Source organism: Anas acuta, chromosome 3 (genome assembly GCF_963932015.1).
Source record: "Anas acuta chromosome 3, bAnaAcu1.1, whole genome shotgun sequence".
Classification (NCBI taxonomy): Eukaryota; Metazoa; Chordata; class Aves; order Anseriformes; family Anatidae; genus Anas; species Anas acuta.
This window is the reverse complement of record NC_088981.1, coordinates 80,726,874-80,798,802: the sequence shown is the minus strand read 5'-3', so window position 1 is coordinate 80,798,802 and position 71,929 is coordinate 80,726,874. Positions and strand designations below refer to the sequence as shown.

The window sequence follows — 71,929 nt, the reverse complement described above, 5'->3', positions numbered from 1 at the left end:
GCATCTGTATTGGAGCAGCACCAGAGAGCTATGTGACTTAACATCGGTGTGATAAACTCTTGACAGACAGCTCATACTAATCAACAAATGCCATCCCATAACAACAGACTCTATCATTAGATACGAACTCGATTCACAAGACAGGCACCTTGGATGTACAGGAAGCATTGTACGACCACTGCTTGGCCTTGTTACATTTCTCGTGAACTACAGCTCTGAGATTCTTGGCTTACATCTCTCTGTAAGTCAATGCATGTAATGTATTTTTATTTTAATTTCAGTGTGGGTCAGTCTACATATACACAGCAACAAAAATGATGCCAACAGAATCACATGGCAGGAAATATAATGTTAACTTGATCCTGGCTGTGCTTTTTATGCTTAACAAGAGAAAATCAGGAAATAAGGAGAGTGTTGGATTTAATTTTGAATTTCCTGGTCCCTTGCTGTTTGTTGTCTTGAAGATAACACCAACTAAACATACAGGGTCTTAAAAATTTAATTTCCTTTTGCTATTTCCTAGTTCCTATTGCTCAGGCTTTCAGGCTTCTATTGCGGCTCCTCTCGAAGCGGAGACTTCTTGTAATTCTGTGCGTGCCTTCTGATTCACGCTGCATTCACATTCCTCTTGTTCCTTTCCACCTTCCTCATGAGTGAAAGCTCTCTGTTCCCCCACACAGAGTCAGCTAGAGGGAAGGCACAGAAAGGAGAATTTGTTGATACTGCCAGGCCTTTTGTATTTTCCTTTTCGTTCTCCTCTCCGTGCCACTGAAGATGGCTGCTGCCCAACAGGGCATGTCTGCAGAGCTTACATACAGCATATTTGATCTCACTGTCCAAGATGCTCTGCAAGAGTGAGAAATACTCTTTCTGGAGGCCAGAAATAAGCATCATTATGCCTTGAGACAACCGGCAGAAACACAGATGCTTTCCTGCAGTGTGATGTGACTGAGCTCACCGGTGTCATTTCCAGCAGCTACCACATCAGCGGAGGAGGAAGCACAGCCAGAATTTTGTCCTCTGTTGTTGTCCTTGCTGCCCTGTGTTGGTCTGGTGGTCACCCATGGGCTAGGGAGCTCCCTTCCCATCTCACCATGAATCCTCCACACATGAGGCCCAGTAAACTAAGGATTCCAGCAAGGGATGTGGATGCCGCATGTGGGGCTCTTTGAAGACTGAGAGTTTGCCCTTGACTGATGAAAACAGAGGGCCTGCAGACAGAGAAGTGCCTGCTGCCTCACATGGTGTGAACTAGCCCATACTTGGTTTTTGTGTCGACACGTTCAGTGATTTAAACCTGCTCAATGTTTCCCATCACTGGTATTTTCACATGAGCTATTCTTTTTAGCCATGATAATGCCACGTCTCCTATGGCCTAGCAAGTTGCAAGGCCTAGCAAGTTGTATGGCCAAGCGTGGCCTAGCAAGTTGCTCTCCACACAGAAAGCAATAAGGCCACATTTCATAACAGAGGGTCTTTTGTTAATTCTAGCCAAGCACACTACTTCCTACTAAAACCTAAAACAAATCACAGCAAATGGTTTGGGAGATGTGGAAATTATTTTCCAATAATGAGTAGATATTCTTGTTTATTATTTATGTGCATATAATTCCGGTAGCAATTAACATTTTAATGAAACCTTTATATAGAATAATTTCTTTAATGAAAACACAATTGTGAATATGATTTGCTGCTCATAGCAAACCCAATATAATTATATTCAGTTTAACAACGTGCAAAACTATTAATGTATGAAGAATATACTCTGAAAACATTCCCATGTTAGCACAGGATCAGCAGAAGAAGCTGAACTTGCATTTCCCAAGCTCCTGCACCACAGATGAGGGTGAGATGCTGTAGCTGTAAGATCACGGTGGTCCCATTGGTGAGATCCTCAGCCATTTATTTGCAGAAAGCCTGTGCATTGTGAACCTTTATTTGCTCTTCCTCGCTAGAGGATTTTACCCCTTGAGCAAGGGATGAAACCTCATTCAAGTTTAGATTTCAGGAAACCCAAAACTCAATGAGAAATTAAGGTCTTGTTTGGTTTGGGGATTTGGCCATATTATATCCACTGGTGACAGCGCCGACGGGGCTTTGTCTGCATTGTCCCCAAGCGCATAGAGGCAAAGCTGCTATTTGTGCTGGTGGAGATTACCAGGCCCCCAGGAATCAGTAAATTTCACAAATGCAAATCGCAGCTTGCTGCACCTTGCTGTCCTGCAGGAAGGGTTTCCCCCGTGTCACTATGATGGGCCTGCAAGTGAAGCATCTCTCCAGGGCTGCTAGCCAGGTGTTTGGATGTCAAAAAAAAACAGGGTACATCATCCAAACATCATCCAAAACAAGGGACAGCTTGACACAAATGTGAGGCAGGCAGCTTGCATCCCACCAGCCTCCTCCCAGAGTGCCCAGGAGCTTCTGCAATGCCTCTGATAAGCCCCTGCCCAAGAATTGGGCTTGTAGCAGACCTTTTGTGACTTCTGGCCAGGTTTCTGTTTGATTTCATTTTTACAATGAAAGGCTCACGCTGTTCTGCTCAAACCCACACTGGGCAGACCGTGATGGGAACTTCTCTGGGTGACTTAAGAGCCTGGAGGCCATTAGAAGCACTTGAGCAGGCTTTGGCCAGGGCTATACCCAGATGGGATGAATCCTCTTGCTGATGATATCCATTTTGCCTCAGCTCCATAATTACTAATACATCAGGACTCACATTTTCGAGTGTGGCCTTGTACAGCCGCTTTTACACACCTAATTAAACCCAGAAATGTGTGTTTGGTGTTCTAGCGACAACAGAGCCGCCCAGTAATCTTTAGCACTTATGTACATATGAAATGGTGCGTACAGCATCAAAGCTGTGCACACACATTAAATAATTCATCCTGATAATAAGCCCTGGAGGCAGTGGGGAGAGGCGTTAGCTGAATAACTCATCCCTGCTCCTGCAGTGTGTCACCGGCGGATTTAGGGTTAAGCGCTGTGAGTGCTGGGCACCGAGCTTTGTGCTTCATTTATTCTCTCTCCCTGCTCTGCGGTGGATGTACATAGCAGCTCGTATGTTTTTTGGAACGCTTCCTACTCCAAGGCGTGCTCCTGTGGGAAGCAGCTACAAGTCCACATCAACAACATATCCCACAAAAATAGACTCGCCATCCCCGGGTTGGTGGGGCTGGGGCTGTCGAGGAGAGGCGACGCCAGGCGGATCGGTGATGCTGCTTGTGGTGCTGGTGCCCACGCAGCCACGCACCCCCGTGCTCCAGCGGTGGGCAGGGTAGGGTGCTGGGTGGCGGAGAAAAACCCAAAACAAGGTGAGCACAGCAGCCCTGTCATGGCTTTCTGCTCTTCCAGGCTCATGACCGAAGAGTACAGCCCTTCCGTGGTCACCCTCCTACTCCCTGTCGTGATTAAATTCAATCAGCTGTCATCAAAAATGACATAAAAAATGACCCGAAGAAAAATCCCTTTTAAAACATGAGGGTTTTGAGACTAGGAGGGGGTTCACTTCCCCCTGCCTCAGCCTTCAGCCGAAGTGAGCAAACAGTGTGCTACCGGGAAGCTGAATTTTTCTGCAGGCCTCCTGTGGCGTTATGATCAGGATGTGTCCTCTTGCATGATATTATCTGCATGGTTCAGTGCTGTGTCACATGCGTTGGCTTTTGTTTGTCTCTCCCCCTGAGCGGTGAGGTGTACGACACCTCTGAAAAAGCCCATCTGCGGAAGGCAGCTTTCTGAAGCTGGTAGAGACGGCATCCAATGCTCTGGGAAAGAGCCAGCTCAGATGCAATAATCATTTGATGTTTCACTGGCCGAGGATGGTAACTCTTGCTGTTCTGCTGGCAATTTGCAGGGATATGGTTCTCTGCATCCTGCCATTCTGACAGGCACTGTTATTTTTCCAAGACATCTTTGAACTCGAGACATTATAAATGCCATGCTGTTTTATTTTAATCTTGATGCCCGTTTGTTGCAGGTATCTCTCTGCTCAACACAAGTTTACTTGTGAAGTTTCTGTAGCCCCTTTGGGATGCTGGCACCGGGCCTATGCATTATTTAAAAAGACGTTTTATCTTCAAACACCCTAAAATTCCTGTACATGCTCCAGAGCGTCACACAATGTACAAGATGTTCTGGAGAGACCTGGATAACAGGGACCATTTTCTATCTAGATGTGTTTGGACATTCCTTTATAGAGCATGTGGAAATGTATTCCGTTTCCAAATAGATACACCCTCCTCCTGTAACATGAGTCAAGAGGAGAAAGCCCACACAGTTGTTTTGGTTACTTAGGAACTTCCATGCCTGATTAATCAGTTTCTCTCCTCTGCTTCGAGGAACCTAATTGAACTTGTCATTTTATTCCTCTGAAATGTAGTCATAGATTCAAAAAATCCTGGCATTTCTAGTATTTATTTTCCACATAGCAGTTGCCAAACGTATCTCCCTTGGGGATGCTATAGGTTGGCTTCCATATCAGCTAAGATCATCCTGTACATTTTCTGCTCCTTGCCTATGAGGAATGGAGCCTCTTCTGCTTTTTTTTAGGTGCAGTTTGGCAGGAACTGAGCCCATTTCTATAAGATGGGGTCTTCCATATCAGCAGTGCTCTTGCTCCCACCATATCTTTCCCCTCCAGCATCTTCCAATTACAGTATGCCTTCCATTACCATTAAATTTAATATAATCCATCAAGTAGTCCCAGAGGGGATATCTTTCACTTTGGATTTATCTGCTAATAGACACACGGCAGCAGATGATCTCTCTCTCTCTCTTTTCTGGGAGATTATTAATTACTAACGCAATTTTATCGCAGAAACCTGACAGTCTCCAAACATAGCCTCATATCTTCCTATTTCATTTGAATTTCTCCAGTGTAAATTACTGCCTCGCAGTCCTGGATTCTATAGGTGCTCATTACATTCCAACATAATTCATAAAAAATAGGAATAGGTGATTTTATGGGCGTGTTTCTTCTTCCTTAGCTCCCCATCCATCGTTTGATTCTATTCTCTTTGGTGCATTTATACACCCATTTTTCACAGGTTTATAAATGTTGCAGTGGGGTCCTGGGATCAAATTCTCAGCTATAGGTTCAGGGCTCCCATCTAGATGAATAGCTTCTTAGGTTTAAGGCCAGAAAGAACCATTAGATCATCTGTTCTTACTTCCTGTGCATCACAGGCCATTACATTTCACACAATTACCCATCTATTGAACCTAATAGATTCTTTGGCTAAAGTACATCTCCTAGAAAGGCATCCAGCCATGATTCAAAACTCTCTAGAGATAAGAATCCACAGCCTCCCTTGAGGATTTGTTCCAGTGGTTAATTACCGTCACTCTTAAAAACATATGCCTTATTTCCCATTTTAATTTGTCTGGCTTCAGCTTCCAGTCACTGGCTCTTGTTATGCATTTTTCTGCTGGTTAAGGAGCCTTTCAGTAGCCAGTATTTTCTCCCATGGAAATGCTTCACGTGCTACCAAAGAGTCGTCTTTCAGTCTTCTCTTTTATTAAAAACAAATAAATAAATAAATAAATTATGAACAAGGTCTCTCACAGAAAAAATGTTTCTCAAGCTATTAAATAATTTCTATAGCTTTTTTGGCACCCTCTTCAATTTTCCAACACAAGAAATGACATCCATGTATCTGAAGTCACCTCTTTGTGCAGGAGGATGTGCAGGAGGAAGCCTGGCTGCTTTCTTCTCCATCCAGTTAAGATACAACCCAAACACTATTAAGACATGGTCACGCATAAATGCAAAACTCAGGGTCCAGTCCCGGTAGCTGATGAGCTTTCTCAAGCAGCTCAACACAGCCTGAAAACTGTCATTATCCAGATGTGCCTCCTTCCTCCGACTTTCCCAACTTGTCGTGAGATTGACAAGAAAGCCCATGGGGCTGTGAGGTCCCTTGGCCAAGCTGGCTGGAAAACCTTCAGCAGATGGTGGTGTGCCTCTCCAGGGCTGGTCTCCTGGCCTCCACTGCTCTCCTTCTGAAGCAAACCTCCCATAGCAAGATGTGTGTTGAGGTGCAAAGTGTGTAATGAGGGGTGGTGCATAACTGCATGGTGGTGTGGTAGATAGGCTTTTTGGACATGGTCTGCTGGGGATCTGCCATGGAGAATCTGTTTTGTTGTATTGTCCTCTGCTCCCGCAGATATTGGCAAGTTCTCTGCAAATTCTGGTACTTCCAGAGAAGAAGCTGTTGTGTGGCCATTCCCGTCCAGTACATGGGTGAGGAAATGGCAGTTATTGAACAAGTGCACTGACGTTCCTAACATGTCCAGGGCTAATGCTTATTTTCATTAACAATAAATAGCTGTGAGTGTCTCTTATTCTAGATTATGAAACCTCCACTTCAAAACAAACAAAACAAAAACAACAACAACAACAAAAACAAAATAAAAATAAAACAACAACAAAAAGACAAATAGCTTTAAGGAAGTTTTATGGCTGAACTGGGACACACTGTTGTTTTTGCGGTTTGAGGACCCCAAGGGAAGCAGGGACTGGAAGCACTTTGCATCAGGCTCGGGCTGCCTCAGCTCCATCTGTGTTCAATTAAATCCCGGCCAGCTACTGATACCCATCATTGTGCCTGCTGCCAAAACTGGCTCTACTGCTGGAGGAAAGAGGTTAGATGTGGCTGGAGTCGCAGGCAACGGGTAGGTGCCTGAGAAAGACGGTGCTGTCTTCTAGCATGCATGTAAGGATGGCAACTGGTGCCAGGCAGCTTCCTTCTGTGCATGCCAGCCCACCCTGTGGAAGCCCTTTGAGCTTCATTAGCAGGCTCTAAGCACACATTCCCAGCCAGGAAATCAAGGGCAGAGGATAAATTCAGCCTTGCAAAGCAGATTTGGGTACTGTGGGGGGCACTGGGAGAGACTGCAGGCTGCTGAAGGCAGCAAGGAAGGAGGAGGAGAGGCTGGGTGCTCTGCCAGGCCTGCCATGACCAGACTTCAGCTTTGGGTTTTGTGTTTATCTTGGAGCCCTGCAAGAGGGGTTAAGGTGGGATTATCTGTCTCACCCAAGTCCTCCCTGGATCACTGAGCTCATAGACACACTGGAAAGAAAATATCTGTGCTAATGGGTGTACTCTCTGGATCTTGGTCTTCTGCAAACCTCAAGGCCATGGTGCAAGGCCTTCCCCTTGGGCACCTGCAGAAGGGAAAGATGAGCCAGGGAAGAAGCTTTCCTTGCTGTCGAAACATTTTATTTTCCAGGGAGGGGGGATAGCTATTTATTTACTTTTGATGGACCCCGTGAAAACCATTTGTTTGATGGATTAGGCAGTTGGTTTTAATTTGTCAGGTTGCCTAGGGTACAGGACAGGCAGGTTAGCTGGAGCAATTGTCTCTATACAAATGGAAAGAATAATGTCCTGAAAAGACAGCATTAAGGGGACTGCTCTCTCCTCTGCAGACCATTCCACAATACTTACCCTTTAAATCCTAGTCAAGTCTCTTGAGGAGACCTGAGTTAGCAGTATAAAAGTAAAGGCTTGTGTGGCCTTTTAGCTACAGACTAAATACCACTCTAATAATGCAGCCTTTGACATATGCAGTGCTGTTTTTTTCTTCTCACAGGAATGGCTTGATAAAGGCTGTTTATGTTTTTGTGCTGTTGCTATTACCCCAAGCCCCTATTATCGTGAATTGCCAGGTATAACAGCAATATATGTAAAAGCAGGCCATTAACTCAGTGACTTGCAAAGGAGAATATTATGAGTCTAGTCCTCTTTGGCCAGAGAACCTACATGTTACTGTTAATGTCTGGCTCTCTGGGTCCCCAGTTTAGGCTGAAGCCAGGGATGAAGCAAACATATACAGCTCCCCATGTGCATCTTTGCACCCCAGGGCACAAGTGGGGTGCTTTGCCCTCCTGTGAAAGGATGTGGTTGCAATGACTTCTGTGCAGCAAACACATCCACAGCTCAGCAGCGTGACTGACCGATGTACGGCTGGCCTCTTGCACTCCTTGGGAATGTGGAAAAGCTCCTCTAATTCACAGCAGCTTCTCCTCCTGATTTATTTCCCTACCTGGCCTCTAGAGAAGATTGATTTTTTAATTTTATTTATTTATTTATTTTTTTGATACAGAACTAAATAGTTTCTTTTTTTTAACAATCCAGGTCTGCAAACATTTCCTGTTAAATCAACGTTTGACCTGTGTTTTTTTTTTTGTTGTTGTTGTTTTGTTTTGTTTTGTGTTTTTTTCTAAGAGTGAGCATTTCCCATGCACTCATGTTGTACTTGGTAGGGATTCAAATAAAATTAGAGGAGCAAGAAGACACCAAGGGCTCATGGTACCAGAGAGGACGTAGTGGTTGTAGTTGTTGTGGAGGCACCTGAGAAGTTTGTGCCCACCAAGAGGCCAGCAGTTCCTGCTGCAAAGCATCTCTGTGCCTTTCTGCAGCAATGACCAACTGACTGCTTTGATTCCCAGTAGCTTACCACCTTGATTCCCAGTAGCAACAGCACAGAAGCAGGCACAGCAGAAGAGATAGGGATTTCATGATGCAGGCAATGCTGTGGGTTTGTGCAGGTGGCGATAGGCATCTGTGTCCAGGGGTGCTCCCATTGCTGTATGAGGGCTGCTGCAGCACTGAGCTCACCCTGCCTGCTCTGGGATTTGGTGTAGCAATGAGAAAGAGGCATTGATCATGGCATGCCCAGCGCAAGGCTGGCCACCTGGATGGGTCGTGTGTTCTGCCCATCCCCTTGAGCACAGGAACTTCCAAGGACTCACCAGAAGCAGAGGTATCTTTCGAGAAGAAGAAAAGACAACAGTCACTGTTGTTAAAAAAATATGTTTTCACACCTGTGAAGTCACTGGCACTGAGAATGGGAAGAGTTTTCTTAGCTCTGGTGAGGACTTTGCCTTTGAAGGTCATAGATTGCAGCCCTAAAATAGCCCTGCAGTTCTGGTTCTTAAATGCGCTATGAAACTCAGGTTTCCCTCAGAGCTGCCTGCGTGGAAGAGAAGAACACTTTTAGATTGCTCTGGTAATGAACACCAAGACCCCAAAGTCCCATTACATGCTTGGCACAGCAGGAACCTGGTTTGGTGGAGCTGTTGAGTTACCCATGTGACAAATCCAGCACTATTCCCCAGCTCTGAAACCTGGGCTATGGTCACAAGCCTGGAAAAAAATCTGGCAGACGTAGCGTGTCCAAAAAAGAAAAAAAAAGTTAGTTTTTAGCTGGATCAGTACAACTCACTGGACAGCCCTGCAAGCACTTGTGTTGGCATGAGGGAGGAGATGAAGCAAAGTGCTGGAGGGCAAGGGGCCACGGAAAATATACATCAGCCCATATTCTCATGTTTCACCGTAGTTCACTTTCCTACAAGAAACACTTTCCATTCATCCCCACCTCCACACGCTGCTCTCTTGAAGGCGAGTGCCCTGCTCCATTTTGAGACTTCAGTCTACTCTTTCACAGTCGGCAGAAGGATTTAAGCCTCAGCAGGGGCCAGCTGACACACCAGCTAAGATTAGATCACAAACAACTATTTAAAAACCCCGTGTAATCAGCAAGAAAGGGCAAAGAGCAAAAACGTAAGAATAGAGCAGCGCTGAGCTTCAAAGCTCTGTCTGTCCTTTCGTATGCTAGCCGGTAGCTTCATCGTGTCTGCGGTAATGAAGTACAGCATCTGCAGGGCCCAGCGGTATTTCGGATGGGGTTAAAAGGAAATGAAATGATGGGCACTTTCACGTCAAATCAGGGCTGAGTTTCTTGAATGAGGGAACCCAAAAGGTCTCAGCTTGTACATCTGTTTAGGAGGTCAGCTGCCAGTCACTAGAGAAGTCCTGCTGCCTGCATTGCCATCAGGAGACAACTCAGCCCTTTAACGAAGCTCAGCCAGGCCTTCAGGGCTAACGAGGTTAAACAATTTACCTGCAGGTATCAGGTGCAAAGAAAACTGGGTTAAATGCCAAATTCCTAGGTGGATAGTGCAGTCCTTTTTGAGTTCTTTGTGACATTTTGCTGTTACTCTGCTCCTCCTGTGCTGTGGTTTAACCCAGCAGGCAGCTCAGCACCACACAGCCATTTGCTCCCTCCTTTCCAAGTGGGATGGGGGAGAGAATTGGAAAAAGGTGAAACTCATGGGTTGAGATAAAGACACTCTAATAGGACAAAAAATGAAGGGGAAATAGTAATAATATATGTATATACAAAAGTGGAAGCTTTCCTTAACCATATGGGAAAAAAAAAGAAGCAAACTATGCATGACCCACACCCATTGGTGGTGCAGTAGAGGTTGTGGAGAGCTCTGCTCGTGTCTCATCTCCCTTCTCCTCTCCCACCATCCCTCCCCATCCCTGGCCCTGCAGACCACACATGCTGGGAGGCAGTCCCCCTGCCAGCACCGCCAGCCAGCCAGGTTTTGCCAGCACTATAATAGGAATAAATAAAAGCCCTGAAATAAATAGGAGAAGATAAGGAGGCAGAAAACTGTAATTCTCATGACTGATGGTATTACTCCATTTAGACATTCACATTTGAGCTAAAGCTCTAAACCACGGATTTACTGAGCATGCCTGTTATTAATTTTGCCTACTCAGGCTGCATTGGTAGCAGGTAGGTGTATAATTTAAAAATGACTTTGAATTAGGTTACAAGTTAAGCGTTGTAGAGACAATGGTTATATTTTTTTCCCAGGCTGCTGATGAAAGGCCTTACTGGATTTATTTTTACTCTTGTGAAGGTTTGGGAGGAGTGTTTGTTGGATGGATCCATAGTCTGTATAATTCCTCATGTTCTTCTATTAAAATAATACCCCTAATCCTTATTTCTTAACTAAGAAATGGTGCTTAGTGGAGTTCCCACCTCTGCATTCTGCTAATTTACTCCTTAAATCCTTCCTTTTTGGAGTCTCACCCAGCAAATATTGCTCTTCACCCCTCCTGATGAGGTTTCTGCTCTGGGCCAGGTTGCAGCAACCACCGAGCCCTGCCCTGGGGGACAGGGCACCATGGGGGTGTCCCAGAGACACTCACAGCATTACACACACAGCGGGTCTGAGAACAGGCCACCACCAATAAGTGGGATGTTTCTCCTTCTCTTCAGCTTGAAGGAGAGTTGGGCATCCCAGTGGAGCTGATCCTTGCAGGGAATTTCAGTAAGATCTAGGGGGAAGAAGAAAAAACGGTTCACGGAGCAATGGCAGGGATCCATGTACCCCATTATGGCTGTACATGGCAGAAGAGGTTTTCCTTCTGTGCAATCAGTGGCCATGAACTTGCATTACTTTATTGTTATTATTATTACAATACATGTGGAGAGACCTTGATTCAGGGGGAAACTTTGAATGCTTGTGTATCCTGTTTTCATCATGCTTACACATATAAGCATATATATGGGGAGAGGGAGAGAAAACAGTGCCAAAACAGCATCGCTGCGCATGGTCACGAGTGATTCTGTCAGCAGCAGCACAGTCAGAGATGTTTTGTTCATGATGTACTCTACCCATCTGCACACACATGGGTAAATAAATTGCTACACTCCCATGGCAAGTCCACTGAACTCCCACAAGGCTTTATGATTCTGCGCTGACCCACCAGAATTCAACATGGATTATCCTGGAAGTAAAGAAGAAAAAAAATAAAAGGAATTTAGAGGCTGTTGCTTATTCTGTCTCAGCTTTATTTTAATGTCAGCGAAGATGCAAGTACAATGGAATATAGCATTGCACTTTCCAAATGCAGACATAGTTTGAAAACCTGGGGTAAGCTATCGATTCTGCTGAAGTCAATGTACAATTCTTAGTGACTTCACTGAGGCAGGATCCCATCCCTTAATATGCTTTAATGTGAAACTGAGTGCTGTTCTGAATAGCAAGGATGATTTATTGAAAAGCAATACCAGGACATGTCATATCTAGTCATTAAGATTACCTTGGACTTATTATCACTCCTTCTGCTAACTGAATTTTAAAGATTAATAATAGATGGCCATTCACATTAAGGAGACCTGTTAAAGGCAATCATGTTCTTCATATGTTCTGCTGCTATTTAAGGAAAACTATGGTGATATTCTTTATATTCATTACCTAAAAAGACAAATGAATAAAGGCAGTAGGGGGGAGGATGTCTACTCAGAACTATCAAATAATACTCCCCACCCTGATGTCCTCTTAAACATGGGCAGAAATTATTGTAATGCTTTTTCTCTCTTCTTTTCTAATCTGTTCCCAGATATTAAGATTTCTAAATCAAGCCAGAGCCAGTCTTTCACTGAGGGAAAATCATATTCAAAAGACAAACAAACAAACAGATATTTTATTGACGAAAACTATTGTTTTGTGTGTGCACGACGATCCTGTGACTTCTTACAACTACCAGAAGAGCAGAAATAGTAATGGATGTCATCGTGAAAGGCTGAAATGATGACAGTGTATTTGCCTGCACACTTCCAGAGTTGGTTTAGGCTGGGAAAACAGTTACTTGCAAAGTTGTCATCATTTCCTCTTGTGTTGTGCAGAATAGACTTACAGATGCGGTGAGGTGTCACTGTCAAGAGGAACTGTCAGTTTGCAGCAGTACAGCCTTTATTTTCTAGTGAACATGTGAATACAGAAGGAATTGTCCTGGCTGTCTTGGCAGAGAGCTTTCAGCAGAAATACATGTATTCTCACTTCTTCATTAAAATGTACTACACAGTTAAAGATTAAGATCTGATCTTTCACTTCTAGTTGCTTTTGTTTTCTCAAGGCTATCTCCATTTATCAGTTATCTGATTTTTAAAAATACAAATACTGTGGCAAAACCACAATCCAAGGCCACGGGACATGCTCGTGTCACCCCCCTCCCCTAAGGACACCCACTAGTTCGAAACTGTGCATGTTGAGAAGGAAAAATGCCCAAGTAACGTGAATCCAAGATTAAGTCATATGGAGAACTGACCCTCTGGATGAGCAGCAATCTTCCTGTGGCATTTAGTGGGCTTTGGATTGGGTGTGTGAGACTGCAAAGCACGTAGAAGTGGTTTTTCAACCCTTCTTTTCAGCTGTGGATGGGCAGCGGTGGGAGTCCGATTGTGTGCCCAGTAGGCAGTGCAATGGCTGAGCTTGTTCTTCTTGCACAGCTTTTGTGCATCGCTGACCACTCCATCGTCCCCAGCACATGCCCTGTGGCAAAACCACGATCCAAGGCCACGGGACATGCTCATTTCACCCCCACAGCTCTGTCCCCACTGTCACTGGCCAAAGCCAGACCAACTTTCTTTTGTCTCTTGTCTTTTATTACTTTTGCAAACAGCGATAAGTAATTTAGGTTGCCGTTGGTATTGGCAGCACTGTTTTATTTGTATTCCTTCCTTCTGCTCTTTTGTGTTTTGTTTTTCTGAAGTGTATGGGTTTTTCCTAACGTGACGTCTCTGTGCAAACATATGCATCTGAGGAAGGCAAAAGAGATTTATTGCATTTTGGCTAATACAGAGGAAAGGGGAAATTGCCTACATAATGGAGCAGGAGATTCAGCTTTAACTATGTCATTTCTCTCTTGTCTCCACAGTACCGAATACACAAATATGAAATACACAATCTACCTCCTCCTTCAAAGATATCAGCGTACAATTAAACCCCACAAGGCTTGACAACCTGTTGTCAAGTTGTTTAAGCAGTTGTTTCAGAATCTGACAGACAAACTTATAAACAAAACGTAGAGCACCAGATTGTGGGATGAGGCAGCATCATCACGTGGCTTCCTCAGTTATCTCAAAATTTGGAAAACAAAACAAAAAAAAAGTAGAGGAATGCTTTTTCTTTTTTCCTTGAATAAATAACAGTTTAATTACATTATAGAAATAAAATATGATATGGTAGTAATACACTGGAAATCTTACAGAAATACTATTCTGCTACTGGTAGGTAAATGGTCAAAGCTACTTTTCATGACAATCTGAACAGTACTTGTGTACAAACTATTATACAGGTCGCTAATGAAAAATATTGCAGCAGTTGCAAGGATGTTACCAGCTCAAACAAACATCTAATGATACAATATTCTTCTAAGAGGAAGTAATAATGTTAGATTTACAGACAATAAAGAGTTATGTTCTCCACTTTGAAACACTGGAAATAAAAAGCTCAGGTAACCCAATTTCTTTACCTTATAGTATCACGAGGATTTTTTTTTTCTCCTTTCACTATCAAACAGCATCCCAAGAGACCCTGTAAACAGTTTATTCAAAGGTAGTATTTGAGATGTCACAGCAACTTCAACAATTGTCCTAGTCTACAATTACAGACTTTTTAGGCCACTGCTTGTACAGATGACTTTTTCTTTTTTTTCCCCCCACTTATTTACATACATTCAGCCCAGTAACAGCAGGTAAAATGCGCTGTCTACCTCACAATAGACACACAAAAATTTTCACCCAAAGGCCAGTGCAAGAAAAACGTGGATAGTGATTGCACAGCATCGAGGAAATTATATTATACAAATATACAATCAAGACTGTTTGAGAAATCTAACTCTGCACGCAACGTGACACGGATGGGCTTCGTCTAGCTACACGAGACGTGGAGTGGGCAGGGACACGGAACGGCGACTATCGCTGGTCGGAGGGTGACGGTGTGGGTGGCCGGGGAACACAGGGTGGCTGTGCTACCACCAGGTGAAGGTAGGCAGCTGCAAACGGGGAATACCTAGAGCTGAAGGTGGAGCACAGCTGATCTGGGGACGGCAGCGGATTTTCCTAATGAAGCAGTCGTCCTACTCCATTCGCAACTTGTAGGGGAATGGCTGCCACCCCTTGAATAAATGGTTCGAAGTGAACCGACACAGTTCCCAGAGCTTTAGAAAAACTCATTATGCAAATGAAGGTACTGATGATAGACGGTAACGTTTCACAGGATGCTATTTCTTATTATATCAATAAGCACCAAGTTAAGTGCCAAGACAGCCCCATTGTCCCATGATTTATCACGTAAAATTTAGAACTTGAATGCACGATGAAAAGTCCACGAAGTTTGCATTTAATTCACAAGAAGACGGTTTAAAAAATGGCTCTTAAAATACCTTTACATTTGAAACGGGCTTCCCCCCTCCCCTCCAAGAGGATTGCTTTAGGATGGACTACGTCTAGATAGGAGAAGGATTAGCCTTGGCCCCTTGGGGAGTGGAGTGCCCCATCCCATCACCCAGGTTAGCTGCAGGGAGGGAGGCAGAGGAGAATACCCTTGCATCTTCTGCTGCCCAGCACCTTGCCCAGGGAGATCTTTAGAAGGTGCCACCCCACGCAAGGTCTTCACGCCCTGAACTCACAGCCTCTTAAGCCACTGAAGAGCCACTCAGCTTGAATGTTTGTGCTACCAGCTGCTCTGACCTGTGCTACCATAACCAAAACGCCATGGGGACATCCTGGTGGCCAGCAACCCCAGGACCACCACCCTGCTCTCCTTCCCTATGTAATCCCACTGCAGGATGGCATGGATTTGGCTCTGCTGACCCGCTGTCCCTGAGGAAGCCAACCTCAGGCACGTGTCAGGCAGCTAGCTGGCTAAGCCTCCTTCGTAGCTATTCTGGCAGAAATCAGCTGAAGAAGGGTGAGGAAAAGGCCCAGAAAAGCAAGGCAGCAGAGAACAGGACCCGGTACCCTTGATGTTACACAACATCTGTGCCCCAAAGACTATCTAGCAATGCACACCTTGTGCAAGTCCCAGGTTGCAGGAACAATCCCACCACAGGAGCACAGTCACCACTTTCATCAGCAACTTCTTCCTCGAAGATCACGGTGTCAAAACTTGCCATCTGTATCCTGGTTTCACAGTGAGGCTCACCTTGCGTCAAGCAATCGGATTTGAGTACTGAAGGATGTGAACGGTCCCTTATTCCTGGTGTTCTCTGTTTTCAGGAACACCCTCAACAGCCACTGCGGTGGCCAGGGCTGGCTCACGCCATGCTCTGCCTCCTGCTTCACCTTATTCTCAAACACAACTGGAAGGCTGCTTTCTCTAGCACACGGATACCCCCCTCAGCGTGGATCTGTATGTTCGCGACACGGTACTTTCATCGGTAATCAGTTGGAAGAACTCAATTTTAGAAACAGAATTTGTGTGCAAAGCGTGCAACAAGAAATACAGCTTACATTTGGTCATAGTGTCCTACCTTAGTTATGCTACCATGACTCACACTTAGTATACTTACACACACGCATACATACACACACATACACACACATAGATATTTATTTATATACACGCTCACACGGTAAGAAAATGCCTAAACCTGACAACGTTTCCTCCTCTTTTAGTGAAGGCTGGAGTTTGGCATCTCAGGCTCTGGATCTGCTTAAACCTGGGATACAGGAATGCAACACACTTCAAGTATACATCGACGGCACAGTGATAACATCACACATGGAGTCAGACACATGCTGTCTTCAGTGGTCCAGCACCAGCATGCGACTCTAGGAGCCAAAATCCGGGACCTTTGCTTTCAGTGTTCGTATTCACACAACGCCCACGGGAAGGGCGATAGTCTGTACAACAGTGAACGTCCTTCTGTATAAACGCAGTGGTATTTAAAAGTCTGAACCAGTGCATTCCTCTCTTATATTCCTCCTCTATTCCTTTGTTGCTGTTATTCTCATATGCATGTGAAAGTAAAAGGTAGTGGGGAAATAATTTTAGTAGAAGAACACAAAGCCTCTCCTCTAAGTCCACAGAAGACCACTAAAAGTGTAAAATTTCCAAAATAGCTCATAGGAATTCTTCAAATACAGTAAGTGTTTTCAATGGGGTTTACATATCACGTTTCACATTATTTCCACGTAAATCTACCTTATCACTTTGTTTAATCGGACAAATATCAATAACACATAATAAAACAGCATACAATTCACGGGACAACACATTTTTACAAAACCTCTAAAACTCAGCACTGCCGCTTTTGGAAAAAATCAAAAACTCCTATTACTTACAGACATGAAATACATTTCACATTGAAATGAACAGCATGATTACAAGGCTTTTTCTTATTTGATGATATTGTTTTAGGATGCATTAGTTTTCAATTAGGTTTCACAATTTTTCTTCACACACCCTTAAGGAACTTTTGCTAGCTTGATATTTTTCTCTGTGCTCTTTCAGGAAACTCACTATTATTCAGTAAACCCTTTTTGAGAAAAACAAAAACAACTTTTGAAAATTTAGCTCGAATCCCTAATTGTAAAACTCGAAGAACTGGCTGATGGTAATGCTCTTAACACAACCATTGCTTAGCTTACAATGACAAACCAAAATAAAAAAATATTACAGGAGGGTACAAACACATTAAGCCATGGGTTTGGTTTTCTCTGTTGTTGAATTTTTTTTTTTTTTAAACTAACTCCTTTTCTCACAATGCTGAGAAGTCTCTGGCTTACAACGCTTCAGCAGTCGTGTCTGTGGAGACAGACATGGTCACTTTGGCAATCTTAACTGTGCTCTTAATGCAGCTCTCGGCGGCCCTGTGCACGTTCCCCGTGTTGTTGGCGTGTTTGTGCTGGCAGTCAGACTCCATGCTGTTATCCAGAGGCTGTGCAGTCCCTTCGCAGGTGGGGAACATGCTGCGGAAGGCATGTCGTAAGTCCTTGCTCCTCAGAGCGTAGATGATGGGATTCACTGTCGAATTCAGCAGACAGAGCATGCTACAGAAGGCAAAGACAGTCTTGATGAGCTTGTTCATTTTCCCAAAGACATCGTACACCATTATGGCGAGGAGAGGGCCCCAGCATATGATTAAAACGACTAGAATAAGGACCAAGGTTTTGGCTAACCTGATGTCCATACGAGTTTGATCAGGCCTAGTGATCTGTACTTTACCATCCTCCGTAGTCTGAATGATTATGCTTTTCTGCGTGCCACGCTGAATCATGCGAACAGCGTGGCTGTGCGCCTTCCACAGTATGTACATGTAGGCATAGACAATGAACAGCAAGAGGACGCTGGTGACCCCGATCCAGAACATCAGGTAGGTCTCGTCGATGAGGGGGAATATGTCTGAACACACGGAGTTGAGCTTTTTGCAGTTCCAGCCGAGCAGGGGAAGAACGGCTATTACGATGGCGATGGTCCACATCACACAAAACGCTACGACAGCCTTTGGTCGGGTAACAATCCTTTTGTAAGCGAGCGGCCTGTGAATAGAGATGTACCGGTCTATTGCCGTGAGGAAAAGGCTACCTACGGAGGCGGTGAAGGAGGCTGTAACTCCACCCAGCTTGAACAAGAAGACGTTCGGGCTGTCCTTCCGGTGGAAAACATGGAAATCAACAAAACTGTAGACAAAAATCACGCTGCCCAGGAGGTCAGCCACAGCCAGGCTGCCGATGAAGTGGTAGGAGGGCCTACACCGGAGGCTTCGGGAGTGGAGGATGACACACAGGACCAGGAGGTTCTCGAGGACCGTGAAGGTGCCCAGGGTGAGCGACAGAACGGCGATGGCCAGCTGCTGGCTGGGGTTCAGGATCATAAAGCACTCCATATCCATGAAGTTCTCCCCACACTGTATGTTCTCCTCATTATCCTTAAACGTGGACAAGGACTTGTTGTAAAACTCTGTGATATTGATCTGGTCTGAGGGAATAATGCTCAGCAGGGGATCATCTCCCGCAGTCATTTTTTCTTGGAAAGGATCACCCCTGAAGGAGGAGAGGGGGAACTTCTGGGGGTAGTATCCCAGCTTGGATGCCATGTCGCCTTTCATGTCTTCGTACTGGATATCGTTGGAGCCCACGTAAAGGAGATCTGTCGTAATTGTTCGGAAAGTTGTATCTGCGAGGCCATCTAGGATTGACTTCATAACCCCAGTCTTGCTGGTTTCAAAGAGACTTGGAGGAGGGAAAAACACATCTGAGGAAGCCCTAGAAGGGGAAAAGATCAAAATTCATTAGGATAAACAGGGAGACAAACTCCACAAACAACTTAGTTGAACTGTGTCAAACAAAATCAACCTTTCTCTTGTATTCACCGCAGGTCTAGCCTTTGCCACCCGCTGAAGTCACGATGAGTCGCGCACTCAGAAAGAAATCACCTGGATTTCACTAAAACTGAATTACCTTACCAGTGGAGCAAAAAAAAAAATGGAGGTGCAGAGAACTGAGTATTCCACAGAAAAGCAATTTTCATTTCTCATCAAAACGTTCCAAGCCGCTCCACCATGAAGATATTTTTCTCTAGATCTGAACTTAGCTTCTGATTGCAAAGTACCTTGCAGACTAATATTCCTTGGGCTTGCTTCATTTAGATAATACCAAGTGCCACTGCAGGAACAGCATTAAACTGAATCATCACCTTCATTGCTTTTCTTTCAAAAGGCACCAAGGGCTTTGAAAACCTGACAACACAGAGAGAACAGGGAAGGAACCATGCACTCTAAGTTTCCTGCTTCACCCTGCATATTCATATTAACCTGTTCCAGTAATCTGGGGTCTTCTAAGATCCTGAATTTGTTAGTGCAAGTATATTAGCAAGGTGTTTCATCTGTAAATATGGGGACCTGGATATATTTTCAGTGCTCAGTTCCTTCTTTCTGTTAAGCAAACAAAGGTAATTGGAATGCCCGGACTACAGGAGGGAGGGGGTTGTTTACCCAGTTCTCTCCAAATTTCAGGAAAAATGAAGAGGGCTGCTAAATCAGTGAGTGTAGCAGTGACCCATTCAGTTTGGGTCAGAAGCCTCAATCAGGAGAGTTGATACTTGTGTAGAAAAACACAGTGCAGAGTTTGGGTCAGGGTGCCACTCTTGCCAATACTCCAGGCAAAAGGGACTGGGAGCCACTGCTCCCATGAGAAACATTGAAAGGTAGCTCTTCGAGAAACACTGAAAGGTAGCTCTTCCCACTGGAGACTTTCCACTTAATTCAGTTTCTGTGGGGACATTTGGTCCCCCCAGAAACTGGGAACCCAGCAGAAGGTGCCCAGGTAGCCATTGGTCTCTGAGTCCTGTCATGCCCAGCCTGTGCTCATGGGTGGTGATTTGGCAGGATGTAATTCCCGGTCAGGGTACCCCTGGGAGAGCACGCTCATCAGTGTCTGAGCCTCACATAGTCATCAACATGTAAGACAGGTCTTACAGCTCTTTTTATGCTGTGCTCCTTTATTTAACTTTGCCCATGTAACACTCCTTGAATATGCATTAAACATCTGCTTTAGGGTCCCCTTCTATTGCCAGAGTGGCAGTGAGTGGCCTGAATGCAAAGAAGAGTTGGAATCACTGGTTCGGTCGGTGTGTTACAGCTATTCTGCATCTGCTAGGGGACATCTAGACAATTGCGTCAGCGTCAGTAACAAAAGCTATCTTTATCATGCTTTTAGGATGGAGGAAATTGCCCAAGACACCCAAGAAATCCCCGATGCCATATACAGGCTTGTGCTGGCCTAATCTCTTCACTTTACACACCTGACAATAAATGGCCTGAAAGGCCACCAGAGGTTAGCTGCCAAAATCCAGAGAACTGCAACTCTGAAAGAGGAGACTCGCACCCGAAGTACCACAGCTTTTCCATAAAAACTGAAAGGAAGAGGAAAAGGTTCCCTCTTTACAGCAATACCAATATTAAAAAGTGAAGAAGCCATGATCATCTCCAAAAGAAGCTGAGCTTCTGGCAAGATTTATATTTATACTGTGCCTTCACTGGGTATCTAGGCACCTGAGACTTCATCCATAGCTCATTAATATAATGATTTCCATTTAATTCAGCAGGCCTGGACAGTAAAGGAAGCATAAGACCCTCACCCTCCAAAAGACACTGCCACATTCGTGCTGAAGATGAGGAGGACTACAGAAAACCCAAGGTACACAGGACAGTCAAATACGTAACATGGATACTCGCTGTGTCAGCTTTTGCAGACACCGCTGCTCAGCAAGTAAAAAGAAGAATTATTAGACAACCGTAAAATACGTTAAGGAATTAAATTTTGAGGGTTTGATTAGTGAGGGAGGGAAATGTCACTGAAGGGCACATTAAAAAAGAACTGCAATAATCTAATTGCAGGCAAGGTACCTTTCTTCCAGAAGGTGCCTTACAGCTGTTCTTGGTAGTTTTTGCAGATTTTACGTGTTGCAAAAATGACCCTGCCGACAAGTCTGCTTTTGGTGAAACCTGGCAACTTTAAACTCGGAGTTACAACACCAGTTTAAAACCAGAAGTGAAGAAATTGTTATTGAAAAACTAGTTTTATAAACACGTGAAGATGGCTGGGGCACTCAGTTACTCCACTTTATTTCTGTCAGAAGACAGACGACCATTTTAATGATTAAAGCCACAGCCCCATGTTGAGAAGATTATGTTTGAGTAAAGCTTCAAAAATTGTATGCGACCGAGCACTTCTGCCAGACAGACAAACAAATTGTTATGAGGTAGCTAGTCCCCGCTGGAGTCACGTTAAGTGTATACATCCTCATAACAAGGTGCCAGCCGTGCTACAACCCCTACCTTTGTCTGAAATACAAATGAAAGAACACGAATTCCTGTGTGCTCTTTTAAAGGTGTCAGTGAGTTATGTGACAATATCGCTATGCATGCATATGCTATGCTAACAACGCGGTTAATGGGATCAGGAGAGGCAAGCCTTACTCTGAATTTCAATGACTTTTTTTTCCTCTGTATTTTTACTTTGAGATTATTACAGTAATTTCCACCTTATTGTCTCTGTAAAGAGTTTTCTTTGAGAGTACTTGGGAGTTCATTAGTGGTGTAGTTTAGGCTTTGGGGGATGCAGCTGACATTAATTTTGTTTTTGTTTGCTGCTGGGAAAATCATAATTGGAAATTTCTAGCAGTATGTGTGCGTGCACCTATTCAAGTAGCAGTTGATTTTTATTAAAGTTGCAGTAAAACAGCCATTCCCCTGATCTGGAATTGTACTTTACTGGAATTTAGTTTATTTTAATTCAGATATAGCTTGTCCCACTGTAAACTACAATACTGAAATGCAGTCAAGCAGTCCGGGAGGTTTTTCATTGCCACGTAGCGAAAACAAGACTGGGATTTTGGCACTGGGTGTCCAGGTCACAGTCTGAGGCGCTGCACGGTTTAGCATTGACTGAAAAGACGAACTTTTTGTTTGGGGAGGTGGAAGCATCAGCGTCACACCAGTTTTGGCTCTGAGCTCTTCTGTCGCCATGTGCAGCCGGACACCTGCGGCCGGCATTGCTCTTCCCAGGTGGCTTCCATCCAGCACAATCCAACACTGCCCGAGACCCACTAACATCCCTCCTGGGAGCCTCTGCGGCTTCTTCCAGCCTCCCTGGCAGACAAGGGTCCTCTGCATTGATCCCTCCTCCTCTCTGGATGGAGGCTGCAGGTGAGGGCTCAACTCCACGTCCAAGGTCCCTCCAGACCAGCAGCTGGAGGGGACAAGCCCTCCTGCCTAGCCAGGAGCCACTCTTCAACACAGGGTTTGAGACTCCCGAGCTCTCAGCTTGGTCCCTTCCTTAAATGAGCTCTACAACTTTGCTCATTTTAAAAACGGCTTTAAAAAGAGCAGAAACATTGATTAGAGATGAGTAAGAGCCCGCGCCGATGCCGGCACTCAACATTTTCAGTGTGTTTATGTGAGTGCATGCAGCAGCTCACAGTAAGCAATGAATTTTGATGATGGATAAGGATTAAAAAAAATAAAAAATAAAAAATTCGAGTGTCTTTTTTTTTCCTGAAGGATAAAAACAGCAAGCCCATAGCTGCACACCATCTTAGACTGTGCCACTTCTCCCATTAGCCCGCTGCTGCCTGCTGGCACTGCCGGACTAGCTGTGCAAAGGGACTGCCACTAGATGGAGTGGCTCTTACAAGCACGTTGGTTAGCGTCTTCAGAGACCTGGATTTAACTTCATCTAGCCTATTCCAGCCTGCCTTACCGGGGTCCAAAGATGCGAGGTGTTAAACATCAGCTGAGTGTTGAAGACAGCCCCAATTGGCAAGTCCTCACCCTCAAAGTGAACGAATTGGTGAAGGCAGGGGCACATCTTCCTGCTGCCCTCTGCTGCGTGGTTATACACAGCCTAAGAAGAAGCTGGGGTGCTATCAGAGTATCAAGACCCCTTAGATAAAATCTAAGTGAGGTAATATGCAAAAGGCTGGGAACCCACCTCAGGCAACAGGGAGAATTACACTTGCCCTGGACTTCTAGCTGGTCCACAGCACCAGTTCACATGAGGAACAAGAAGGTGACTCCTTAAAATGCTTCTCCTGCTGTTCTGGGGGAGAGGGAGAGCTGGGAAGTTCTTATAGTTACTTATAAAAAAAAAAAGGCAGGATTTATTATAATTTTCCAAACAGGATGAATGATAGAGCAATTTTAATAGCCTGGATAGAAACACTGAACATTTGACGCTCTTCCTCAGAAAGTAATTATCAGCAATACAATGATGCTACTGATATCTGCAAAAAATGTTGATGTGGAAAGAAATCAAAACAAGGGAAATCCACAATCAAACCTTCCCAGTTTCTATTTTAAAATATTTTGATCTTCATGTTCATACATTCCTTCTATGATATCTACAGCTAATTAAGAACAGGCTAAAGGACAAGTAGGTATAATTGAAACATAGTTTTGATTGCACAAAGATACATAAATTCATTCTTCTTGCTCACGTATTATAAAGCTTGTGAGTCCTTCAGAGAAGGTCTTTTATCTGCTAATATGTCTGCATAGCACCCAGTACACTCAGACTCCAGCCAAATGAGGTCCACAAACGCTGCCACATGAGAAATAGAATAATTTATACTCATATGGAGTCGGCTGAAAACATGGTGAGAGAAATGGGAGCCACTATAGTAACTGCTGGCCTCCAGGAATCAGAACTGTCCTATAAAATGAAAATTTATATGGTTAATAATTACCTTATCCCATATAAGGATGAACAATACTGCTTCGAGGACAGAACAAGGTTTCTACGCCTCAGAGAAAGAAATACACAGCCTGAGAAATGGCACTCTAAGACTCGGTTACATCAAGAAAGAAAAAAAAATGTTGCGGGGAACATGAAAGCCATGTTATCCCTTTCCTATTTACTGTTTTACCACGCCAACACTGCATAACTCCTAGGCTATGAATGGCAAATACTCTGTCACTCCTGATTCAGGAAAACTTGCATTCACTTCAGCAGGGATTTTATCTGCGAGGACAGAGCACTGAAGCTAGGACAGGAGCAAATTAGGGATGATATCTTCTTACAGCAAGGCACTGCCAGCTATGGGGTAAGCTACTGCGTGCAAGCACTGAACCAAATTTGGTTCTTATGCAACATGCTGATTGGTATCTGTCTCAAGTTGAATATGAATTAGCCAGAAGCCACAGCTACCTGGTTATTTATGCTAATACACCATTTGCACACTAACGGGACGGGAGCTGGCTTGCTCTAATTTTGGGGCAAACTGTCCCTAAATGACAGCCCCCAGCAGCTGACAGTCAGAATGACAAAAGCCAAACAACTGGGGGATGTAGGGGATGCTATCTGGTGACTGACAACGTTTCTCAAAGAAATGCCATTATTTCCTCCCTCCCAAGTTTTGTCGGTGAGGTGTGCGTGCACCCGTTGTAGCACAGGCAGGGCCTGCAGGCACAGGGAAGGAGAGGCCGTGCCTCCCTCCCACACGGCCAGGTACCTCAGATCGGAGAGGCTGGGGTCCTGCAGAGGTGATGTTGATGTCCTGCTCTGTCTGGTGCAGGAGAAGGACCTGAACTTTGCTCTCCTGGATCCCAGGTGAGTGTGATGGCAACCTCTGATCCACTGTTGGAGTTGTTCTGTGTCGTATCACGAGTTAAACAGCCAGAAATAAAGGTGCTGATGGATATTGCAGCACGCTGTGCAGGAGAAGCTTGGTTTGAAGCTCTTTCTCTCATCAAGCCAACCAAGAATTACAACTGGTGTCTCCCATATCCAGAGAAACACCTGGATCACACAGCTGCAGGGGAAAGAGCAGGGACAACTGCCCCACCTGGCCATGAAAACTCTCCAAAGCTCCTGATGTTGCTCAAAACCCCCTTGTGTTGCTTGTGAAACCCCCACATTTCCTACCCGGTTCTGGGCAAGACAAAGTCCTGACAGGGAAAGCACAGCCTGCCTGTCCTCTGGGAGAAAGGAGGGGACACAGAGGTGGCTTTCTTATAACAAAAACATGGTGCAAACATGGGATTTGGCACGCTTTCACAGTTCGTTTTGCATCCTAATATCATTGAAAGACAGTTTTGGGAGGCAATGAAGAGGCTTGCTGAAGTATGACAAGTTCAGATGAAATGGAAACACTGGAGTGACCTGGTATTGGCTGAAAAACAGCTCCCATTTCGGGACTGACTTCCCAATACAACAGAAAGGATACAATAAGAGTAGTTTGATACATTTTCCTTAATTTACAGTAAGGAAAACAGATGAGGACTCATTAAATTGGTCAGTGTGGAACTCGAACTTTTTTTAGAAGAGGACTTATCTTGGATTTTGATTTTCAAAGAATAAATATTTTTTCCCTGCACCTTTTCTGACCATTCTCTAATGCCAAGAGGTGCAGATGCTTACCACTGCTGGGCAGAATCGACATAAATGTGAAATGGAGAAAGAGAAGCCCAGCAAGGTGCAAAAGAGATGGGGAGTGAACACTCGATTTCCTAGAAGAGACAGCAGCTTGGCACACAAGATGTGTCTGAAGAGAGAGAAGTAACTGCAAAGAGCAGCACAGGAGATGAAGGGCTCAGACTCCACTGGATGCTGGATGCTAGAGGTCCCCAGAAGAATCTGACATCTAGTGCATGAAGCTGTGGGAGAAACACACTTATGAGCAAAGAGTTAACCACTCCAAGAAAACAGCTTCCACATAGCAGCCAAAGCAGAAGAAAAAAGGTCAAGAATTTGTAGCAGCAGAAAATATTAGTGAACTTTATTAAAAGAGTACAGATTAGAACCAGAAAGGCAGGAAAAACATTAGGCTCCAGGGAGAAATCTTAATAAACCACACAGTGCATGACTGCTCTCCTCCTTCCCCCCGCAAGAAACCATGTCTGAAACAAGTTTTAATTGAAGTCCCTGCTAGATTGCAAAGAGATGATGAAAGGCAAAGTAATGGGGGTTAAGCGGTGTGAATGGGAGTGCAAAGAGAAGGGGAAGATAACTGATGACTGAGACGGGGAATAGGATGTCTCCAAGTGAGATGGGTGCAAACCAGGGGAAGGTAAGAGAGGAAGACGAGTGGAAGGAGCCCCTGGTAGGCAGGGGATGCAGATTTTAGGGAAGGAATTGCCTTTGCGATTGGCTTGGAGAAAGCAGATTGGGTGAAGGAGAAAACTCACGAGAGAAAACCTCCCTGCTCTTCTGAGCCAGGAGGACTTCAGAGACACCTCCACAGGCTGAAGGATGTAGCTAGTGGGACTTTCAGATCTCACCTGAAAGAAAGAACAGACCCACAGCTCTGCAGGCAACAGCTTGCTCTTTTCAAAGCCCATTTTTGATCTGTATTCAAAGGGTGAGAGATGCAAAGGGCCCCGAGAAGCTGTCCTGTGTAAGGTCACCGAGAAGGACAGCGCTGTACGGACCGACACACGGCACTGAGCAGGGGACAGTCAGCGGTGACCAGCCGAGCCCGCCAGACTCCGTAGGAAAATGAAGCACGGGGTACATACCTCAGAGCAAAAAGGGAGACATGGTGCTCAAACGTGGCCACTGGATGACCCACATGGTGGGTAGACGCAGCGAGAAGGAAAAAGGAACGCGGGGCTCGCAGATAATGGCCGAGAAGGTCAGCAGCACATTGCAAAGCAATGTTCCTTCTGCTCAGCCCTCGGGAGCCTCCTTCTCCCGAAAATTGTTATTAGGTCACCACACATGGGCAGTGCTCAGATGCTGGGACATGAAGGCTTCTGGTGAACGTGATGTCCCCCACACCGTCAGCAGAGGACAGAAATATGCACTCCAATTAAGAAATGTAAAACATTTTTTTCATTTCTGGAGCTGTCTGGCCTTTCATAAAATTTAAATAAGCTCAGATAACTCTCTTCATATCTACATTCAGAATATAATGATATTCAAATATACTGCCATCACACACACAAACAACTTGTGAAATTATTTGCCAGCATATTAAGCTACTACACCAGATTGCTTGGCAATGGTGCATGTCTTTGAAATATGCAGATGCTTTTCTTTTTTAAAAAAAGGAGAGAGGGAGAGAAAAGGAGAAGTGAGAAAGAATTACAGTAGAATCTGGTACCAAAGTAACCAGAACAACAAAATGCAGAGAGACTCCAACTGATATTTCATGGTATCTGGAGAAGTGGTTAAAAGATACGGAGGGATGAGCTATGAATTTGTGTGTATATATATATATACACACGTATAAACTTACAGATAGACATACACAAACACATACACATGCCTGGAGGAACAACTGTGCAAAGTCTCACAAATGCTGCAGCAGTGTTTGTCATGCGTAAACCCAAATTCCTGGTGCCAGAGGACAGACAGACAAGCTAGCAGTGTAGGTACAAAACATACAGGCGAGATAACTGCTGAGTAGCATTTTGAATTCCCCCATACCCAGCCTTCCTGGGGAAAAACAAGCATCTAAAATTAGCACATCTATCACCGAGATCCTGTGAAAATTATTTTGCTAGATTATATACGTATGGGTATCTACAGACACACACTCCAAACCTATTCCACACAGTTTTCCAGGCACAGTCTGGAATCCAGCACTGCCTTGTGCTCCACAGAGGCAGAACCGGGTAGAAATAATGACTTCTCAGAGCAACAAGCACATTTCACGTGTTCGCCAGAAAGGGAAGGTGGGAGCCCCCAAACCCCCAAGTACAAACTTTAAAAGCTTTCCTAAAATGCAGATATGAAAATTATCCCAGCGAGGGCTGAAATGGAATTGACAGTACTCCCTAATGAACTGCTGCTGCTCAGTACTTTGTAGTATGTGAGCACGCCTTCGCTAAGGAGAATATACAACTGCCATAAAAAGAGGTTAACACAGGTTGAGGCAAAATTCGATGCCATCCAGCCTTGATCTACACAAACAAGACAACATCTGAAAGGCACAGAGCAGCCAGTTTCACCAACAGCCCAGCTGAGGTATAATGAATGAAATCTTATTAACTAATGCAGTAGTGAAATATCTATTTTATCTGTAATCTGGATGTGGGCAGCTAGATGAAACGAGAAGGATGTTCCCACTCGAGAGAGGCAGAAGTGAGCTCGCTGTGTGCATAACCACAATGCCCCTGCATGAGGCACCAACGACGTAACAAAACGTGGGCCACCCTTATGGTGCAAGCCAAATCATTTTTCACGGGTAACAATGGCACCTTCAGCAAAAAAAGAAAGTTCTTTCTAACGAGCAATTGATTTATAAGTCATTACGGCCATTTCAAAAGGACAGGCCATGGCTGGTTGCGGTGATCATTAACAAAGCCACGCACTTGCACCGAGGCTGAGTTCTGGGGGGCATCCTTATCCCACCAGCAGCAATTAGGCGTGCGCTTTTTTGCAGCAGCGCAGCATCAGGCTAGAAATGGAGACATAAAGAGCAATACTGAGAAGACAGGTTGTCACATTTTTAACTTTGCATTAATAACAAATGCTGTTGCTGTCTATTCTGGCACATTTGCAAGCTTGCTTTTAAGTACAAGGGGCTGGCATGCATCTCCACTATAGATAGGAAAACAAGAGCAGCCTTGTTATGATTAAAAGGGTCTATTTCCCTCTGCCTTCTGTCTTCTATGTCCATCTGCACAGCTGCTTTGAACTTGGCCAAATCCCAGTGTTAGGGTCGCCTGCAGTACATATTTTAAATCAGCAGCAGACTGTGCGAATTTGCTGCTACCAAGGAGAAAAATCTCCAAATTCTCGCTTAAATGCTTGATGAGTGGTTCTGTGGAACATTCATCATCGTAGATAGCCCAACCTATCTGGGAAATTGCAGCAAAAATGTATCTAAAACCATTTACTGTTTCATGAGGAGAATGAGATAAAGCCAATATAGACATCTGCAAAGAAATGAAGAGAAATCACTGTTGACAAAATGAATGCTGCTGATGCCTCGAGAGCTGACGGAACAGCTAGGGAGAGGTCGCAAAGTTTGCACGTGAGAAGTGAAGGTAATTCCCCTTAAAAAGGGCACGAGGAGAGAAACCGGGGGAGTGGAAGACAGTGCATTGGACAGACCTGAGGAACCAGGCACAGCGATGTATTTGCTAAACGCTCAGGCAACACTAAGCAAGGTTCTCCCCTGCCATTTAATCTCCTCACCTACTTTTATCCAACAGAGAGGAGAGCCACCTGAGCTCTCCCTCCCCAGTGCGTAACACTGCCAGCACCAAAATCTGAGCGGAATCACAGTTTGCAAGCATTTGGGGATGGCCACGTTAAAGGATGGAAGTCAGAAATGACTGGGGGGGGAAAGAAGTTATTCCGTTTCTAAACTTTTGTTGCCCAATCAGAAACCTGTGAACACAGAAAGAGACAGACGGACATGCCTTGGCTGAGATGTGCCATTCCTTCAGCAGAGCATGAAGGCTCGAAACGGTGCTCTTCATGCAACTGAGCTAACATAATTCACCAAAGCACAACAGCCAGGATCAAAGCACCCACCCGCCCATCCTCGCAATGCTAAAGCCTGCTTCCACTTTCCCCTAGAGTTTTGTAGGTATTTTTATTTAATTACTGTGGTTTCAGGTGTTACCGAACAGTTGATGAGATAAATTCAAAGCAAATAATCAATTTCTTTACCTTGCCAACTTTTCTTTCTTCCCCCCTCAGCAATAGATGCCTGATGGCTCAGTCAAACAATTATTGCTTTTATCAGTTTTGTTTTAAAATGCTTTTATTCAAATGGCTTTGCCTCTCATTCCAAAGACCAATGGATAATAAAGCAAAGATGTATCCCGGCTGCTACAAAACTAATTTTAACCTCAAGCAAAGCAGGAATTACACATTCATCTTCTAAACTGTTTAAAGACATTATATTCATTTCTTTTACAGTTGATTTAATAAACTCTAGTACGGATATTTATTATGCAGGCAGAGTCACACCTTTTTTTTTTTTTCTTTTTTAGAGGAGAAAACCTGCGCTAGCAGCTGATACTAGGTGTAATCTGAGAAGAATTAAGTACTCCCAAGATATTTTTTTTTGCTATGTTGCACATTTTGGTATTATACGCTGTACTAAAGAGCACTCTGATCCTCCCCACGATCTCGATCCATGTGAGCAGCAATGCCACCCCCAGCAGAGAAAGCCATATTCCTTTAAGGAAAGGTGAACAATGAAAACACGAGGATACGTGCAAGGAGAAAAAGAAACACCACACACCTTTAACAGGTCAAAAAAGCCACACGATGCTTCTTTTTTTAAAAAAAGCAAAACTTGCGGGTACTCCAGAAGGAGTATTTTGCTCTCTGGAGCACCTCTCCCTTTTCCTTCTTGAAGGGAGAAGCCATACGCCAAAACTGTACTGGCGTACAGAAAGCACCGCTCAGGATAATTTTAGCCAAAAAAAACCACCCAAACAACTCCGGACTTCATCATCTGACACCATTTTCCCCAACCGAAGCGAAGGCACGGGAAGGAGCCGCCTGCTGCCGGGTACGTACCTCCTCCAGGGGTGCTCCCGGCGGAGCTCCGCAGCCGGCTCGGGAACAAAAAGCTGCCCGGCTAGGAGAAACCCCCCCCGGCCCCTCGGATCGGCGCCGGACCGCCCGAAAGCTTCACCCGACAGCCACCGCCTGAAGTTTCCGGAGCTCCCCCCACCCCACACACACCCCTCCCAATTTCAGGCAGACCCCGGCCGGCCCCAAAACCCCCGCGGGGACACCCTGCGGCGGGGCTGCCCCCTCTGCCAGCCCAGCAGCCCTGCGGAGTTTGGCGACCGGGATGCGCACGGGGACGAGGGCAGCAACCCTCGGGTGTCCCGAGGGACCCGTCCCCGACCCCAAAGCCGCTCGGGCTGACGGAGAAGGGGGCAGCGCGCTGCAGCCGCCCCGCCGTCGGGGCAAGCGGCGTCGCCCCCCACCTCCCCTAGGCGACAAACTTCGAGGGGCTCAGCCCCGCCGGGACCCTTTTTCCTGCCTTCCCTCCCTCCTTCCCCGCAGCCCCTCGCCCTCCTTACCCTCGGCACGGCCCCGGCCTCGTGTCCCCCTCCTGCTCCGGCCGCGCCGACCCCCGGCAGGGAGCGGGGAGCGGGAGCGCCGCCCCGCCCGGGCACCCCGGCACTGGGGAGCGCCGAGGAGGAGGCGGTGCCGGCGAGGGGAAGGAGGAGGTGGGAGACTTCTTCTTCTCCCCCCCTGGCGCCTCCTCTCCGACCACCGCCGCCCTCGCTCCACGGGCGGCTGCTGCTGCCGCTGCCGCTGCTGCTTCTCCTCCTTCTCCTCCACCTCCAGCACCAGCAGCACCGCCGCCCCCGGCCCTCCTCCGCCGCCTCCGCCCGCAGGCAGCGAGCGGGGCGGGCAGGCAGCGGGCTGGGGATGGGGCTGGGGCTCCGGCACCCACCGCCGCCTCGTCCCCCGTCACCCCCCGCAGCCTGCCGCCCCTCTCCGGTCCCATTTATGAAGCCCGGCTGCCATCACGTGTTAATGTGCCTTTTGTCCTGGCCCTGGCAGCGCCGGGGGAAGCCAGGCGGCGGCGGCCAAACTTCGCCCCGGGGGTGGGCAGCGGGCGGGCGGGCGGCGGACCCCAGCCCTGCCCCTGCCCCGGCCGTGCCCCGTGCCCCGTACCCCGCCGGGCGGCCGCCTCCCGCTCCCTTCTCTTCCCCTACCCCTCCCCGAGGGGCTCTAAATTATTAATTATAATTAGCCTCGTCGTGCCGCGGGGCCTTGCCGGCAGCCGACGGGCGAGGCAGCGCCGCCTGCGGCCCGCGGGGGCGGCCGGCGCCTCCCCGCCCGAGGGGAGGGAGAGAAGGACGGAGGGAGGGAGGCAGAGACCCGGCAGGGACCCGCCCGCCGCCCTCTCCGCCCCACCGGGCTGTGGCGGCGGAGAACGAGGGGCTGAGGCCTCGGGGCAGCCCCCAGGAGGGAGCCCGGCTTCCATTGAGAAGCTCCCGAGGGCTTGAGGGTGGGTTTGGGGAGGCACCCCAAGGGGCATCGCCCAGCAGCCGTGTGCCTCAAGGCTTGGTGCATCTCTGCGTGGTGGTGCCCGGCTGCGGGGCACCGGAGTTTTGCCAGCATTTGTTCCCCATGTTACCCCCGAGGCTGGCAGAGAGTGGCTGTGGTGGTCTTGTGCTGCTGCAACAGCCGTGGTGGTGGCGGGCACGTTGCGGGGAATCCCGCATCTCCCCGGGCTGAGGTGGCTCCGAAGGCGCAAGGACAACCGGCAGGCTGGGCTTTCTTCAAAAGAGGTTCCTAAAGAATGTGATATCCAGCTGGCTTTGCTCCGTGTGCTTCTCCCTCTGCAGTGTCATAAATATGTATTTGTCTTCACATGTATTAATACAGCAACATGATAAATATTTATCGTTTGACATAGTGTCTAAAGACATTAACTGGTCCATCTACCACATCCACCCAGCGGCAGAGGAATAGCCCGGGTCCCTCATCCCTCAGCGGAGAAACCCACAGGGAGATACGCTCTTCACGAGCGAGGATTAAAGACTTTGGGTGGCACTATTTTCGGGGATGCCCAACCCGAGAGGTGTGAGCCATCTGATGGTGAGCCTTCCCCTTGAAGGTTTCTCCGTCTGGGCCCCCAGGGCTTGAGGCACTCAGCATCTCAGGGCTCTGGGGAAGCGGGCTGGCGCATCTGCCGAGGATCCCAGACCCGCTGCCTCGGTCTCATCTTCCCTTGTGCTTAGTCCCATACCGATTCTGCTCAATCGTAATTACTGCCTACATTTTTTTTTTTTTTCCTTCCCACCGCTGGCTCTTCCTGATGATAATCGTTAAATTAACAAGAAAGGAAGCATTTTCAAGTGGCATTCCTGTGAGAAAATTGGAGAAGAAAAAAGGCTAACTCATTTGTGCCCAACTCAAGCTTCTGATATTAGTCAGTCTGTTTGGTAATTCAAAAGTGCTGGTGTGTAAAAAGAACTTTATTTAACACTGCAGTAAAATCAGAGCAGATTTCTCTTCAGCTTTACATTTCAGAAAGTACTGACTTCTCCTCAGAGGACCGAGAGTTTTCATTTGATTTTTTTTCCCTGAAAGGTTGGTACTTTTGCCTTTAATGTGAACCTACTTGGTTAAGCTTCTCTTCCGCAGTCGTGGAGGAGCGCAGCTCCTTGGCAAAGGCAAGTCCCATCCAGAGGACATCGCTGGACACAAGTCAGCCCACGGGGTGAATTTAGGGCAATGTGTTACTTACTGCTCGTTCCACCTCCGCGCTCATGGCTGGATGAAAGATCCCCATCCTGAACTGGGATTTACTCCAATCTCGGGGTAATCCTTCTTTCTGTCACTTCTAAACTCGGAGAGCAGGGAGGGAAATTGTGATGTTGACAAATGTAGCCATGCCTACACACCGAGGTGGCTTTTTTTTCCCCCTAAAAATCCTCCACAGTTGCTACTGCCAGTTCAGCCCACAGGCGCAGCAGTTCGGTATCGGTAGCCAGAGGTGACTCGAGCACCAGCTTCTCAGCCTTCTTCATGGTGGGGTGTCCTGTGACCTCTCGTGCCTTGCGCTCCCCAAACGTTTATCCAGATCTCGCCTTTACTTTAGCGATTTGGCAAGGAGAAGGTTGTTGCGATCCTGTGACACCTGTTCCTGGTGGAGCTGGTTGGAAAACCTCTGAAAGAACAGCTTTCCACTGGAAAATGCAACCCTGTCAAAATCAGATCGCTTTGCAAACTTGTGTCGGTTTCACTGAAAATGTCATTTAAAAAAGAGTAAGTGGTGGAGGGATGTTCCAACAGTGTGGGAACATCTCGTTTTGACATTTCCAAGCTAAATGTTTCAATTTCTTCTTTCAAAATGAGTTTTGGTTTCAAAATATTTCATTTTATATTATATATTACAAAATAATACAAAATTTGAAAAGCTGAATCATGTTTCCATTGAGCTGTAATTAATTTTCTCCATGACTTTCTGGAGGTAGAGAGCACCGTTATTCTGATTTGGAACAAAATTTGAAATCCCAAACATCTAGAAAAACTAGAATTTTGTGGGGCTTCCAACCATGTGATGGAACTCCAGAATACATCAATGGCCACTTTTTTAAGCTACATGATTGTGAAAGACTTAAAATAGTGACAGGCTACTTGCAGTCTTGTCTTTCCTCACACTTTGAGCCTTGCTGCCAGTGGAAATAAAGCCTTCCAATACCAATGACGAGGTCTGAAGGAAGAGATGGGGGTGGACATAGACCCTAAGATCAGATGTTCTTACTTTTCTTTTGGTTGCTCCCAGTTAATGTTCTTCGAAGCAGTGCATTGGTCAGGTATCTTCTGGCCACCCCAGTACTACTGCAGCTGTAACTTCCTTCACTCCCTATTTCAGAAAGAGAAGGAAACAAGGTAATAGAGGAGATAATCCAGCTGATCCTGTGCTTTTTCTAAGCCACAAATCACCAACTGTTGCTCTACCAGACAGATTTTTTTTTCAAATACTATTATATCATATTTTTATGATAAATAAACTTTGCCCATCATTTTATGAATGCTGCATTCCAGCCATGAAGCATTTTATTTATCTGTATACATTGATCAGATGTGCCTAATGAGTGGGCTTGATGATTTACTTGGCAAAAATCCATGTAACAATCAGGTGAGGTTGTTCAGTAGTCTCACTGAGATCGCTTGCACCCTGGTTTTGTAGACCCTGGAGTTCCATGGCTGCTTTCAAGATTTCCCCATCTCTTCTTCTCAAGCGTGTTTCCTGCTGCTGCCTTGTGTTATAAGCTTGAACGTTTTGCTCACTTTTTTCTCATCATCCATAGGTAGATAGAACAAACAAAGAAGATATAAATGATCTCCAAAGAGGCACTTGGAGGTACATTGTCTTCTAATAACCACATCCCGTGTCCTGCTCACAGATGAACGTCTTTTCTCAAGGTTTATGTGGCAGTTTCTTGACTCATTTTGAAATGAGAGAAAAGATTTGGTCCTGTTCCTAGTTTAGAAGACTGTCTGCTTGTCCTAAAGCTCTATCTTTATTTGGCTGGCTTTGGAGACTTTGCTGCTAGGATAGCACTGAAAACCAAGGGTGCACACAAGCTCTTCCACAGTTTCACAGTCATAAATTCTCCAGAAAAGAGAAGAGGGTCTCCACCATAAACATTATTCTGCTCATCCTAGAGGCCATGATGGAAATTCCTTTTTGCAAGGAGGAAAAGCTGTGAAACAAGACCTTAAACAGTGAGCATTTCTTGCCCTAGCCTTCTCAACCCAAAGAGCAGCCTGCCTGAAAACCTCAAATGATCAGGTACTGCAGCAGCAGATGGAAGAAGTGTCTTAAGGGAACACGATTTTCCAGCTTTTCTACATTTGCTCTGCAAGCTATCCATCAGGGTTAGGCTGGCGCCCAAAAGCTCAAGTCCTCATTCTGCCGTTCTTTTTTTCAGTAGCACTGAAACATCCACAACTTTCACAGCAAGAGCACCAGGAGCTCAGCCCCCCCTCCCCCAATCCCCCCAAATTTGTAAAATGAGGATAATAGCATCTCACTTCTTCCACCACCGTCAGACTTTTCTATTTAAATTTTAACTCCATCAAGGCAGGGACTGTCTCTTACTAGTAGTTTGTGAGCATCTATCACAACAGAGCCACAATCCTGGCTATGACCTGCGGGCACTGCCACATTGCAAACAATAACAATAAAAACCCAATCAGAAATGTTATTGTCCAGGAGTAACTTTACTGCCACCAAGCAAATAAAGGGAAAAAGAAAAAAAAATCCAGAATCCATGAAAGTCAATGGTTTACCCAGGGGTTTTGCAAAGTGTCCAGCTCCATATTTAGCCAAATGTTGGTCCCTTGTGCAAGGTGGAGGTGACAGCAGGCTCCTGTCACAGGCGAGGCATGGCAATGTCCTCATTTCGGGCTGTCCCCGCAGCTGGCTTCAGCCTGTTGCTCAGGTGTCACAGCAGCCCTGCCCCTTTCCCAAATCTGACCCTGCTTTTTGACTCGGCCAGCTGGTGAGAATGGGAAATTTGCTGCTGGTTTTTGTAATGCAGATATCTGCCAGCTAGGAACAGACCGAGACCACCAACTCCTCTCAGGCAGGAAAACAAACAGCTATCATATGGTAATGACTTTGTGTCGCTACTGCCCCGAACCAAATTAAAACCAGTGATGCAGGCATTCAAGTCTCTCTATCCTGTCATTAACTATCCCCTGAAGCTATCCAGTTCCCCAAATATTATTCTCTCCTGCTTCTTGCTTTGTCCTTTCAGATCGGAGTTGAGCAATGATGAACTAATTTAGCCACTGTTCTATGTAATTTAGGTTATGAACTCGGTGAGTTAAGAAGAGGAGAGACATGTCACACAGTTAAGGACGCGTATGCTTTTGTTAAGAAATCTCAGTCTATTACTGATGGAGGTGTTAATACCCATACCAAACAGAGTGCATTGGAGCTTAATCTTCTGCTGTATTGATTTTTCGTAGTGTTTTGCCCACTGTGTTGTGGGTGGCACTGCAGGGTACTAACAAGGTTCTTTCCTTTGCCCTGATGGCAGCGATACTGTGCCCCGTCACGTTTCTTCCACCAGCTCCTTGAAGAAGATGACAGGGAAGAGAAGAGCCAGAAGACTAGTGAGAATCCTCTGTTTAAAAACAAAGACTTGCCCAGATCCAGGGCAGGTTGTTGCTTATCTGACATCTGTAGCCTGACACTTGGGGAAGGACTCTTAGAAATGGTCGTTTGGGCATCAGTCCACAGTCCCCTCCTCCTTCCTTGCTCATTCCCTCTTTGATGCCCAAACCTCAGACCCAGCATGCTGGAAAGGAGCCTTTGTATTCAGTGCGAAAGCATGGCATGGTGATTGCCCTTCGGAGGGTTTGTGAGCTGCTCTGTTACCGATGCATGCAGCTTCGAGCACCTAGTACAGCATTTTTGCCTGTTTCTTAGGAGCTAGCAGCTGGCTAAGGCACATGAACTTCTTTTCTCTCCACCATCTGAAAATTACAAAATGCTGGTCTAGGTAGAAAGAGGAGGTTGCCAGGGAGGAGAGTAAGTATACTGTGTTAGGGAAGATGGGCCTCTTTGACCTTGGGGAAGCTGCCTTTGAACCTTATTTTTTATATTTTTCTGACACAAAGGAAATCACTGCTGCTCCTAAGTGATCTTTCAATGCAGAGAAACACCCTCATTAGTTTTTTTTTTTCACCTTCTCACCTTCTTTCATTAAACCATACTCTTTACAGTCCCAGTTGAACAGCAGGGAACATTATGAGCTGACGGAAAAGCATTTTCCTTTGTTAACATGTTTTTTCATCATTGAGCAATAGAACAGTAATGAGGATACAGATCATCTTTTCATTATAAATCTGCATCGCAAAGTACAAAAAGAAAAAAAAAAGTGGGTTCCAAAAATAAACAAATAAACAAAATAGCTGTGTGGTGAAGGGAAGAAATTGAGAAAAACAAGATGACAAAGCTTTTCCCCGATGCTCTACCTTTGGTGATGTACAGGGGCATCAAAGTCAGGAAAGTCTCCAAGTGATGTTGGGTGCCTGAATGTTGCAGTTAATGTAAATAGGCGTAGGATTGTATCTGCAACTTCTATGCAATGCAAATTAATATCATTCATCAGTATGGCAAGAGAAACCAACAAATAAACAAACAAAACCCAACTAAAAACACAACCTAAGATGACTCTAAAATAGATTGGTTCTTTCATGGAAATATACAGATTTGTTTTCGCTCTTGACTTTTGTTCACATTTTCCTTGTTCCTGCTAGATATGAAAACAACCCATCATGTCAGCTTTTAAATAGGGACGGTATATACCAGTCTGTAGCGTACATGCTCAGTTCCAGAAAAGAGAAACAATTACGAGTCTGGATGAGGGCTACACGTTTTCTAGCTCAAGTTCCTTACGAGACGCAGCCGTGCGGAGGAGGCACTGCTTCTGTGTGCGCGTTTGTGCGGTGCTTAATAAGAAGAGGCTGTTATTGGAGGGTGAGGGAAAGAGCTCTCGTGTCTATAAAACCCAGCTATGATGAAATGCCTCCTGAAAGCATCAGTGAGTAAGTGCTGTCCCAGGGAAAGGAGCACTGCTCGATGCTGCTGCAGAAGGAAGAGGGATGGACAGCTCATCGGCCCTTTTCTTTGTCCCCTCCTGCAGCTCTGGGGAGGTGGCAGGGGACTGCAGTGGGACTTTTCCCTGTTGTAGCACTCCATTAGAGCTGTTCTCCTGGGAAACCCAGGGTGTGCATGCTTCAGGCTCTCCTCAGCCTGTGCTCCCTTCCCAGGCTGGGTCTTCCTACCAGTTTGCCTGGCAGAGGGAAGCGCAGGGAGCCTGGAGAAGCCAATTCCCCCTGCGTTTCAGGAGAAGCACACAGTGAGTCTATAGGAGTAAGAAACACAAACTTTCCCCTCTTCTTTTGTGCCAGGCTGTATCACAGTCCAGTCTTCAAGAGATGGCCTATTTTTTTTATTTATTTTATTTGTTTTAATCTCTGCCAGCTTTTCTATGCCTTTTCCACTGTTATTACAATTATTGTGGCTACATTTGCTCAAATGGTCAACGCTTGCTAATGCTATCACAGATATCCATCCCTTCCACCCCTGCAAATTATTCATTATAGTGTCACTAGCCTCAGCATAAAATGTACATTTGCGTGCTTGTTTTCATTTAATAAAACCCTTTGGTCACGGAAGCACTGTCAGCCCAGGTTTTATTATTCCAGAATATTCAATTTAAATCTTGGGGCACCCGTGTGACTGAGAGGTCACCTAGCATCTTCAGCTCTGCAAAGTGGGGGGCGAGGGGAGGTTTGCAAACCGTGGGCTTAAACAACAAAACCAAAGTGGCAAAGCTCAAGCCCACTCATCCTTTTCTTTTCTTTTTAGGGGGAAATGGATGCCACAAGCTTATCACGTTGCAGCCCCACACCGTCACTGGATCCACTGGAAAATAAATCCACCGTAAAGGCAGCGATGCTCAGCGTGGGATCTGCCCATGCAGCTCACCTTCCAGGACAAAGTATTAACTAAGGAAGAGAGCAGGTAGGACAGGGGTTCTTCTTCAGAAGCCTTGCTGTGATTGTTTTGGCATGACCTCATCTCAAAGCCCTGTTGTGAATAGTTAGATTTTCTCACATCATTTTGTGGTTGGGAAGGGCTTTTTGGCTTCTGTAATCAATTCACTTTATGAAGAAAACACTAAAAAAAAAATGATGGCCAGAAAATGTGGTTCATCTTCAGTAAAATCAACAATTTAACCTCTCCCTGGGAGAGCACTGCCTTGGAAGCAGCCTTTCTGGTAGGCTAGGGAAAGCTGACTTCTGAGATCCAACCAAGGCAGGAGATTCAGTCACAAAATGTGGTCTTTTCATAGCTACTTGCCTACAATATTTAGATTTACATCTCATATTACAGAATATTAAAAAACAACAGGACCATTTAAGGACTAGAAGATGGAGTAGATTATTTTATTATCTACTTTTCAATGCCCTTTTCCTTTTCCAGTGGCCTGAGCTTAACTTCTCTTCATCTATATTGGCTCGGGCTCAAAGGGTCATATAACCGTCTGAGTCAATAGCAGAGCTTTTAGCACCAGACCCAGGAACCATCTTGGACAAATGGAATCCCAGATACGTTCTTCAATTTTCCCCCATCAGCCATTTATAAAAGCTACTTTTATTAAAATCTTCTTGGGTACTTCTCCTGCTGCAGCTGGGAGACCATACGAGGAGCGTTTGCTATTAAGCCATAGAAGAAAGAAGCAGAAGGGTTTTATTTACTTCAGTGTTGCCTTTCCTTTGTTTCTGCAATTCTGGTTTTCTTCAGGGTGACCAGGAATACTAAAACATAGCAGAAAAACACTAATACATGCTGCAGCATCAGAATTCCTCCGTTCAGAGGGTATTTTGGGGTGAAAAAACACGTTTAGTCTGCTTGTCAGGAGACTGTTGACTGGTTAACTCTATTTAAGTGCGACACAGGGAGACCATCTATTTTATACCCTTAGGTTATTCGGGAGGCCAGCCTGCTGGACCACGCTTGTCTATTGTACTGAGTACGAAATGTAATAGTAAGGCGAGGGGTACTGTTCAGTTGCCACAAACTAGGGACGTCTCCTCTCATTAAAAGTGGTGCAGTTGTGCTTTAGTTGTTCAAGGCAGAGGAGTGATGAAAGATGTGAAGCTCTCCCATGTACATGCGTTGTCGAAAATGTGAAAGGGTCTTAGCCTGCATACTTGCTCAAGTAAGTTTTCTGTAGGATTCAGTGGAATAGAAATGATCTTAAAAGAGGAATTTCTATAGCTCGGATCGCAGAACCCAACTCTGTTGTGCCTGATTTTTGTCCTTTATGCAAGTCTGTGCAACCTGTGCCTCCCCCTTGCTTTGTACGCTCCCCCCAACACACACACCTTCACCCCTTTGGAATGGGTATTACTATGGAAACAATTGTGTCCTTGCTATTGTTAAGGGCAGCTGAGTGACATCCAGAAATCCCATATACCCGCAGAAAATTGTAATAGTAAATCATCTGACTGGCTATTCTTAGCCATTCTCTTTCTCAGTGAGAGAAGGATGATATATAAAGGGAGATTATATGAAGAAGGCTTTTTTTTTTTTTTTTCCCTCTTGGAAATTTATGACCGCTTGGCTGAAGCGTAAGAGTAAAGGTAGGAAAAAAAAATATTACACAACAGAGCATTTCATGAGCAGCAGAACTAATGAAGCCTGGTTCCCTATGGGTTTGGGCCCGTGGTTGGATTCTCTGGTGACTAATACAGCGCTGGCTGTCTGATCACATCTGTTCTGTGAGCTGGGGCATTCAGAGTGCCTCCCTGCCATGTGGGTCCTTGAATACCCAACAACAATTGGGTTCAATTGCAGCTTTTTGTCAACGAGGGAACTGACAGGGTCTGCCTCTTCTACCCACACGCCAGTTTTCATTAAACTTGTGGAAATCTACCATCAGATCACTACACTTCCATCAGAACTGGTTGAAAAAAACGCTATCAGATTTGGGAATGATTAGAGGGGAACAGACAGGCACAAACACATTGAAAGTGTAATCTTGTGAGCCTCTTTTACTTGGGAAATCACCCTGAAATTTTGCTTGGCTTCTTCTTCTTTGTAATAATGTTTCTGTGCCCTGGTTCTTCATGCTAGGAGGTGGATAATACTTCTCCACTTTGTAAGAGATAATATTAAGATTTTTCTGTCTTTTGTAAAAAGCAATTTGAAAAAGGAAAGTTACAGCAAGGGAAATTGGCATTAAATATTCATATTTTTTGCGCAGTGAAGGTGATGAAGCTGTGGAGCAGGCTGCCCAGGGAGAGCGTGGAGTCTCTGGCCTTGGAGATGTTCAAACATTGGCTGGGAAAAGCCCTGAGCTACCTGCTGTGACTTCAGAGCTGGATCTGACTTCAAAGGTGGTTCTGCTTTGAGTGAGGACGGGACCAGATGACCTCCAGAGATCCCTTCTGATCTGGAGTTTCTGTGATTCAGTGTTATTTGCTACTTTAGATTTATTTTGTGCAGGACTTGGTTACCCAGGAAGAATCACAGTCAAGGTCAAATTCTTCAGGAGAACATTGTTCCAAAAATGTGTGCCCATTGGAGTGAACCAGCCATCCATGTGCAAGTTCAGACTTTTACTGAGACATACTAGAGCCCTCCTATTGAGCCTTCAGTATTTTCTGAATATTAGTTTCATCATCAGTTCGTGTTAGCTGTGCGCAAAGTCACTGTGAAATTTCATGCTATATAACAAATTCCTCCAGCTTTTCCCACCTCCATCTCTGATAAACTAGATAATGCCATGTAGGCAACAGGACCCCCCAGAGTCGGTGCCTCTTGCAGATAACAGATACTTTGTAAAATCATGACTTTCCCTGCATAATTTTGGGTTGTATGCTCTGGAAAACTTGGCTGAAGTGCAAGATAAAAAAAAAAAAAAAAGATGTATTATTTTCATGAAGCACAACATTTTATAATGTGATTGCCTGTCCCAAGTGCAATCAATCTGTCCATTGAGCTGGCAGTGTTTAGAAGTAGATGAAAGTCTCTATAGATCTGAAGCCTCCAAATGTTCCAGAGCCCCGTGTTGGGAATACAGTGACACACAAGGATGTTGGGAATACAGTGACACACAAGGATAATATGTACACATACATACATCAGAAACATATTTTTTTCTTACTCTATTTTTCCTTCCATGAACATTAGGGCAGTGAGAAATGGTGAAATTGTATGTTAGTAATGAGCCACGTGGCCATAATAAAACATGTCCAGTGATAGCACACGCCAAAATCCTTTCTTCCTTCCTTTCCTTGCACATTTATCTTCCTTCCTTTCTGTTGCACATTTATCAGTGCCGCCTCCCGTGACAGCAAATCACCCCATCTTTCCACCAGGCTTTGCTTAGCTTGAACCTTTTCACCAACTGCTGCAGCACAGCTAGTAGGATAATCGGGTGCTTTGTGCTTTATCACTTACCTTGTGGTAGCACACGGGGGCCCGTGGCGGGGTTGGAGGAGGCACGCAGGAAAGCAGCAGCCCCGGTAATGCTGAGATGAGGAGCTCAGCCCAAAGACAACAGGTGGGTGCAACAAACAGCCAGAGGCAGCGCAAGGTATCAATGGGGCAATTATGAACAGCGTGACAAGCAGCTGTCACGGAGCACCAGCTGCCTCGCCACCGACATCTCGCACTTAGGAGAGGAAAGAAAGAATGAGCCACCAACAACTGACCCTCCCCCCCGACCCCCACTGACAAAGACGTGTCTAATCGGAGCTGCTACATCAGTGTTTTTTGGTTACTCACGTCCTTTTTCACCCCTACCCGCTTCCCGGTGGATGTTGTACCCTCATTCGTCTGTCATCTCTTGTATTTATGGCATGAAGGGCGCGAAGCAAAACTTTCCTGACCTCATCAGGAAGGAAGGGGAGATTTTAGATACTGGGGTGTGTGTGACATGTTACGGGCAGGAATAGGGGAATATTTTCTTTCTTTCTGTAGCACATCCTGGTAATTTTAGCTGAGGTGCACTATTCTTGGGACTTTGGTGGCATGGCTGTTGTGAGTGGATCTGCTAGTGGATCTGAAGCCTTTATCCATCCCCTAGGGTCATCATAGCAGCGAGCATGCTGGCCAGTATGCTCCACTCCACGATCACATACTGGGAATAGTGGCCAACTTTATATTAAGAAACCTACATGTGTGCTTGTAGGTGTCTGCATGCGAGCTGTCTGCGCTCTCATGGTAGTCAGAGAAGACCCAGTCAATATAATCAGTCCTGGCAACTGATTCTGGTGACCCACCACTGGACGTACTTAAATGCAGACCTTGGGTGCAACCCAGTTCTCCTTAGGGCATCCCATCTTGCCTACAGATGCCTCTCCAGAAATGCATACATCTCCTGTAGGTCCAGGTCATGCCTGCTGCCCCAGGGTAGACATTTCAGGTATGCAGGCACTATGAATGCACCTAGTCTGGGGAACTCAGCCTTAGGTTTCTAATTTGGAGCTGAGTTACTCTGCAGACTTCACTGACTGCACAGACTTGTTCTCTACTGGCATATCTTAGGGGCTTGGACAGCAAGTTAACACCTAAAGACCTGCGTGAACATGCCAAAATGTAGGTGTCTCAATCTAGAGCTGATTCTGTGTTGGGCTCTCTTGTAGTAAGACCCTAAGAAACAACAGATACTTTATTATAAAAGTCATAGCATTTACTGCAAGGACACAGCTGTTAGTTGAGGATCAACTTAAATTAGCACATGCAGAGCTCTGTGCCACTGCAGCAAAACAGCTCCCAGTACCTGAGCTAATGTATTTACAGCTCAGTGCTATCCTTGTGCTGCATTGCTGTCTGCAATGGAAGCACACCTGAGGATTCCTGGTCCTGAGGCTAATGTTGCTGTTGAACCACTCTCTCCAGGATCACAGGTCACTGCACTTAGCAGGAGAAGTGAAGATTAACTTAGTGATGTAGCCATGCATTTTTTTAGTTGGTGCCAAAGCCATTAAACATATAAATCAAAACAAAATGTCCTGCATTTTCTCTGCAGTTTCTCTTGGAGAGATGAGGCATCTGCACCCCACAGCTCAGAAGAACCATGAAGAAAAAAAAAAAAAAAAGAGCTAAATTATTAATGATAGCAGCCACTTGACCAGCACTGCTACTAGCATGGAAAGTGTCCCCAGCCAGAGGCTGATATCAGATTTAAGATTAGCTTCAGGCTTAAACTAACATCAAAAATGTAGACATAGCCCAAACTCTTACATGTGAATAATAATTCATATGTGGAACACATAATGAACAGCAGTGATATATCATGTTTTCTTGATGTATCGCTAAGTTATACCCAACCCACAATCAATCACACAGAGATATGAGTAAATGTGGATTCAGAAGAGGAAGGAATAGTGATTGCAGGCTATAAGGGCGTTTGCAAATGACTTGCAAATGTCAGCCAGGCTTTATTTGCATTAACTAATTTTCAAATCAGAAATAAATGGATTTTTGATTGGTTAAATTAAGAAAGACTTGGGAAAAGAATAAGTGAAAGGAAAAGCATTTGAAAAATGTAATTGCACACTACAATATCCATGAACATTATGTAAGGATTTACAAATCAGCCTTGAATTACCAGGTAGTGGAGACAGGCATTTTGAATTGTTTTTCTGAAACCCTCATGGAGTTCAGAAATAATTCAAGAAGGATAAAGGTTGTCTCAAAAATGATGTTGGAAATGCACCCTCATATTTCAGTTTATAAGGAGCTTCTTAAAAATAATCCCCCCTCTGTATTATTATTTGAAGTAGAAGAAAGAGAAGGAAGTCTAGCTTGGACTACAACCAAGTGAACTTGCCAGCAGAGCTTTGAAGGTATGGCCATCAAAATGTCCATCTCAGCAACTGAACTCCCCTCAAACAATTGCTGCTACCAGCTGAGGGAGGTTTGATGGATGAAAAAAAACCTGCCCAATTCTAAGGAACTTCCGTTTGGTAGTTAAAGGTTCAGTTTACCTCCTGATCACTTGAAATAGATGCATCCGCTACAATTATGCTCTCTTGTTAAGTGGTGGTGTGAAACTAAAAGTTTCAAACTTTTAGTTTGAAACACAGGCTCTTTGTATTCAGTTCATAGCTTTCCTTTGGCTGCTTCCTCTGTTCTCCTTTTGTGCGTATCACATTGAAATCTCCCTTCTTGTAACTGGATGTAATCCCAGTCCCAGTTCCTAATAACAGTGGTCACTGGTGGTAAGCAGCTTTCCAGGGGAAAAACATTATCTGAGGCATTTATAACTGGGCTGGACAAAACAGCCGAAAATGTGTAGGAGGGAGCGGGAACAATTCTGCAGTGCTGAGGGTTGGGCTGTGTGACCAAAGGGGTCTTTTCTATCTCCAATTTCTATGCCTATCATGGAAGCACACAGTCTAATGAGCCAGATATTCAAACATCTTCAGGCAAACCATTTTGGCCAGGAAGAATGTACACTGGATGCTCAACTTGATGCATCTGAAAGAAAATCAATAGTTTTCCAAAGGCCATAATAGGACAGAAATAGTTCTGGCAGTTCTGGATATTTCTCTGTGGAAATTTGTACCATCAGTTATATAAGCAACCAAGTATTTTTTGCATCAAAGGCTGTAGAGAGCAATTTTAGTTACTTTTCCCTTCAGATCTGAGTTTTGCTGTCTTTATATGGATGTCATTAGCATATTTCAGCACTCCAAAGTCTTTTTTGTTTAAGCCACATGGTTTCCCACCCAATGGATTACACTGCAAGTTCTCTGTATTGCAGAAGGTCAAGGAAAGGACCCCCAGCATTGGAAACAATTGTCATGTATGTATGGAAAAGGGGGAACAATCTGTTTGATGGGCTGACCCAGCTTCTTCTACCATATCAGACTTCATGCAGCATTAAAAATACCGGTTGAAGAGCAATCTTAGGGAAAATTTTGCAGGGAGATGTGATGTTCAGACAGTTCAGGAGGAGATGTTTCAAAGCAGGATAGTGGGGAAATGCTCCTCAGGGGGCCATGCCCAGGAGGTGTGTAGGTGGGTGCCATCAGGACTGTGTTTCAGCAAGTGCAGGTCACCTGCCCTACAAAAAGGGAGAGGAAAGGCCTCACTCATCACCCCCAGTAGACTCACCCTTGGAGTACTCAGCCCTGGTGAGGCTGTACCTCGAGCACTGTGTTCAGCTTTGGGCCCCTCACTAAAAGAAGGACATGGAGGCCCTGGAGCGCGTCCAGAGCAAGGCTATGAAGCTGGTGAAGGGCCTGGAGCACAAGGCCTGTGAGGTGCGGCTGAGGGAGCTGGGGGTGTTTGGTCTGGCGAAGAGGAGGCTCAGGGGAGACCTTATTGCTCTCTACAGCTACCTGAAAGGAAGCTGTGGGGAGCTGAGGGTTGGCCTCTTCTCACAGATAACTAGTGACAGGACTAGAGGGAATGGCCTCAAGTTGCACCCAGGGAGGTTCAGATTGGCAATGAGGAGACATTTCTTCTCAGAAAGAGCAGTCAGGCACTGGGACGGGTTGCCCCGGGAGGTGGTGGAGTCACTGCCCCTGCAGGTGTTCAAGGAAAGGTTGGACATCGTGCTTAGGGACATGGTTTAGTGGGTGATGTTGGTGGTAGGGGGATGGTTTGACCAGATGATCTTGGAGGGCTCTTAGCGATCCTTAGTCTCTTTTTAGTGAACCTTAACGATTCTATGATATAAGTGGGTACAAAATTGCCTGTGTACTTGTGGAGACACCTAGCCCCACTGTGTTATCCCATGGGGGCAGCAGGCGGGTAACAGACAGGCTCCGGATCACAGAATCACAGAATTCACATAATTTCTAGGTTGGAAGAGACCTCAAGATCATCTAGTCCAACCTCTAACCTAACACTAACAGTCCCCACTAAACCATATCCCTAAGCTCTACATCTAAACGTCTTTTGAAGACTTCCAGGGATGGTGACTCCACCACCTCCCTGGGCAGCCTGTTCCAGTGCCTAACAACCCTTTCAGTAAAGAAGTTCTTCCTAACATCTAACCTAAAACTCCCCTGGCGCAACTTTAGCCCATTCCCCCTCGTCCTGTCACCAGGCACGTGGGAGAACAGGCCAACCCCCACCTCACTACAGCCTCCTTTAAGGTATCTGTAGAGAGCGAAATGGATGGTACAGCTAAGCCAGTCAAAAATTCTGCAGGAGAATACACACTTAATGGAAAATAACTATTTGCTGAACCTGAAGTACTGAAAGGATCTTGTTGGTTTCCACAAAGTTCCATGTTGAAAAAGCCCTTAAAATTGGGCATTTTTCTTAAAATTGGGCATTTTTCATACAATGTTTTTGGTTTGGAAAAGTTGGATCATCAGTTTCATAAACAAGCTATAATTTCAAAATGATATATATTTTATATTGTTAATAAATCAATATGTTTTGATCACTTGTTTTGTACTCACTATAATACCAATTTCTAAATCAATTACCAAACCAATTATCTATCACAAATGACCACTTTGCTCTGTTACCAATGAGCAAACCAAATATGAATTACCAAACCAATTAGAATACCAATTAACAATTTCCATTGTAATTACCAGTCACTGGTAAGAATTACCCCAACGGCCATTTTGAATAGCAATTGCCAATTAAAATACCAATTACCAAAGCAAACACCAGTTACAGTAACACTTACCAATTAGAATACTAATGAATTATTGCATTACCCTATCTGATATTGTTTATAATTACAATAATTATTATGCTCTATTCATATATAAAAATTAAACTACAAACTCGAAAAAGCTCTCCAAATCAAAACAGAAATAAAACCTTTTAGATGACTGTAATTATATTTCCTCACAGAAATCTGCACAAGGGGATTATAAACCTGGGGGGCTTTTTATGCCAGTGATGAATGAAGAATGTCAGAATTCCCTACGGGATGGAAATTTTTGGCTCCCATTTTTAGCAGCAAAGCTCAGATTGGATGGAAAGCCTACTTGCTCCCAGGCACTCCAGCTGGTAACCTTGGGCTCCCTAGTCCCAAATCCCTGAGGTGGGCAGGGTGGTCTATATGGGCGGTCTGGCAGGGTTGCCGCAGAGGTTGCCACCAGGATGGTTGCAATGCCTTCAGTCCTGTTGGTGGGGCAACCAGGCCTGGGGCAGGGATGGAGGAGCTCCAGGGCTGAGCTGAGCCGATGCTTCCAGCTTTGGAGCTACATGACTCAAATACCAAGTGTGTGAACAGTAGCCATGAAATCCTTTCCCCTTGCTGTGCCCAGCCATGAGAGCACTCTGGCCTGTGGCAGTTCCTGACCTATGCCTGGCCCCAGTCTGCAAACACACTGTTTTTTAACCTTCCCAGGGCCCATACTGTTTGACAGCATGGAGAAGAGCATGCAATGTTTTCTGCCTGTGCCCTCTGTCTGTTTTCCTAGTGATGTAACCTATACAAGTTTTTGGTTCAGGCACCCCATGGAGCTGTAGTTTGGCATTACCATTTCTATGATGGGCTCAGGGACTTGATACACACAGACCTCAAACTGATAGTTTTATTCAGATGCCCATTGCTGATGGGCCTCACATCCAGCAGCATCGCTGCAGTACTGCGGCAGCTCCTCTACATCATGCTATATGAATATATAACCTCCTCCCCAAGCTGTATGAGAGCCCAGCAATACACAGGCTATTGCTCATTACATAGAATCTGTGAGTCCATATGTTCAAATGAGGATGTGTGATACATTATTCACCCTCACAGTAACTTTATAATTGCACATATTTGACTTGCTGGGGCACGTAACATCTCCTAGGTTCCAGTTAGTGAGTTGGAGGCTTCTCTCAGGGAACCAAAATATTACAGGCTAATACTTTTCTCATGGCTGAGCAAGTCCTGTGGGATATTCAGTAGAGAACATACGCCCTGGCAAAAGCCTATGGGTGATCCAGCCTCAGGGGGCTTCTTAGCAGATGCTGTTACTGACAATTTTAACCCCCATGGCATAGATTATGAAATGACAGAAAGTCTGTCTGATTCAGGGACTGAAGCATCCCCAAAGTGCCCAAGCATAACGTCACCTTGCACGAACACAGACTCTGGAAAATAAAGTGGGAAAGGGCAGGAGCAGAGCAAACCTCTTTCCTCAAAGTGCCACAGCATTCAGTAACTCCAGAGAGAAAAATATCTGAAAGGGAAATATTTATTTGGATTAGGAAGGAACGTGTGGCATGAAAAAAATAAAAAGAGAAAATGATCAATGTTCTGCTTGCAGTTCTGGCTTCCCAACAAGTACTTAATCTTTCTCAGACAGGTTTTAAACGATCTTTGTCTCTTTCCAAAAATTGTGTTATTCACTTCTTTTTTTTTTTTTTTTTTTTTTTTTTTTCACATTTCCTGCTGCAAATTGTGAAGTTTAAGACTAAATATTGGGATGCCTGAAGTTTAACGCAACTCTGATTTTCCCTGTGCAGGTTCTGTTTGCAGCCAACGAGCCAGCAACAGATTTTCCTGTAAGCATTTGACCAGGGAGCAACAAACCATCACTTTTTGCTTACATAATAACTTTCATCCAACACGGGCAAATTACGGTAGTGAGCTGGCAATATTATCCACATCACCATCAAAGACAGATTAATCATCTGGTCCAAACTCTCTATTAAGATTAAAATATATCCTTATGCAATACTGCCACTTCATCAGAGCTAGACCAGGGTGGGCTTTTCCTGGACTCCTTAAATTTAGAGAGGAGTGATCATATTTTACCTTGCTTTGCATCAGAGCGCAGTCAATTGATGGAGATGTTCACAGTGCTCTATCATTTTCTCTCCAGTTCATGAAAAGCTGGATTTAGGAACTACAGAGCAGCTGGCCAGCTCATCAAAGCAATTTCACAGGGACTTTTGTTGCCTATTTGTCTGCTTCCACTCTCAGCTCTTTTAGAAATATTTAGGCAAATGTAATGGATTCATGCTGCTAATGGGTCCTTTCTAGTCTGCTTTTTCTTACCACATCTCTAAAAGATTGATCTTCTTTTTCATTTTTGCTGCTCCTGTGCAATGGACTGCAAGTCTGTAATTAACCATCTTTTCTTGCTCTATATTTGATCAGAGAACAAACAAACAAACAAAAACCTCGTCCATCACTTTTTTGGGGGGCGAAATAGAGGATTGTCCTCTACATTTCTAGTCTTTCAGGTGAGCCATAAGTCTGGATAAACAAAAAATGTTTTTTCTCTTGGAAGGACCATACACCGTGGGTTTACCAGTTGAGAGACATGGCCATTCATTGTATCATCTTGGTGGCTTGGGAACATTTTGTTCAATAACTTAACAGGAACTGATAAAACTGCTCAGCGATTGATTCCTATTAACGTGCCATGAACTGGGCAAGGCTCAGGTCTGGAAAAGAACAAGCAAATTTTGGTAACACAGTCCAGGAGCGAGAGCCTATAAAGCAGTGCTTGCTCCTGCAGATGCCTCAAATCTTTAGCTGCATTTTTGACAGCTATATTCTCTAGGATCCTTAAGCACCTGAGCGCCTTATCACAGCTTAGCAACTGAGCCCTTACCGCATGCTTAAGCCCAATGACATCCACAAGCTGTGTGTTTTCTGGGTGGTCCAGCCGGGAAAATGGATTCTGAGCATAAAGTGGGGATAGAGAAAACGGATATACCTGATTTATCTTCCAGCAGAATGATGAAAGTACTTGCCCTAGCTGTGGCAAATATGGGTTTGGTTTCCTCTCCTGCCTGCAGAAGATCAAATCTACTTTGCCTGCCTTGCTGGGGACCACCCTGCTCTCGTGTCTTGCCTAAAACAGCCCTGTGGAGCAAGGACTGGCACCCACATCGCCCCATGCTAGGAGAAAGTCAGATTTAACATATTTTGTACCTGTTTTTGAAAAACAAACAGCTGTAAGAGAAGGGATAGGGGGTTCCTTCCCTTCTCTTTCGGGCAATTACCAAGTGCAGCCTCCTTGCTGAGAGAAAAGAGTCTCCACTACCCTAAGTCCCAGTCATGAGGACACTGTGAAATGGGGAGGAGGCAGTAAGAGGGGAAACACGAATGCATCCAGGCCCGTGGGCTCCTGTCGCCAGCCACCTCTTTCCCACAGCACATGTGCGACCTTGAAAAGCACCATCATGCAAATGCAGTTTAAGGAGCTTTGTTAAAATGTGACTTCTGCAGGAGACAGGTGATAAATCCGGTGGGTCAGGCCAGGATCTCCACATCCATCCATGAAATATAAAGCTTGTTAGAGCTGGCAGACGGTGGCAGCCTCCTGGGAGGTGACCAGGCCCGTTGGCACCCTGATGCCATCAGCTCCTGCCGACGGCAGCTGTGCTGGAGGAGCTGTGAAGCCCAGGGCTGGCTGTGCCTCACACCCACCCCCTCGTTTCACCACCACCCACCGGGCCCCATGCTCCCAAACCCACAAGGTGCTGAAGGAGCTGGGGCAGGAGCACTGGGGGCAGGAGCACAGGGACCAGGCCCTGCTCTGCACGCCAGCTGTGCCCTCCCTGTCAGCCCTGCCACCGACAGCTGGCAAGGGACGTGGGTATTAGGACCCCGTGACAGACTGCTCAGAGCTCAGACACCCATCTCAAGGCAGGTTCCTGCTGGCTTATTTTTGGGACCAGGATATCCCTGTTATCGAGGCCTGTCAGCAGCATAACCGTGCTAGCAGAGCCGGCGTGCTGGGTTAACTCCTCTGCACTGAGCCGGTGGGCTGGGGCTTCATCCTCCTGCAGCACCCTCCAGCCTGCAAGGGGATTCTTGCTCCTTCTGCCTCAGCACACGCTTAGAAAAACCCAGCCGGCTGCAGGAGGATCAAATTTTGGTCTTGTCAACCTTGAAAATGTTCCTTTAGCTTCTCACCGCCCACACGTGCTGCATGTATCCATACACATATGCAAATAAGAAAATACAGTCATATGCAAGCGCATACACACAGAAACACATACAGTTGCACCTACATGGGGTTTGCGTAGTAAGCATAACATTAATGTATAAAGGACCAGAAGGATGTGTAAAACAAGACAGTCTTTTGGATCAATGCAGGAGGTTTAAGCCCACCAGCCTGCTTTTTGTCATCTTAATTCTCCAGATCTTGAAAGGTACTGTGCTGCCATCTTCATTCTTTTTTTTTTCAGAAGTCCTATGGTTACCTGTGGGATGGACAAATAATTACAAATATTGACTGGCTTTAAGGCAGAGAGCACTAAAACATCACCTGGGGGGGAAAAAAAATGTTCCTCAAGTTCTCATACATTGCCTGAAGGCAAAGAGCCAGCAGAAAACACACAATCGAAAGGAACTATTTTTACCCAAAGACAATTTCATTTCCCACTCTCATCCTCAGAGACAGTCCCTGCTTGTTGCCATTACCTGTAGCTCTGGCGTGCCCAGCTGTGCAAGGCACGCTGTGCGGGGCACTGCACAAAATGTATTAACGCTGTCGGTTTTCTGCTCTCCGATTCTCTTTTCTTTCTGCTCCTAGAGCAGGCTCCAGGGATGAAGGCGAGCCACGAGGTGCTGTCTGTGGTCAGGAGCATCCCGCGAGGAGGAGAGGAGCAGCTGTCCCTGGATAATGCTGCATGCTCAGCACTCTCCCATGTGTACATGCTCCTGCAGGATGGGTCGGGGCTGCTGGAGCTGGCTCAGGAGAGGCAGCTCCACCACTCCTGCTGCCACAGCTCGCTGCTCCAAAGCTGTGATGAGAAGAGGGAGATGGCAAAGAAACATCTTCAGCCATCAGCGGCTTTCTGTTCCCAGCTCTGGTCTCCCCAGACAGCTGATACTTTGCAGTCCCAGAGAGCTGGTATTTCTTAGCAGCATCTTCTTGCTGCTGGCACCTGCACTTTATGTTCTGAGTCAGACATCCATGCTATATTGGCACGCACAGTACCATTCTCTATGGCCAATAAAAATGTGTTTCTGCCTGTGTTCTTGGAAATGAGTCCCCATCCCTCCTCGACAGCGTTTAGCTTCTGAGTTACTGTTCAGAAGGGAGCTAATTAGGTCCTACCAGGGGTCTGGCTTTACCAATAGCTCTGAAACCAAACAAATGCATGCTGCATCACGCACATTCTCCACCCCTGAAAGCTGTCTCCAGTGTTTATCTCTTTGGCCCTGGCTCTTCTCCCCTCGGAGAACCAGCCTTTTTGCCACAGCTGCAGCTGGGACACCTGGGAGAGCGAGGCAGGAGCATGCTGGCACAGATCTAACATGTTGTCAGCACAACACACTGTCGTATCCCTCAGGCTACTTTTCTGCCATCTCAAATGCAAGCGACGATGTCTTTTATAACAGCAATGCCGTGAGTGCATTAGCAGGGTTTGCTCTCTGACCTCTCTGTACAGATGGAGCAGGGAGCCCGCCACGTGCCTGTGATCCCTGGGCGTGCTCCTGGGGATAGGAAAAGTAAACATATTATGGGGCTGTAACCCATGCGGTGGACATCTGCAGTGACTTCCCAGCTCCTTCAGTGGGGAGTCGGAGTAACCAAAGTGCTCAATACCTGGAGATCACCACCCAGCCAGCTGAACCATTAAAATCAAACGCTGTGAGGGTGTCAGCACATTATCGGGATCACTGGATGTAAAAAGGCTCTTGTGCACTTCAGCTCCTCTTACACTCTGCGTATGCACCTGTCTTGGCCCCCACAATAAATCCCGATCAGTTGGTGCTCAGTAGGTTGTGCTGCCCCAGTGCTGCACATTAACATTTTTTAACCTTTCTGATTCTGCTGTTGTAATTAACCCAACACTCTGAAGCCTCCTTTGCCAATTCTTTGATATATGCTGATAGAGAAATAAATCTAAAGGCTTCCAATGTGAACCTGCAGGACACAGCAGTCTGGACAAACACAATTTCTAAAAGCCATTTCAGCTTCATGTAAAGAGACATTCTCTCTAATTAATATACTTTATAAATATTCACACATTTATTTGCACACATTTATGCACAGCCACACATACATATACATGCGTGCACGTCATACAGAAAATACTGAGGAATAGACAGACAGTTGGTGTATTCAGATCCTACTATCCTAAGAAACCAAATGGGGATATTAATTTCCTTGCTAGGGGAGAGAGAGCTTATCAAGACCTATATTTTTTGAAGCACAGAAACTCCTGGCCAGATAACAAGTCCATAATCTCCCTCTTTCCCCACTGAAAGAGCAATGATAGAGTTCTGACACCAGCACACAAAAGCAGAAAAATTCAAAGTTAAAGCTTCCTTTCTCTGAATGTCTGCAATGCATCATACTTTAACCTAAAGACTGCTACAATATCTAGACATGACTAAAAGAATTAAGGTCAGGATGGAAGATGTATCTCAGAGGATTTCTTCACTGGGTTAAGACAAAGAATATTACTGAATTTTCAAAAGCAAACCTAGTGGGGAGAGGTATTTCCGTGGAAATGTCTAAGAGAAAGCTATGTCCTTGCCTTGTAACTCCACACACACCTACACAGACATGCACTCACACACAGGCACATGCATGCATGCTTGCAAGCTGCTAAAAGAGCGTATGTCTGTATTTTTTAGGTGTGGTGTGCTCTTGTACATGTATTGAAAATCTGCTCTTGCTAGTCACCCAGACCTTTTTCCCCCGGTCCTTCCATTTAAATACAAGTTTACCCACTTCTGAAACCTTTCCAATGACTATATGAGTTTCTATCATTATTACTTGCATGGGATATTCCAGTGTTACACTTTACTGCTCAGTTTGATTTCAGGATATTTAAAAACAGTGCTGACAATGGGTTGACTCTCTGGTCCCTAAATCTATCAGAGAGTTCTCATGGGAGGGTGGCTGGCCCATGCATTTTAAAATGTAGTATTTCTCATTCATTTCACTCATTTAACCTTTCATCAGTTGATAATGATGCTCAATATCACATTCAAATGTTAACCAGCTAACCAAAAATGAAAATAAACATCTTAGGCCACATTGTTTAAATGTGTAAAACTGGCCACATTTCAAAGATTAAGAGAGAGAGTTGCATTTGACTGACTGTTCAGCTAGTACAGTGTTGACAAATTGCATGACTAGTGCTGAAAAAAAAATCCTCCAGAATCTCCATCTTGCTAAAAATTCTAATATCTCACTGCTTTTTTAATACTGCAGTGAAGCAGAAAGTTTCCCCTGGAATGTGTTGATTGAGAAATATGAAAGGTTAACCTTCCCCATGCTGCAGAAGGTCAAATGTACCCCCTTCCTGGGGATTAGCTCTCTGGTAATTCAAGCTACAACAAAACATATGCCTTTGCCTCGCTTCTCCCCCAACCCTGGCTGTTCTTAGGGTTTCCTGCAGGACTCCCATCTGTTAGACCAGTCATTTCTCTGGTGTGTGTATATAGCAATAGCTATAATTATCTAGGTATAGATATGTAAAAGATAGATGATACACAGAAATGATGTAGATACGTGTATGTTCATGCACGCTTACCTACACATTTGTACTCCTGGACACTTTGAAGCCTCTGTCAGAATTACCACTGATTTCAGCACAGCCCAGGTTTACACACATGAGTTTATCTGCAGGTGCAATTGAGCAATGCAGTTAGTGGTAGTATTGATCTGAATTTTTCTATCAGAATAGTTTCCCATTAAAAGATGCCAGTTTGTCCAAAATGAAGTATTGCATATAAATGTACTAATTATGATGGCATTTCTCTTTGCAGACAGAAATTTTTTTAAAAAGCATATTGACTGGGTCAAAACATTGCCCATTTTGGATTTTTTGGAGTAGAACAAGCTGATACTTTTTTTAAACTACCTTGCATTTAGGAAAGTTTAGGTAGTGTTTGATATACTTTTCTTAATTAAAATACCAGAATGAAGCATGGTAAGTTTATCAACATAAAGCTCTTTGGTCAACATGAAATATTACAGAGAAATGTTTTTGTGATAAATCTCATATGTTTTTGTTTGTTTGTTTGTTTGTTGATTTTGCTACAATTTAAGAGATTTTCTCTTAAATTGTAAAGAAAATTGTAAAATTTTTCTTCTAATTGAGCAGAACTCAATCCAGAGGAAGTAGTTCCACCCAAGTGGAACCCAAGTGCATTTTAGGCAAATTTTCCATGGGGACAAGCTTGAAATGCCTGATCAGGCATAGAAGGCAAAATAGAGTGCCATGGTTGTGTTTTCATTGGTAGGTCCCAGTGCCCTGTAGAGACATCTAGGATGCCCTGGGAACCATCTCCAGAGACCACAGCAACAAAGAGGAGCTGGCTTAGCGTCTCATGCTGAAATATACTGGGCAGAGCTCCTGTCCACTTGTGCCTTATAAAGCCTTCAGGATATTGTCGGTGCTTAGCCAACACCAACGTCATACCAACAAGCGAGTAAGAAACTGCTTGCAGCGCTTTTTGAAAATGGCATGATAAAGCAATCGTCTCCTTCTCTGAGGCACTTGCCAGGAAGAGGCTATTAGAATTTTTTCCTTTATCCTTTAGAAACCTTTTGAATAGATTTATAATATCTCATTTGCTGTTAAATGTGCTACATGGCACTGTGTAAGTGGGTTGCGTTCGTTGCTGAATAAAAGAAGAGTATGTCACGAACCTCTCATTATTTTAATTTTGATATCTATAGTTGGCATTTCAAGTCGATGAAAGACATGTACTGTTCAAAACAAAATGATATTGTTTTACTTCATTTTGAAACATTTTCACAGAGAAAAAAAATGACCATATTTGAGTCCTCAATTTTCCATTACAGATAGACAATTTTATTGTCAGGTTGATAGTTATGAGATTATGTCTTCTTTGAAAATGTTGAAAAAACCTGTCACATTGTAGATAAATTTCAATCTCACTAGCAGCGGAAATTCCAAAATACACTTAGGTGATGCTATTATGAGCAGCAGAATCAATCCATTAGTTCAGAAAGAGGCAGGATTAGGTAAAAAGTTAAAGAAAAAAAAAAATAAAAGAGAAAAAAAAGGACTGCTCACATATGGAAATTAAAACAGTCACTGATGACTCCACAAAGAGACAGCTCAAATTATACTCACAATTATCAGGTAGAAGACTGCAAATTATACTCCCAATTCACAAAGAAAAAGCAATCTAGAGGAGAAGCACTGATTTACATAATCAATATAATACAAATTCAGGGAGGCCACTTTTCAGCACACGCACACACACACACACAAAAGAAAGCAGAGCAGGAGATGGGATTTGCACTAGGCAGATAATGGAAGAAGAACCCTGCAGAGAGAAAACTGAGATAAAAGGAAAAGGACTTTAGAGAGAGGAGGCAGGACAGCACCACCTTGCCTGTGTGCCAGCCCAAGTGCTGGCTCTGAGGAAGCTCTGGTGGGGGAGATGATTTAAGGTGTCTTTTAAGTTTCATAATGTCATCCGGAATGGAGAGTAAGCCCTTGGACTGGCTTCCTGAAGTCTAACATGTTCTTTGCTGGAAGTCAGAAGCACCCGATGGCTTCTAGCAGGTATAGGCAGATCCTGAACACCCCTTTTAAATGAATAATCATAATTTAAATTACAATGTTCAATTATAATTATATTATTCAGTTATAACTACACTATTTAAAGTACATTTAAACTGTGATGATCCAATGAATCAAACCTTTTTGGTTTTTTCAAACTCTTTTATGCTTTACAGGCTCCAGGAGACAGGTTAATAGCTCAAGCAAAAGAAAAGTATGCCATAAGCTCAGACACGCTGAAAGAGTCCTTCCCTGATCGTCAGAAAGAGCAAATGTCTCACACTTAGTCCCATACAAATATCTCTACCTTCAGCCTCTTGCTACAGGGGAGAATCTGAGGTTTACCAGACATCACCCATTTTGCAAATGTGACCTCAAACATTAATGAAAATGTTAATTTGGACTTGTAGATGAAACTGCAAAATCTGTAAATAAGAAAGGACTCCATTTATGAAGAAGTTCTTCACTGTGAGGGCGGTGAGGCCCTGGCACAGGCTGCCCAGAGAAGCTGTGGATGCCTCATCCCTGGAGGTGCTCAAGGCCAGGCTGGATGGGGCTTTGGGCAGCCTGGTCTGGTGGGAGGTGTCCCTGACCATGGCAGGGGTGTGGAATTAGGTGGTCTGTAAGGTCCCTTCCAACCCAAACCATCCTGTGATTCAATGTGGGTCCTGATTTGGCCACGGTACGCTTGGCTTGATTCAAAGGTGGGAGGCAATTCCCATGGGATGGTGGGCATTGAGTATGAGGGACTTGGTCCTGCAAGGCAGGTTTGGCCGTGGTCTAAAAGGGCTCGGACAATATGTAAACGTATTTCCATGGTTCAGTGCAGCCACTGGGACTTGGTGAGCTCCAGGCCATGAACAGACAAGATGAACTTCTGGAAAGCAGCAGTGATGAGACAGAGTGTGCTGGAGCAGAGGACGAGCCCCAGGGCTCCTCGCTTCCAGGCTTTGGCCCTCACCCGTTCCTCAGGTCACATCTCAGGACACAAGCCACAGTGATTGCAAGTGTGTGTCTGCAAGGAGGTCACTGCAGGCACAATACAGAAATGCAAGTGGCTGAGTGTGCTCTGAGCACCTGGAAGGACACGATCCTCTTGCAGGGCTTTCTCCTTTGCTCAAAAGCCTCTGAGCCAGTAGACCGGGCTGTAAAAACATATTTTGGTGCTGTGGCAGAAACTCCCTCCTGCTTCCATTGCCAAAACTCCCTCCAACTTCCGTCAGGTGGCCCCTGCCCAAGCATCCTGCCAGCTGCAGGAGCACCTCTTGGTCCCGCGGGGATGCTGTGAGCTGGCGGCCTGGCCGGACCGCGGCACACGCTGCGATGTTTGCGCCCTCGTAAGGAAACTAAAAATAAATTTACAGGAAAATAATACATTCTTTCTAATCTGAGTCAAACCTAAAAATTAATCAGCTATAATTATCAAACCTAATTTAATTAAAACTAGCTACTCACCATCTGGTGTTATTTGTATAAATTTGGAAATCTACTATTTCATATTAAATTCCTCCGTTTAACGAATTATGTTAGAGAATATATTTCTCCACTATAATCATTATGTAATTAATCATTCTACAAATTATATTTCCTTCCACTTGATCGTTTGTATAATAACAGGGCAGATGATCAGCTACTTTTTTCGTCAGAACTGGATTTAAAATGAAGACTTGCAACATCAATAAAAATAATTCACTGAAGTCGAAAGATGTATGACAAGGCAAGATTTTATTTCTCAGCTTCGTCACTGAGAGTATAAATGACAACCCCGTTTGATTTTTTTTGCGTATGTGTAAGTTTATAGACAGATATATAATACCACAAGAATATTATATATGTGCACACAGTATGTAATACCCGATTAAGAACAAGAGCTTGATTTAAGGCTCTCTTTCCTGATGGAGTGTGGAAACGTGTAGTTCAAGACATTTAAAAATGTGTCGTCAGAAGTATATTCCAAGGAGATATTATGTTCATTTATATACTGGTGCGTAAAACACACTAAAATGAACATGATGAGAAGACAGAGAATTGATCAACACTAAAACAAGAATGTTTGACACAGCTGACATGGCGGTCACGGCTTTCTCAGTGAAATCTCTAAAAATGCCCACACTTTTTGATACGTAGGTATTTCTGCAAGAATGTAGAGAAACGTCTATGTCAGTTCACAGAAGGCTGTTCCCAAAGGGCATCCATGGGAGGCCACAGGAGGGAGAGGATGACAACAAAGTGTTGAAGCAGCAAAATGAGGGGCAGTTTGGGGCACAGGCTATCTAGACCAGATTTGGAGACATGGCACTTATCCCAGCTTGACTGTTCACCTGGTATATTAATTTGGGATTATGTCTTCATGTGTTTTGTCTGTGTAGCTGGTAATCAAGTGGCTCTCCAGCTGCATTTGCACAGCACTGGGTTGAGGTGGGAGCTCTTAATAGTGGTCTTTACGTATCTCTGCAAAAATAGAGAGTAACAGCAAAATACAAAATACAAATGCATTGTTCAGGTGCACTGAAAGTGAGAGAAAGGAAAGGAATCCCAGAATCCCAGAAGGGCTGAGGCTGGCAGGGCCCTCTGGAGGCCACCTGCCCCAACCCCTGTCCAAGCAGGGCCACCCGGAGCAGGCTGCCCAGGACCATGTCCAGGGGGCTTCTGAAGGTCTCTGAGGAGGAGACTCCACCACCCCTCTGAGCAACTTGTGCCAGTGCTCTGACACCTGCACAGCAAAGGACTTTTTTTTTCTGCTAGGTTAACAATTGGGCTTGATGATCTTGGAGGTCTCTTCCAACCTAAATGTTTCTACAATTCTGAAATTTAGAAGGAAGAAATGAAGGGAAAAAAAAAAAAAAAAAAAAGGAAGAAAGAAAGAAAAAAAAAAAAAAGTGGATGAAAAATTTCCTCCCTAAATCTTAAATGTTTGCAAAAACATGCTTGTACCCACAGTTTTGGCTTGCCATCACCCATGGCTTAAAAACTACCCATTAGTCCCTAAGTCACCTACTTGCAATAGCATCGGACTCCCTAAAAAAATAAATAAATCGCAGGGGCTCTCCTAAGCCATCCACAGTAACCAAACCTCCCTCAGAGTGAACATTCATTTGTAACAACAGCATTTAAAAACAATATAGGAAAGAGTGCTCATGTTCAGCTTGTTCAGTACGCAATTATCTTCTGTGTAGAAGTCTTGGCTGGTTTAAGTTTCCTGGGGCTCTCAAGATGCTCCCACCCCTCTTCCCTTTATGCAGCGTTTGGGCTTTGTCCTCACCAGCAGTATTTATAGAAAAGCATCCAGTCCATCACGTTTGGTACTTCACTATTTAATGGTGAAATAAATCCAGTAAGGATGAGTTTTGTTGTTTGGTTGCTGTTGGACTCGGTCCTGATGGGAGCCTGAAACCACTTAGGCTCTTTGGGAGCCCAGGAGAGAGATTTTCAGATGTACGCAGAGAATGCAAGATGACAAACTGCTAGATTCGGTTAAATCGGGACTGTTAATTATAGCAGTTTAAATTGGGTTCTGACTCAGATTTTGAATTCATAGTGGCAAGATGACAGCCTGGAGAAGGTGTTTGCAAATGGCTGACTCAGAGGATGATGATCAGCACGACGGTGCCTTCTGCCCGTGCTAGTACTACGTGTTTGTAGGAGCGCTGCTCCCCGGCGCTGGTTGCCAGCCCAGCTCCACCCCTTGGTCTGTCCACCACAGATTACGAAGCCTGGAGAGACAAAGTGAGCAACTGGAGGAAGGATCGTATAAATTGGGTGAGTACTGAATGGCAGCCCGCCATCTCTCTTAGTGCTCTGTCCTCTTCTTTCCACCTCTAATGCTGATTTTCCAGATGTTTCTGTAGGCATCCAGCTGCTTCTGACTTGAGTTGATGAAATGGCTTCTGAGTGAAGAGCAAGCATTTCCTAAATCCTCTGTGAAGCAGAAAGGCTGAATTTCCACCCGGTTCTCCAAATTGTGAGCCAGCATGTGAGGCTGCGGTCGGGAAGGCCATGGGCTGCCAAGGGATGGGTGCTCTGGGGAAAAGCTGCCTTGGTAGGGAGGTCACAAAATCTGTCCAAATTTCTGGCCAAATTCCCTCAAATTGAGGCCTCCTCCTGGAAATACTGAATGCTGACAGATTCCAGTGCTGTCTCTCCTCTCCCCAAAGCACTTTTGCTTTTTTTCTGCTAGTTGTCCTTGAAATCATTTCATTCTTGCTTTCATACAAAACAAAAATTCCCAAGATCTGGTTCCCCATGTACTCACAGTGCAGATCAGCTCAGATGCTCAAATGGTTGCTGAAATTAATTTGCAAGCGTCGTAAGTGACTAAGTTTCATAACTGTATTTTGTTAGTTGCAAGCGGGGGTCAAGATCTAATACCACATGAATAATGCAGCTAACTCCTGCTTTGATCTTTGAAATCCTCATACCTGTGCTTTTCTGTGTGCACTGTCAGCTAGGCACCAAACAGCGAGTGGGGAGGGTTTGTTACAAGCTGCTTGGGACCGATCCAGAAGCCAGGGAGCACATCTAGTGAAGTAAATCACATATCAGTTCCATGCAGAAATAATGCACCAATCCCAAAATTACTGAAATTAGAATGGAGAGAGTAATATATTCAATGAAATAGTGGTTTTAATCCATTGAATAGCTAAGAGCAGATTGTGATTCCCTGGTCTATTTGGTATTCAAATGAATTCAACAGATACCTTTTCTAATCTTCAACTTGGTGGTCTGAAAGCAAATTTCCACTGTACCTAGTTGGTGGTGGTCTGATTAATCACATGCATCCTATCTGTTTCCTGACAGGAACATTGTGGGAACTTTCTTTCTTTATTTATTTTTTCTTTCTTTCTTCTTTCTTTCTTTCTTTCTTTCTTTCTTTCTTTCTTTCTTTCTTTCTTTCTTTCTTTCTTTCTTTCTTTCTTTCTTTCTTTCTTTCTTTCTTTCTTTCTTTCTTTCTTTCTTTCTTTCTTTCTTTCTTTCTTTCTTTCTTTCTTTTTTCTTTCCTCCCTCCCTCCCTCCCTCCCTCCCTCCCTTCCTTCCTTCCTTCCTTCCTTCCTTCCTTCCTTCCTTCCTTCCTTCCTTCCTTCCTTCCTCCCTTCCTTCCTTCCTTCCTTCCCAAAATGTCACAGAAAATGAACTCAAAAGGAATTTAAATGGGGCCAGAGCAAACTTGTTTACTTTTTTTTTTTCCCTCCTATGGCATATCTAGGAACAGACTGTGATTGAGGCTCTGATGCAGAAAGGTGATTTATGATAGTGCTAGCTTTAGATGTGCTGCCCTGCTCCTGTTGCATTCAGTGTGACTGTGCAAGCAAAAAATGAAGTATGAGCATTGTCTTGGGAAGATCAGGGCCTAAGCTAAGATTATCTGAAAACTTTTTGAATTATTCAGCTCATATACTCACTGTTTGGACACTACTCCTGAAAGAACTAAGTCTACCATCATTACTTCCTAGTCCTCTAGACAACTTGAACCATGAATTATTGTCACTATTCCCCTGTACAAACAAACAAACAAAAAAGATACCACTGAGCATAAACAAACTTATATTTTCTGTAAGGGAACATGCCTGAGAGAGACAAACCCAGGCAAAGTAACATCCACTGTGAATTTCCTAGGCCAAGGATATTTTTCTCAAGTTATTTCACCACTAAGTTCTTCAACTTTAATATATATAATTTTAATTTCAGAGTAGATTTTATATTTTTTGACAAGTAAACTGGCATATTTCTCGAGGGCTCCCAACAGGATATCATGTAGCTGCCTGTAACCGAGGGAAGGAAGATGGGCAGAAGCATGCCTAGTTGAGGTGATGTTCTTCTAGTCCACAGCAGAGTTCCTGCAGATGTCAACAGTGAGTTTGACCACTGCCAAAAGGAAGAAGCTGATCTTCATGTATTAGCCAAACTCTATCATACCCACAGAAACTGTCCGTGATTTCCTGGAAAGTATTCTTGCACTGGGAGGACTCCTCTTGTTTTTTTGTGCTGCACCCAGTTTGGAAGCACCCAGTTTGAGAGGCCATCCTTCCCACCACACAAGAGAAGCGCTATGTTTAGGTTTCCGTGGCTGTTCTGTAGATAAGCCGTGTAGATGGATCATGCAAACTCAACCCAACACTCAGTGCCTGCAGTAAAATAGATGTTCTGAAGGTGCCTCTAGTGAAAGTGTAAAACCAGAGTGAAATGTCTTTCCCCAGCGACAGACTTACGATCAGCCATATGAGAGACGTTCCAACCTACATTTGTGCCTTAAATTTGTGCCTCAGTCAACAGAAGGAACAAGGCGTAGTTGTGGAGATTTACAGTTTCTGAAGTTCTCCGCTGTAGAGATGTGGTGACAGATTCACCCGTCAGGAAACAGACTGGGAGAGGAGGGAAGACGGGGCAGGTGTGAGGATCTCCAGATCAGCATGTGGTCTGGATGAGCAGCTCTGTTTCTCTCTGTTGCCATCCTATTTTTCTCCTACCCATATTATCCATCCAGCCATGATATATCCCAATGGATATAACCCTCTCAGGCTGTGGGACACAGTGAGAGGCCCTCAGAGAAAACAGTTCCTGACCCCTCACCATGGCGGGGGAGAGCAGTGGATGGTGGACTTTTGGTGGCTTCAGGAGCTGAATGCTGCTCCTGAGAATATAAAAAGGCAAAGGGGAAGGAGGAAAATGGGGACTGAGTGGTGAGAAGGGCTGGTAGGTGCTGGGAATGGTGTGAGGATGCTGGAGGGCATGTGCTCAGCTCCTTGGGCTTGTCGCACCTTCTCAGGGCCTGTGGCCTGCAGCAAAGCAGCCATAAAAGCAGGCATTGTCTCAGAGCACTTAGCCGGTCATGCTTAAAGGGATTGTAAGTGTTTGTTAGTGGTTGGAAGCAAGAATGTGAGTAAAAACATAAGGTAAGCCCTCAGGGTAGATGTGACAGTGTAACCTGCTCCTCCTACTTCCCAGTTTTGCACCTGGTTAACTCTAGGTCAGAATGAAGCTATAAAGTCATAAATGATTATTTGTGACCCCAGACAAGAACATAACCTTTCTATCTTTAGACTCCATTCAAGTGGCAAAACCCTGATTACAGAATATTTTTCCATGAATTAGGAATGCAGGCTCTGTAGGTCACGGGGAGTTCAGACTATTCCCTTGGCATAAGCAGATGTCTTCAAGATAAACCTCTCCTGAACACGTCAACAGTTCCAAACCAGCTTGTGTGCCCTGAAAAGGAAGGAAAAAAAAAAAAAAAAAAAGAGAGAAAAAGAAAAAAAAAAAAAAGAAAAAAGAAAGAAAGGGGAGGTATCACCTTTCCAAAAGACTGAACAGCCAGGTGACTTCAGGAGCTAGATTAAATTGCATTTCAGGTGTTGGCTCTACAGCACGTGGCTATCGATCTGGAAGCAGGCCTTTTTGGTGATACACAAACCTGGGGGAAGGAGGATGTGCTGCACAGCCTGTAGGTGCTGCAGGGCTGTGCTGCCTTCATGCAGGGACCGTGGGGCCAGCCTGGAGGAGGTGGCAAGCAGGGCACGCAGAGGCACCCACAACAGGCTGTGCAAAATTGCAGCTGCTTTGCCACTGTTTCTTCCTGCCCTCTATTTTGCTTCTTTTTCTTGACTTTATTTCCCCACAGTCCTCCTGCTGGCCTTCTACCCACTACCCAAATTCTCCATTCCCCTCTATATCTCCTCCACTTTTCCTTAACATCCCATTTTAAGAAAACCCTCTTATCTTCGCTAAACTTTATTCCTTCCTTCTCTGCCCCTTTTCCCCAGTCTATTTTCTGGTTTCTTATTCAGACGTACGCCTTGTTCCGGTTGCAGTTTATCCAGGATCCTCCTCCACTCGTTGTTCTTGCTGTGACATTCTCATCTGGAGCACATCCCTCCCTCCCAAAGGCGAGCGGCTGTGTTTCCCGGTGAAGCTCCCTCCATCTGCCTTCCAATCAATCATCTCTGTACCAACTGCTGGGATTCGGCTGGCAAGCACCGTGCCCTCCTGGCAGCACACGACCCTCCCCAAACACTTGCTCACGGAGGGGACAGATCCTGGCACTGCGGTGCCGGTGGAGAAGCAGGGTGATGGTCACTGCTCCTCTGGGCAGGCACGATAGCTGTACCTGTCCAGAGTTACGTCCTTACCTTCCCAGCACATAGAAAGTATTTTTTGTCATTGGCCAAGCGGGAGAGATGAATCATTAGCAGCATCATGGCTTATAAATCTTCGTGTGACAGGGCACGGTGGTGAAGGCATCTGCCATGCTTTGCTCTTTGGGAAGCAACTGGCTGAGTTTCAGCTGCTGTAATATGGAGAGCTGTGTAACAGGGAGGCAGCCTGCCTCAGAACTGCTCCCCGGGCCGTTTTCTGGAAGGATGATGTACTGCCTAGCTTCATCCAGCCTGCACAACGAATACTGTGACCGTACCCCTCCTAGTTATGTCATGGCTTTTTACCCCGCGGGACACTGAAGCATTTGTGGTTTATAGAAATGCAGAACAGTGTCAGCTCTCCTTCAAGTGCCAGGCTAGAGTTTTAGCAGCTCTCTGCTCACATTGCTGCACAGCCATCTTCACATGAAACAAGGTGATAAATAACAGCCCGAGTCAAGCCCAAGCAGGTTTGCATGGGCTGGCCACCCCAAGGACACACACACACACTGTCCTTTTCCTTGCTGGCACAGAAAAGCTGCTCCTCTGCCCCTGTGCCCTTCCTCAGCCCAGCAGAAACACCTGCACACAGCTGGTGGGGATAAAAGGGCAGCCAGGGCCTTGCTTTGGTACCTGCATTTTTACTTTCATTAGTGGAAGCATTGTCTCTGGTTCCTCCTTTATCTCCCTGATATCTTACTACTGTTGCTTGCATGGGTAAGAGCATTGTAGTACCAGCAGTATGGAAGCATTGCTGTAAATAAGGGCATTTTTAACTCCAGCCTTTTCTCTGTCTCTAATAGGACAGTTTATGTATTGTTCAAAACAGGAAAGGCAAAAACATAGCAGGAAGACTGTTTCTCAGTGGCACCTGTGGTGTCGGAAACAAATGTGCATGTTAAAGGGAAAACACCTTCTCATCTGCCATGTAAAAGAAATTAAGAGATGATATCTGCTGAGAAATATCAACCAGGCACCGTAGCAGGACTCATTCCATGTCCTTGGGTGTTTAGCAGTTATGGTGTACTTGGCTTGGACTTTTCCAGATATGATATCTGCATAAGCTGTCTTTTAAAACATAAATACTTTTCCACAGAGGAAGACTATGTCTCCCCTTCTTTGCCATTAACAAAGGTATTCTGACTGGATGAATAATTTAGGCAGGAAAGGGCCCCAGGAGGTGGGAAGGGACTGTGGGAGGTGTCCAGACCAAGCCGCTGCTCACAGCGGGCTCAGCTTCAAGGTGCTCAGGGTTGCTCTGAAAACCTTCATGGATGGAGACTGCTCAGCTTTCCTGGGCAATCCGCTCTGCTTCCTCATGCAGAAAGTTTCTCCTTCAGGCCAATCTGCGCTTCTCTTGCTCTCTTGTTTCACTTCATGTTGTCTCTCATCCTGCTGCCACACAGCACTACACAGGGTCATGCTTGCCCTTCTAGATGGTCTCCTTGCAGGTGGTGGGTGGCTGTTAGGCATATTTTGGGAGAAGTCACAAATGTCTCCAGTGCCATGCTGGTCTCCTAAGGGGTGACATCACTGTCAGCTCTTCTTCTGCCACAAAGGAAAGCTGGGTATAAAATCTCCCTTTTTCTCTCCTCGGTGCTTAAATCACTGCTGTGATCATATACTAGAGTGGGTTACAATATTTAATATGATTTACCTTTCGTAGTAGTCCTGTGAGACCAGAAACCAGTTTCATTCTGAATTTATGAATATGTAAATCAGGCATGGAGAAACTAATTGTCTTGCCCACAGGAAGGTTGTCACAGAATAGGAGCTTGAACCTGTTACACCTGTTAACACGCTCCGTGCTCTGGCTATCTGTTCTTCCCTGCCTCTCTTCTGCTGCCCAGCTGCATCCAGGGGTGAGCTGACCTGTACCACCACACGCTGCTAGCATGAGCTGCAGGCTGCCATCAGATCCCACGCACCTATGGAAGGGGGAAAGGGCTTGGGCTAATCCGTGTGTTCATCAAAACACAGAGCCCCAGGGGAAGCCGAGCTTGGGCTCCTCCTTTTTTTTCTTATGTTTCCTGAAAATGAGTTGATTCCTCCTGCTATAAGGTGACAATACAAAACATTGCAGAAAGCAAATTCTTCACGTACTGAAAAAGTAACACCAGCGGAATAAACACGACCATCCTTGTAGCTACCCTGCTTTTCCTTTTGTTTTTGACACGGGACCTTCTCTATCCCTCTTCTGCTTGTTTCCGTGCACAAGTTGTACATAGATCTCTCTACCCCATTTCATCAACAACAACAAAAAAGGAGTACAAAAGGTCTGCAGAAGCCCCCGGGGAAGTGATGCAATCACAGATGTTGTAGGATCTATGTCCCAGCTGCAGTGAACCTGCATGTGGCAGCTGCTGTTGCACAGCCATCACCAGTAACAGCTGGAGGGGCTCTGCTTGTAATGGCTCATCCCCCGGGAAGGAGCGAGTGCGAGCAAAAGCAGCAGGCGTTGCGTACAAGGCATCGCACTGCCACGCTTTACTTTGCCTTTTGTTAGAAAACAAGCACAAAAGCAGGGAGAAAAACAAGAAAAATTGGAGATGTTCTCCTGCACCCTCTTCCTAGAAGTAGCATCAGCTATCTAACTGCCCCAAATTAGGCTCTTCTCTCTCTGACTGAGCCCATAAGACAGCTGAGACCAAAGTATTTGCTATTGTTTGACCTTTTCTAAATATCCTTCTTAAAGCAGTGGAAGGACTCGGTGCAAAATAAAGGTGGCCGATAAGCAAAATAAAAATGAAAAAAGAGGCACGAGCTCTGGAGCCTGCCCAGAGAAGCTGTATTCCTTGTAGGTTTTTTTTTCTCATTACCTGAGAAGAAGACGTACATTAGGAGAACATATAAGAAATAAAACAAAAATGAGGTTTATATCCTCACTAAAGAAAAAGCAGTTCCTACGTTCATTGTCACTGTGTTTTGATATATGTTTAGCTATATTATGTCCTAGGATCATCTAATTTCCATATAAAGTATCGCTACTTTCAGTTTTACTAGACAGTGTTCAGGGGAGACTTTGATTTGTGTGCCCGAGGGTAGATCTGAGAAAAGCATAATTTTCTTTAAGTCCCCTCTGTCATGCACCATCAGTAAATTCCTGTACAGATTACAACATGGGTGTTTAGTCAGAGGTCTGCACTCCCACGGAGGAGAGTGGGAGGGAATAATAAATGTGTGGACCAAAGTGGAAAAAAAAAAAAAAAAAGGGTAAAAGAAAAGAGAGAAAGAGAGAGAGAAATTCCATTAAGAAAGGTTACTGAATCAAAAAGAATTTATCAAAAGTAGACTGGTGAGAGTGGCTCTTGAATTTTTATGAATTTGTGGGGCACACAAGTCAGCCTGCTTTGGACTGTAATTTCAGCTAATAGCAGAATGGGGACCACTGAGGCACACTCTGTCACTGTTTCTAATCTCCACTGCTCTGGAACACCAGTTACGCATCAATTCAATTAATCACTGGTGATAACAAAAGCTGTTTTTTTCCCCCACTTTAGAAGTGTAGCCTTTTTTTTTTTTTTTTTTTTTTTTTAAAGTGCAGAACTTTATCAGTCACAATTTCTTTTTCCCTTGGAAAAAAAAAAAAAAAAAGGCTTATAAAGTTCATCTATACAGAGCGCATAAATCCCATCTCCTACTGTTTTCCCCTGTAACCTCGCATGAAATACGGCTCGGGGCTGTGCTAATTCTCAGCGTTTAATGCGGACTGATGAAAGCAGTTCATCACTCACAGGGATGTACCATGCTCTCAGTAGCACACCCATGGATCGGGATGCACACACGTGTCAGACCAGCAAAGCCACAGGCAGTGGTGTCATGGCACGGCATGTAAGTACACCATACCAGGTATACCACAGCAGCCAGCAGGTAGCTCTTTGGGGATACACGGCATTAAAAAATGAACACTTTCCACCATACAGAAAAGCCTCTCCTTCTTGTCACTCTCCCCCCTCCCTAGATTTATCTCCTTCTGCTAATGACTTTTTCAATTTGTGCCTTTTTCTGACAGATAAAGCTTTGTCTGCCTGTTCTCTTGGCTTGGTGCGACTCTCGCCTTGTTTGCTGCTCATTACCAGCCCTCTGCAGAAGGTAGAGGCACGAACCCTCCCATCAGCAGCTCAATGATCCCACTTCAAACCCAGTCGTTCTGCTGCCACATCTCATCCTGACAACTCGTTATCCACCCGCCCAGGTCAGTCTGGCTCTTGCATATTCTCTGTGCTGCGACCCCAGCCTCTCTCTCCTGCCTGCTGCGCCTTAATTCACTGGTAAGCTTCCCCTGCTGAGTTTGACCCTCTCTTGCAGTGGGAAGGGAAGGGAAGTAGAGGAGCACAGACGCGTGGCTGTGTTCAGAGGTGGCCCTTCATCTCAGCCCCCTTTCTGCTGCCCAGAGGGGCTGCTCCAGAGGAGGTGCCAGACTCTTCCTAACTCCCCGAATGCCACTTCTGCGGGGAAGGCACGAAAGGAGAGCACATGGGACTCTGCCTGTGCTCCCAGCTTGTGACATATGAATGATTAGAGCTGACATTTACAACATCTCCCATCTGAAGCCTTGTAGATACGTCTACCAGGCTGCGAGGCAGGCAGGTGTGATCATCCCCGTGTAACGGAGGAGCAAACGGAGGCACAGCGTGAGGACACAAGCTCGTGGCCCATCCTTTCCATAACACCAGGGATGGGGAAGTCAGGCACTGAACAGGCTGGGCTAGGCCACAGCCTTCCCGGTGAGGCAGGAACATCCATGTACAATTATTGTGTCAGTGTGAAAGGGAAACATTTGAATATGAAGTTTTCAAGGTAGAAAATAGGTCTGTCTTTTATCTTCCTCTCTCCTTCAGTCAGGAAAGAACAAGTTTGTTTCTAATGGCGGACACCTTATCTGTAACCAAATACATTGCTTCCTCTGGTGCAGTAGAGGACCAGCAAAATTTCACGGCCTGGTTGTTCTCAGATGGTTTGTGTACGACTCGAGCGTGCACTCGAGGCTGAGCATTCCCGTATCTCTCAGGAGATGAATCAGGGTGCTGGCTCCAGTTCCCTTTCAGAGACAGCAGCCCCAGTGATGACCAAAGAGGTGGCTCTTAGCTCAGCTCTCCCGAGTGAGAAATGTCTGACTCAGTGTTTGTGCCAGGCCGCACAGCACCACCTGGCTCAGGCATTAAGGTACTGTCACAGCACCAGTGATGTAAGGAGGCGGTGTGCTCTGAAATACCTCTGCCTGCCCACTAGAGCAGTCAGGAAGCTCAGTTACCACCACCCTGAGCTGGCTGTGAGGGTCACGGCCAGGCTTCATGCACTCCAGCACCATTGACCTCCACTGCTCAGCAAAATTCTCCTTCCTGTAGCACCCATCTGCACGTTCCCTCCTTAGCTCTGTCCTGCCTGGCATAAAGGGTCTGTTCTTTGACCAGCACCAATCTTCTCCATCCCCAAAAGTGCAGCCCACACAAGCAGAGGCAGGGCTTAGACCATTTCCAGTGCCCTGCAGGCAAGTGACCCCTGCAACGGCGCCCAGGACAGCTCTCCATCATGAGCTGCACATGCAATTACCATGATCTTTTCTAAAAGGGCTCTGCAGGGACGTGTCTATTTAAGCAGAGGCAGCAGTTACCAGACTCCAGAGCTGTCATTACACCAACATTTGCAGCTCTGCATTTACCTCTTTGTGGCTCCCTGAGCTCTTGCAGCACTGACAGCCCATACCACACGGCGCTTAGCTCATACCCTACCTGAGCAGCAAGCGCCTAGGCAGACAGGTCCTGGGGGAAAAAAGAGAGGTGATATTTACTCTGCAGCCTTTATTTTTATGGGTTAAACCTGACAAACCCAGTCTGCTCTCAAAATGTATCTTGTAGGACAATACTATGTCTCAGGTCTCCATGCTTTGCTGCTTCTTTTCTGCCTTCTCTTTTTCCACACCTTGGGATGTTTTTGCTTTTCTCCAGCCACCTTTCCAAGCTGACTGCAGTTCTCCCCATGTCTTCCTTCATATCCATAAGCCCTGATCTTCTGGGTCTCTCTAGAGGTTGCTCACCTCGCTGTGACCACCTCCAGTTTCTGCGCCAGCATCCCCTTATTCTGTAGGGTGAGCCTGGCTGTGTCCCCACCCTGGAGGGACAGAGATCATCCTGCCCACATCCCCCTGTCAAGGACTGGGCTCCCCAGGCACTTCTCAGAGGCCTCATTTTCTTAATACATTTAAGAGAAATCTGCAGGAAGAAGTGGGAGAAATGTTCATACAGAGGTGGCCCAACACTTTGGGACAGCAGTTAATAACCTAGGAGTGATT

General features: G+C 45.2%; 1 protein-coding gene and 1 long non-coding RNA gene across 4 annotated transcripts; one reads left to right on the top strand and one right to left on the bottom strand.

Moving 5' to 3' along the window:
* Positions 1-13,402: 13,402 nt before the first annotated feature.
* On the bottom strand, positions 13,403-31,833 carry CNR1 (cannabinoid receptor 1). Of its 3 annotated transcripts, none has more exons than XM_068677988.1 (2): positions 31,092-31,833; positions 13,403-18,855 (listed from the first exon to the last, which is right to left on the bottom strand). In XM_068677988.1, the coding sequence occupies exons 1-2, from the start codon at positions 31,523-31,525 to the stop codon at positions 17,373-17,375; spliced, it is 1,917 nt and encodes a 638-aa protein (XP_068534089.1). In that variant the 5' UTR covers positions 31,526-31,833; the 3' UTR covers positions 13,403-17,372. The 3 variants fall into 3 exon arrangements, with proteins under 3 accessions (XP_068534089.1, XP_068534091.1, XP_068534090.1); XM_068677990.1 differs by lacking the exon at positions 31,092-31,833 and adding an exon at positions 30,577-30,725; XM_068677989.1 differs by lacking the exon at positions 31,092-31,833 and adding an exon at positions 25,510-26,919.
* On the top strand, positions 30,183-42,157 carry LOC137854504 (uncharacterized). The gene is made up of 3 exons (XR_011095197.1): positions 30,183-30,568; positions 38,927-39,082; positions 41,331-42,157. It is a non-coding gene; the product is annotated as an uncharacterized lncRNA (long non-coding RNA).
* Positions 42,158-71,929: the final 29,772 nt, after the last annotated feature.

Coding starts and splice junctions, on each gene's coding strand:
- CNR1 (XM_068677988.1), bottom strand. CDS start 31,525: ATGGGACCGGAGAGGGGCGGCAGGCTGCGGGGGGTGACGGGGGACGAG. Junction 18,856..31,091: donor AGGCCGGGGCCGTGCCGAGG/GTAAGGAGGGCG, acceptor TTCCCCTTCTAG/GGCTTCCTCAGATGTGTTTT.